General features: G+C 35.7%; 5 protein-coding genes across 10 annotated transcripts in view; 1 reads left to right on the top strand and 4 right to left on the bottom strand.

Annotated features, from left to right (window-relative positions):
• The window catches only part of LOC108989114, a 13,634-nt gene extending 7,109 nt beyond the window's left edge, over positions 1–6,525 (bottom strand). For all 3 annotated transcript variants that reach the window (XR_004802653.1, XR_004802654.1, XM_035695321.1), the window contains exons 1-2: positions 6,130–6,525; positions 4,934–5,028 (exon numbers count right to left, since the gene is read on the bottom strand). Coding sequence is in view for 1 of the 3 variants with exons in the window: in XM_035695321.1 (XP_035551214.1) it covers positions 4,934–4,995 (62 nt within the window). In the remaining 2 variants the exon portion in view is untranslated. The remainder of the gene's footprint in view (positions 1–4,933; positions 5,029–6,129) is intronic.
• Positions 6,526–7,182: 657 nt separating this feature from the next.
• Positions 7,183–15,241, bottom strand: LOC108989115. 3 transcript variants are annotated; one of them, XR_004802612.1, is made up of 7 exons: positions 15,065–15,241; positions 14,460–14,773; positions 13,715–13,816; positions 11,451–11,622; positions 10,944–11,038; positions 10,746–10,842; positions 9,209–9,464 (listed from the first exon to the last, which is right to left on the bottom strand). XR_004802612.1 is itself a non-coding variant. In XM_035695013.1 (5 exons), exons 1-4 carry the CDS (start codon positions 15,120–15,122, stop codon positions 8,116–8,118), a joined length of 495 nt encoding a protein of 164 aa, XP_035550906.1. In that variant the 5' UTR covers positions 15,123–15,241; the 3' UTR covers positions 7,183–7,556; positions 8,005–8,115. The 3 variants fall into 3 exon arrangements, 2 of the variants coding, with proteins under 2 accessions (XP_035550906.1, XP_035550907.1); XM_035695013.1 differs by lacking the exons at positions 9,209–9,464; positions 10,746–10,842; positions 10,944–11,038; positions 11,451–11,622 and adding exons at positions 7,183–7,556; positions 8,005–8,136; XM_035695014.1 differs by lacking the exons at positions 9,209–9,464; positions 10,746–10,842; positions 10,944–11,038; positions 11,451–11,622 and adding exons at positions 7,183–7,484; positions 8,005–8,136.
• A 4,312-nt stretch (positions 15,242–19,553) lies between these two features.
• Positions 19,554–25,058, bottom strand: LOC108980799. The gene is made up of 6 exons (XM_018951803.2): positions 24,837–25,058; positions 24,257–24,466; positions 23,021–23,143; positions 22,549–22,656; positions 20,659–20,790; positions 19,554–19,854 (listed from the first exon to the last, which is right to left on the bottom strand). The coding sequence occupies exons 1-6, from the start codon at positions 24,958–24,960 to the stop codon at positions 19,823–19,825; spliced, it is 729 nt and encodes a 242-aa protein (XP_018807348.2). The 5' UTR covers positions 24,961–25,058; the 3' UTR covers positions 19,554–19,822.
• Positions 25,059–36,730: 11,672 nt separating this feature from the next.
• Positions 36,731–43,227, top strand: LOC108980809 (probable ATP synthase 24 kDa subunit, mitochondrial). Of its 2 annotated transcripts, none has more exons than XM_018951823.2 (7): positions 36,731–37,033; positions 38,246–38,339; positions 39,005–39,149; positions 41,584–41,694; positions 41,845–41,991; positions 42,674–42,796; positions 42,930–43,227. In XM_018951823.2, the coding sequence occupies exons 1-7, from the start codon at positions 36,989–36,991 to the stop codon at positions 42,991–42,993; spliced, it is 729 nt and encodes a 242-aa protein (XP_018807368.1). In that variant the 5' UTR covers positions 36,731–36,988; the 3' UTR covers positions 42,994–43,227. The 2 variants fall into 2 exon arrangements, with proteins under 2 accessions (XP_018807368.1, XP_018807367.1); XM_018951822.2 differs by having other exon boundaries at positions 36,734–37,033; positions 38,240–38,339.
• Positions 43,228–44,183: 956 nt separating this feature from the next.
• Positions 44,184–71,846, bottom strand: LOC108980807 (RNA cytidine acetyltransferase 1-like). Its single transcript, XM_018951820.2, has 26 exons — positions 71,617–71,846; positions 70,881–70,972; positions 69,834–70,005; positions 69,589–69,711; positions 67,423–67,596; positions 67,063–67,173; positions 66,827–66,960; positions 66,624–66,717; positions 65,691–65,789; positions 64,869–65,005; positions 64,376–64,452; positions 56,106–56,229; positions 55,937–56,024; positions 55,740–55,839; positions 55,612–55,664; positions 53,221–53,397; positions 53,080–53,117; positions 48,334–48,430; positions 47,654–47,833; positions 47,450–47,558; positions 47,292–47,361; positions 47,069–47,216; positions 45,646–45,774; positions 45,301–45,426; positions 44,829–44,894; positions 44,184–44,713 (listed from the first exon to the last, which is right to left on the bottom strand). The coding sequence occupies exons 1-26, from the start codon at positions 71,719–71,721 to the stop codon at positions 44,459–44,461; spliced, it is 3,078 nt and encodes a 1,025-aa protein (XP_018807365.1). The 5' UTR covers positions 71,722–71,846; the 3' UTR covers positions 44,184–44,458.
• Between the last annotated feature and the right edge of the window lie 243 nt (positions 71,847–72,089).

Genomic DNA, 72,089 nt, shown 5'->3' with positions numbered 1-72,089 from the left:
AGTCCCAACGGGCCTGAGAATAGCAACTAAGGGAGCAAGAACCAAAGGCTCAGCTCAGAACAAATAAAGACTCTAACCCGGACCATTGGTAGGCTCCTTTGGATGCAACCTGCATGAGAGAACGTGTTGCAAGATATAAGACTTATCGACCTGAAGATCCCTCGAGTAGTGTCCAGCTCTTGAATGCTTGTCCGTGTAGTGGGCATAATATATGGGGGACCCTCGAGCCTCTGACAAGAGGGACATCAACGAACCACCAAGGAGGCTAGCAAGAAGAGGAAAATCGAAAAATCACACTGCATTAATGACACGGCTACACGAGCTATACGCAACATTAATGATATCGTCACAGAGTCACGCCACGTTAAAGGACTCTGACAAATGGAACAGTAGGAAGGACATGGACTCCATGAGGGCAGACACGATCTGTCCCTTCATACTTATGGTATAAATAGCAAGTCTCAAGTACGAAAAAACCCTCTCTGATCTCTAGACTCTTACACTTATTTACAAACTTCCAAGAAAATTTACTGACTTTGACATCAGAGACTCCTCGGTTCCAAGGCCGCACTCTCATAGTTGCCTCCTTCCCTATCTTTTGCAATTCTAAAGACCTGACTTGTCAGGACCTGATCCAAAGGCGTGCGAAACATGACATTAATAGTGGTGTCGTCTATGAGATTTTCATAGATCTTACGTGTATTTCACATGCTTACGACAACCCGTTCTGGATAGCTCAGAAGAGACACAGAAGAAGCGATGCAAGAAACTCGTAATGCCTATGATACGTGCGAAATGCCATTTTCTCTATATCTAGATCGTGCATCTTAATTTGGTGATATCCCAAGCGAAGATCTAATTTTGAGAATATTTTTGCTCCATTTAATTCGTCCAGTATCGCATCGATGACTAGTATAAGAAATTTATCTTTTACCGTAATTTGGTTGAGAGCTCTATAGTCCACACATAGGTGCCATGATCCGTCCTTTTTTTTACCATCAATATCGGCTATGGACTGCTACTTGGTCACACCACACCTGACTACAGCAAGCTTGTGATCAACTTCTCAATTTCTCCTTTGATGAGATGAGGGTAGCGGTAAGGCCTCACATTGACTGGTCCTGAGCCATGCTCCAATGGTATTTTGTGATTGTGGGTTCAGTTTGGAGGCAACCCCCTCGGCTCCGAAAATATTATTTTAAACTCCTGCAATAATTTGTTCAAACTAGCTGAAGTTGTTGCAGGCCCTACAAAATTAGCACCCAAATTAATTGAAAAACTTGAGGCTGCTGTGTCACTTCCCAGTTGTTCAGACGAAAACAACTAGCATAGTAGCCCAGTTTTTTTCTACCTTTAACTCCCTTGCTGCAACTCCCCCTTCCACCACCTTATGCTTCGGGCCCTTAATCCCCTTCAACCCCATTCGACTTCCCATGTAATCAAAGCTCCTCACTAGTTTGGTAAAATCTTAACATATTGGTCCCAAAGTGCGCAACCATTGAGTGCCTAAAACTGCATCACATCCTTTAATGGCTAACAAAAAAAATCAATGGAGAACAAGATACCATGAAAAAATATTTGAACCTCATCACATCTACCCTTACAATCTAACTTCTCCCATTGGCTACCTTTACTTTCATTCCACGGATACGCCGAAGCGGTAAGCCCATTGCCTCAGCGAACGATGTGTTAAAAAAATTATGAGAATTCCCAGAGTCAAGAAGTACTGTGATACCATGCCCCTTGGTGACGCCTATGATCCTCATTGTTTGTGGGGAAGTGGTTCCCACGATGGTGTGGAGTGAGATCACCAGTTCTTTCTTGTTATCAATCAGTTGTGCTTTACATTCGTCGTCCTCCATTTCCTCTTCATTCAGAAATATTCCTTTAATAAAAAATAATTTTTTACTAGGTACAAAATTTTCATTGCAATTAAAACATAGTCCCTTCTTCCTTTTTTCTTATATCTCACTTGAGCTGAGACACCGTATGGGTGGTGTTTTATTTCTTGACAAATTTGCCGAAGGCAGCGGGGGTGGCATAGGTTCCACATTCACTGGCCACTTCATGACCTCCATAGCTATTGGCCTCTTGGCATGCCTTGCTTCAAACAATTGGGACAGTCCAATGGCATCTGTGATGGATGTTGATCGTGCAGCCTGCACATCAATTCGTATAGCCTCCTTGAGTCCATTTATGAAACACCCCAATTGATGAGTAGGGGCCAATCCTCTAACACAACTCAGTAGCTACTCAAATTGCAGCGATATTCATGAACAGTTCCAGTTTGGCGCAACTTGCTCAATGTGCCAAAATGATCTTCGAACATGATTGGTCCATATCGAATTCGAAGTCCCCTTTTCAATGCCTCCCGCGAATTAATCTCTTCAGTATCCTTGAATAATTGGTACCACATCTGCACCTCTCCCTTCAGATGATATGCTGCCAATGGTAATTTCTCGATCTCATCCGTTTGTTGACAATCAAAAAATTACTCCACCCGATAAATCTAACTGGTCAGACCATCCAAACCGTTGTACCTCGGAAAGTCCAACTTGGCCAATTTTGGAACTGTCGAGACGTTGCTCCCTCCTCCATGACTCCGTCAGTGTCTATTTCTTGATCCTGAGCCTTCTGCATCTCCCAAACTCTTATCGGCCAGGGAATCTACCTTCGCACTAGTTTCCTCAAATTTTTTCATAAGTCTTATCATGACCTACTCTGATGCCAAAATGTTACGAGCGCGAGTGATTGAACGAGTGACTGGTGGATCAACAGGAAAGGACGCTGGATCACTCCAATGTGTTCTACCTATTGTGTATAAATTTTGATAAAAGTCGTGGGTTGTTTAATGAGGATCCCACCTTTGCAAATAATTTGTTTGAATATTTTTCAAATACCTCCATTTATAGCATCCTTCTGAACTTATAACCATATGGGTTTACAAGGAATGTATTCTGACATACACGGAAATTAAGCAACTCAAACGTAATTATAGCTAATTGATTTATTCCCAACAAGGCAAGTCAACATTTACAAACATTTATTCAAAAGCATAAAATTAGCAAAGTTGTCAAAGTTAAGTTCAGCTTCCGTAACAGCAATACTGGTGATGGAAACTTCGTGAATGTGATTTTATTTTTCTGTGGTGAGAAGTTAGTGTCGTTAAAGGTATAAATTGCCATCTTTGATTAGTCCTTTTGAAAAATAAATTCAAGTATATATAATTGTACGCACAAATAGTTTTGAACAAATTGTACGCAAACTGGAAGGGCGAAATTGGGACCCAATTCGCGAGCCAAAGAGCCCTCAAGGGGCCTAGAGTCGCAAGATAACCTACCCATCTTTCTTGTCGGTGAGGAAGGGCGCCCATTTAATGGGAGAGAGAGATCCCTCCCTCAAATTTAATGAGATGACTAGGGACACGTGCGGGGATGATCCGAGAAGGGACAGGCCGCCAACGGGACAAAACTATTCTCGTAAGATGATACACTAGCTAACAGTCTGCCTGGTGCTACATCATATATATGCACATTGGGAACATAGATAATTGCAACATATACATATAAAATGGCAGCAATAGAAAGTCTCTATTTCTTAGTAATCGAAGCCCAAAGAGCGATGAACTTATCACATTTAGCAAACTGATCAAACAAGGTCTTTTCCGGCGCTTAAATTCGCTGCAAATAACACCATAAATCGCTGCAAAATATTTTTTTGCAGCGATTTATGCTGCGCCGGACTTTCGTCGCAATTGTAGAGCCTTTTAAAAGATTCGCCAGCGAAATACAAAATTCGTTGCCAAAAATTTTTATTTACAGCGATTTTTTTCGTTGCTAATATTATTTTTTTCGCCGCAAATAACGTTAGGATTTCAGTCTTGTTTCGCTGCGAAAAAGTATTTGCAGCGTTTTATACCGTCGCTAATACACAACAAAATCGCTGAAAATACCTTGATATTATTTGCAGCGTGTTAAAAAATCGCCTTATATACTCTTTTTTGCAGCGGTTAAAATCGCTGCAAAAAAGATTGTCCATTTCACGGCGAGTAATTGTTGCTGTAAAAGGATATTTCTGGCGATATTTAGTCACCGCAAATAGTGTTCTTTTAAAAAAAAATATTTGCGGCGAAATGTACTCGCCGCAAATATTGTTTCAGAAAATTTAAAAAAAAAAATCCACGCCAGCAGAATTTTACCTTACAGATCTGTAAGGTAAAATTCTTTTGACATTCTCTGAAAAGATCCCTACTCCTAATATGACCATATTATGATCTCCTTAACCCAAATGAAAGGACTATAATATATGCTTAAGAATAAAAAAACTAAAACCAAAAAATGGTAAATAAACCATGCTTGAGAATGAAACTCACCATTCCACAATATGATAAATAAATTGATAAAGAAGTCACAAAATAAATTCTGAGAGACTTGGACCTGGTGAATAGAATCTGTGGAGGTTGTTAAATAAAAAGTAGAATCTGTGCAACTAGGTCTCACAGATTTATTGAGTGGCCGAATTATTTCTTTAAATTTGAGGATGACTTCATTTTGAAGAGATGGATGAAAGAGTCGTATGCTCATCACTAACACATCCCCAAAGGTTTGTATTGTAAGAAATGTGCATTGACCCTATTTGAATTTGGTAGGTAGTGACTTATAACAGATCTTTTCAATGTGTAAAAATATAAATTTATTTCAACAAGAACTCAGCATACCTTCAGCGATTAACTAACCGTCGCAAAAGGAACTATGACAATCCATATAATCGGTATAAAATGATACTTGTTTATTGAGTTTCTTATTCTTATAGGAAATGAACGAGAGGGAGTCAGAAGTGAAGTCTGGCCATCCCTTATTGTTGGCATGTAGAAAAAAGATATATATATATATATATATATATATATATATATAGTGTACAGGTAGAAACCAACCTCAGGATCATGATCGCCATGTCTGACTTCTTAGAAAAATCAAGGATGATATCTTCCGCCATCTTTTTAGCCTTTCCATATGGATTAATGGGGGCCTGAATTCATGCAACAATGTTTATCGGTTGTTTAGCAAAATATCTGTATGCACCAAAATTATTTGTAGCATGTGACTCTAAAAATTTTATTGCCTTGGATGAAAAAAGAAGAATAAAACCAAGATTTTTTTTTTGTTATATTGTGAAGTAAACCATATGTTGCAGAGGTACTAGAATATATCAATGTCTTCACACCATGTGCTGCCATGGCCTCTAATACCACCAAGGTGTTTGATGTTATGTTATGATAATACCTACCCAACAAGGTCAAAGATAAAACAAGTACCATGATTTATTAGTTTCCCCTGATAAAGCACCATTTTGCTTGCTTACTTGAAAATGGAACCAAGCAAAAAAATATGAAAAACAACAGGTATATAAGATTACAAGATTAACCCATATCTTGTAGTAGCACACTTGTATTATGGGCATATTAAAGTCTTCACACTAGAACAAAATTCCGATAGACAATGTTTAACGAGCATGACTAGTCAAGATTCAACCTATATCCAAATCTAACTTCCTATCCAACCTGATAAAATGAATTCAATCACATCGATACATGTTCAAGTTATATCCAAATCCAACTTCCTGCCAAACCTAATACAATGAATTCAAACACATCGATATAGGTTCAACATCAACAAGTTACCAGTTCTCCCAACCCTATTCTTCTAGTGGATGTACCTTAGCAATCAACTAGTGTAGTGACAAGAGAAGAGAAACAGATTTCAAAAATACTATATATTTAATATCAGTTTCACTTTCAGAAGGTTTTTATTTTGTTCTTTTCGTGTTTCCACTTGCTCAAAGAAATGGTACATAAATGATAACCTTCAAAGATTAAATCCTAAAAATTCCTGACACATGAACCATTTTCAATACTACAAACTCAAATTCCATTTCTCAACCAGACATTTCAAGGCATCACTCATACATGATCTTATCTACCTCCCCACCCAGATATTTTCAACAGCAACAATAGATGCACAAAGGAATTTCCCAGGGTCTCTTTTTCTTGGTCCTCCACGCACCACTCAGAAAAATTAGAAAATATGAAAAAATAAGATGCATTTCTAAAAGGTTTAAAAAGTAGCATACCGAGAGGGGGTGGTCGTGGTGGTTGCTTGGCGTGGAGTGGTGGCTCGGGAGGAGCACGGTGGCGCTGGGGAGAGCTGGTGACCGTGGGTTGCGAACAGAGCTGGGGAGAGAGGGAGGGCCTCGGGCTGCAGGGCTGGGCGTGGAGGAGAAGGGGGCTCCGACAGAGAACTGGCGACGGCGTCGACGTGTGGGTGGTGGCGAACGGTGCCCCTAGTGGCAGCGATATAGAGAAATCCGAGAGAGAGAGAGCTGAAGCCAGATTCGGGGAGGAAAGAGATCGGTGGGGGGGTGGGGGAGAAGGTGGGGGTGGCTGTCGAGGTGAGGCCGGCGTGGCGTGGTGGCGTGGCCGGCGTGGGTTGTGCTCGAGAAGGAAGACCGTGGGAGAGAGAAGGGGAGGGAGGGGGGCAGGGCTGGAGGGAAATGAATGGAGAAGAGGCGGACGTTTTAATTTAACAAGCTTTTTTCGGCGTCTTAATCTCGCCGCAAATATCGAAATTCTCGCGGCAAATAAAAAAGGCATTAGCAACAAAAATAATATCGCTCCAAATACTCATTTTTTGCGACAAAAAATCGCCGGAAATACACTTACGTACTTTCAAGAGGCTCAGTTTTAATGATGAATTTGGCGGCGAATTTTAAATTCGCCGCAAATAAGTAGTATTTCTAGTTATTTTTTGTGGTGATTTTAAAAAACGCTGGAAATAATTTATTTTGACGATTTTTAAGCTCAAAAAATCGCTGAAAATGACTACTTTCACAATCACAGCGATTAACTAACCGTCGCAAAAAATTAGTTACTTTTTGGGACGAATTGTGCGCCGCAAAAAGTTAAAAGTCACTGCAAAAGACCAATTTAGTATTTGTGGCGAATGTTTCTGTCGTAAAATGTGAAAAAATCGCCGCAAAAGATCATTTTCCAACTTGATGTAAAAAAAATACGACAATGTAAAAAATCGCTGCAATAAAGGCTTTTTGCAGCGATTTTTTTTGCAACAAACAAAAAATCGCCTCAAAAAGCCTTATTTCTTGTAGTGGCAGTACCCTGATCAAAACTTCGATCGAACTAAGAATATTCATTATCGATCAGATTATGAAATAAGGAGCAGAAACTGAATCTGGGGATCATGTCTTACACGCATGCCTCCGGATTTGCACTCTGCTCGTTACATTTTATGTTCCATAAAACATCACGACTATATTATACGTACTTAATAATGGCATTGCCTCCCGCATGCAGTAGTCAAAACCCACTTGCCTCCTCCCGCAACAGCTAGCTAGCTTGGCCACATGATCCGCAGACACCTAGATCCGAATATTGCAGATCTTGACTTATAATATGGAGCAGGGACAGCCTCCTGGGCATTAAATGGGTCCAAACCAACTTTAAATAATCAATATCATACTCTTTCACGTGATATTTCTTTCCCCTATGCGACAAGTTGAGACATTACAAATCATTTCCTTGGTTTACAAAACAGTACTGCTTAATAATTAGGAGGTAAAGTACTAAGTTTTGATCAAATTAATTTCCTTATAATACACTACATCTCGTAATTACTAAAAGATGATCATATATATATATGCATGCATTCCCATAATTACAGCCCTAGGGTCCTGTCATCTTTCTTAAAAAAAATAAAAAAAATAATTATATGAAATTAGGAAATTTCAATCATATCATGAAAAATATAAGGAAAAAAAAAACTGAATAAAAAATTGAACTAATTAATTAGATATTATCTAAACCCGCCCTGCAATCTGCAATAATTAATTAAATAAGACAGCAGTAGTAACTGTAAACAATAAAATAAATAAATAAACCTATAAATCGGTAGACAAACTGATTATTCATATATATATATATATATATAATACCTTTCTTTGGCTGATCTCCCTTTGCGTATGATCCAGTAGTTGTTGATGTCTTATTCCCTCGAGCTTCAATATTAGTACTAGAGAATATTGGCACCGCTATATTTTTTTCGGCTACAAAAAAGGGGGCGGCCTCTACGTATATACGTACGTACAGTGTCGTTCATTTTTGAAGAGTTGGAATATGGGTAACATGTGTAGAGAAAAAGAAATTGAAATTAATTTGTAATTCCATTAATTATACAAAGAAATTATAAGGGAAAAGAAAAAGAAAAAGTCGAACTATATTAATAATTAGATATAAAACTAAACTCTTGCATTAATCTACCATATTCTTATTTAGTATTTTGTTAAAAACACATGAGTAGTACTACTACTTCTTGCTCTCATAAAAAATGGAGTTTAATTTAACAAATCGTAGACTAAATATTGTTTTTGAAAACATACTGTAAAATCCTTCTTACATATTTTTTAATTCACTACAAGAAACAGGGTCTTTTCCGGCGCTTCCATTCGCCGCAAATAGGCCCCTAAATCGCTGCAAATACTTATAAGCAGCGATTTAAGTTGCGCCGGCAGTTCGTCGCAAATATAGAGCCTTTTAAAATATTAAGCAGCGAAACACAAAATTCGTCGCCAAAAAAATGTTATTTGCAGCGATTTCACTCGCTGCTAATATTAATAATTACGCCGCAAATAACATTGGTATTTCGGTCACGTATCGCTGCAAAAAATTACTTGCAGCACTTAAAAAAATATTTGCGGCGATATATTTTGGCTGTTAATAATATTTAGCAGCGACTTTGAGGCGCTGCAAAAAAATTTCGAATTTTAGCGTCCAATAATATTCGCCGCGGATGAGTAATAGTAACTAAGCATATTTTTAGCTGCGACAGTAATTCGCCGCAAATAATGTTTTCTCACTCTTCAGCGTCGATATATATTCGCCGTAAGTAACATTAATAAACCTAAGTTTTTTCGCGGCGAACTTAAAATCGCCGCGAATGGAGTTTTGAATCTGCGACGTCCATTACACGTACAGAATGCACAATTTTTTTTTGGTACCTAATTTCCTGCTCCAACTCATTCACAATATTACCAAATTGAACATTAATCCATAATAGCATATATTAATATATGAAAATTCAAGTTTTCATCCAATACATGATCAGTACATCAGACCCTTTAAGGTTACTATAAACTGGCATATGGTGCATTAATGGAAGGCAATAAAGTCTTACAAATGGGAGCAGCTAATGTCTCTTACAAGCTTTAAAGTACAGATCAAACATCCACAATCCAGGTGATACAAGTATAAACAAATAATGGTGGGGGGAGTTCATCCGCAACTTCGCACATCGATGGTTGATGATTTCCGATGACTTGGTGAGTGAGCGGCAAAGATCAATCCAGCTGTCTGGAACAGGGTTATCAAGAATTCCATCTACTGCCTCCTACATGAGCTGCACAAAAGAAGGCACCCAAGTCTGAAATCAAGCCTTTAATATGAAAACAAATGGTGTACGTCAACAAATAATGGTACAATTAATAGCACTAATGCAGTGGAGTACATACACTGCCTTCTACATGTTATAATTTTTTTAGGCATAAAACTCACACGAACAAATAGCAGAAATTATCTAAAACCTTTTTTTAGCTAGCTAGCTAAGTAATAGTAATATATATTGTTAATCTAATTAAAAAATGTATTAAAATGGAAGTATATATAGGTATTCAAGATGATTATGATCTGTATTAGATCGTGTGGTACATTATACTTGCATATACCACATGCATGCTAAGGAAGATGATTTCAGACTTGCATACAATTGTTCATGAAAACTGCTATTACTGCCTTTTTTTTTTCAATTAGCATCTTCCTCAATCAAGCCTTTCGAAGGCTGCATCACACATATATTACTGCCCTTGCATTGCATGACCGGCCTAGGAAAGGTCATGCCCTTGCATTGCATCACACATGACTGCACAAAGTTGAAAAGTGTGTGTGTGGTAATCAGTCTCACTTTTTAATGTTGCATTATCACCTTTTTTTTTTATGTAATTGGGGGTGGCTAAGGTATATGTGTGATTAAGTATCTCAAAAAAAGTGCTGAAACCACAATAAATGCCATTATTTATGCAACCATAACATCAAAAAAGTGATGAAACTTTTGCAAAAACACATGTGAAAGACACTCGGCATACTTCAAAAGAGGGTTTTTTTTTTTGTGATAATTAAAATGACCAGGTCCTTGCTTTTCTGCGTTGCTCTTGTATACAACGTATACCAGGGTGCATATAGTATAATCTGTCCAATATCAACTGCACTAAGTTTTTATGAATATAATTCTTCTTGGGTGCAAACATTATTTGTCTGTTAAAATCTCAATAAATCATTCAGAGAGGTTCACTTACCAGCAGAAAAATGAGAAACAGAAACAGAAAATTCAGAGAAGGAAAAAATAAAGTGGAAACTACCAGGCTGCTCTTTATGGTACTGGTTGCGAGTAAAAATTTCAATTATGTGATTTGTGCCTATCAGATTTCAACTTTCATTAAAGAGCCTATTGGCATACGCAACAGAAAGTAGTTGAATAGAATTTGAGTCTCGAGTTAAAATTTCCAGGTGCACTTTCAAACAAGAAACCAACTGTAGAGCTTCCTAAAAACCAATATTTCTTAGACAAGCCATCAATTAACAACAAAATGGAGCTTAGACAGTCAAGATAGAATATGATACTCACAGCACCATGACGAAATTCACCAGAAATGTCCAGCTGCACCCATATGGCCTTCATGAGTAGAAAAGCAACAAAGATAACACCCAATTACAAAGGATTTCTGCCATGAAAAGATAGTGGAATAAAATTAACCATTGAACATCAGGATATGAGCATAAATCCCAACAAAATCAAATTTCTCTATATATCAGAAATATGTACCTCAGGAGCATCATAAACTCATTGAATCCCAAGACCATCAATGCAACAATTGCCCATGGTGGTGGCAACCAGTTGTTATTACGCTTGTTGGCTTCCTGAAAAATTAAATAAGAGTGAAACAAATGAGTCCATTATTTCTCATAATGTGAAAATGATTTAGATTTCACCTGAGATATGCATTTGCGTACACCTTCAACCAAAATATACACCTCCATTGAAGTACACATGAACTTCATGATCAGCCAACCTTACCCTTGCTTAGCCTAAACTTAGTTATATACAGCTATTCATTTCTTTACTTTAAACTTAATTAACCCCTAGTAAACTTGTAGCAACATAAAAAATTTGTTTTGCATACTAGTTAATTAACAAGCTTATAATTATGTTGATAAACATATGCCTAATTTATAACTAAAATATTGGATCTTACAAATATTGAATCTATTTTTAGATATGCACTAACTTATAAACAACAAAACTGATGATCAATCAACCGAACTGCCTTACCTTTCAAGAGTGGATCTAGCCAACTTCGTATGAGCTCATGCCATGCCTTACCCTTCAGCTGGAGCAAACTTATACTTTCAAATTCCTCATCACCCAACCACCTTTCCTTGACAACTCCCGGTTTTGATATGTTGCATTAGCTTTGTGCGCTCCTCAGTAACATGGGATTCACCTAAAGTCCACCAAATTGATCTCTAGATTATATGCATGCATCTACAAATCCTCCAAAAAGCTGTTAAGAGTAGCCGGTTTTGATGATGATCAATTTGAATGCTTCCAATATTTTAATTTGCATATTTCTATATATTTAAGAGTATTTATGTTGGTGATTAAAAAGGTTTAAAGCAGACATATATAAACATATTATATGATGCCTAACTCATTTTTTTAACACATAATGTTGTCTGATCAGTAATTCATACAGACAGCTAGCTAGGAAAGCTTTTTTTTTTAGCTTTTTTTTTGCTTTCTGCAACACTAAGCAGAGAGTTAGTGAGTAAAATTGTCCCAACCACTAAATCCTTTACTGGCTAGCTGGCTTGTGAATTGATTAAAGCTTGATATGCTTGTAAAAGGTGCAACTTTTCTAATCATTTTTTATATCTTTATTGGTCTCTGATGGGTGGTGTTATATGAGCTAACTGCTGCTGTGCATGCAATCAAGAACCAGATATATAAAACCCTCATATATGATATATTATATATATATATATATATATATATATATATATACAGTAACATATTTATATAGCTGACATAGTTTGGGCAGTTGCCCAGCTTGCTCTTGATCCCAAGCAAAGAAAGTAAGTTGGCCAAGATTTCTAGGCCAGTACATCTTTTCATATTACTCCTCACTTGTTCACTAACACAGGGTCTATGGTGACCTTTCCATGAAATGAGTGCTATAAATATTGTTGGAGATTAGATGGGAGAAAATATATATATAGGGTTTTTTTTTTATCAATCCCAAAATCATTTTTTGAATTTAATAGATACTGATAGGATTAAATGTTTTTATTTAATGAGTGTTGTTCTGGGTCTTATATATATATACGATTTATTGTTTTTGCTTAATAGTTAAAGAAGTGTTTTTCAATGACTTGATAATTTTTTTACTTCTAACAATATTTAAGAGGTTTACTTGTAAATTTCTCCCATTTAATTTCTTGATGGTGAAATACTAAAGTTGAAATAGTTTACATTTTTACAAGAGATAAAATTTTATCTCAGTTGGGGAAACTATTTACAAGAAATAGTAAGATAAATTTTACAAGAGATAAAGTTTACATAGCTTCGTTTGGAACCTAAGACAGTCGATCCTTGACAAACACAAGCAATGCACCAGTGAAGGGCCATGAATAAACCAAACGAAGCTAATAAAAATCCATAACCTACTGATCAACAAAAAAAAAAAAGTTCACTCAGAACCCAGAATGCATAAGATACAGATCAACAAATCCATTAAGACTGCAGTGAATTTAGACACACTATTAATCAGTACCCACCAAAATGTCTAATTTTTGCAATAAGCAAGAAATGCGAGGATCAAAGGGGAGATGTATTTCTTTAAGGGGAATCACAGATACATGTCGATGGACGACACCGAACAGCCGATATTGGCCTTCCCAGAACAATCACTCGGAAACGGACCGCTGCGGCGCTTCAAATGTGGAATGAGGGGCACGGGATCTTCAGCTCCAGAATCGCCCGGTCCAGATTCAGGGGCATGTGCGAACTTACTGCTAGCAAAAAATGGGGACGAACGAAATCGGGAAATGGGGGGAAATAGGTATTTGGGGGGAAATCTACTTTTGGGTGGAGGAATTGGCGCCGTTCACATACGGTTTTGGGATTTGCAGCGAACTTGTGCGTCGGCAGAACGTTTTGGAACTTTACGGCGTTTTAATTCGCCACAACTATCACTAAAGTCGTTGCGAAATCAAAAATAATTTTTGCGGCGAAAATTTTCGCCGCAAATAAGTTAAAAAATCGCCGCAAAAAAAGCAAATAATACGCACCGGTTGGAAGCCGCGTCGATCATGAAATCGCCGTGAATAAATACTTATTGCGGCGACATCAATCCCAGCAGCTAAAAAATCGCCGCAATAGGCCCATTTTCTTGTAGTGATTGTGAAACAATTAAACTATGCACTCTAGTGTTTTATAATTTATACAGCGAAAATAAGCCTATTAATTATGAAATATAAAATATTAGAAAGTTTGTGATAAAGTTGGAAACCGATTGATTATATTAATATATATACCTTTCTTCTCCTCTTCAAGTGGAGAACTTGTCCGTGCAACGCCGTCCACGACATTTTTTGGAGTACTTCTGCCACCTTTTTTCTTCTCTGTTGACAACAGATCTGCATGCGATACATATATATATGATCATCTCTAAAAGTGATCGAGATGGGTACGTATTTTGTTCATAAAAAGATTTAAATGATCAAGTACAATCTCGATCGTGTAAGTTGTAACTATATATATGCATGCTTGAGAATTAAGAACATGATACTTTTTTCTTTATCATGATTTTCTTTTGTTTTTCTTTTAACATGAGTTAGTTTGAAAAAATAATATAGAAAATGTTAGTAGAACCCTTCGACAAACTTATCGCTCAATTTTATAGTTTATATATTTTAATTTTTTTTATTTCATAGTTAAGAAAGTGACTATTAGAGAAATTATAAATTTTTTATTTTTTTTACTAATTAAAAATATTTTAAAAAAATCAAAACAAAAGAGAAAAAAATTTATAACTAGCTGTATGCGAAGCAGTTGGCGGCCAACGCTTGCGGCCCGCTAGCATGATCCAAGTATATTGCGCCGAAAGGCAAGCAAGCTAGCTTGTACGGATCATGATATCGATAACAAAATGAATTCCAATATTCACAATCACCCTATTTAAATCATATGATAGTTTTCATAATATTGCAAATTAAGAAATTGAATATATAATTGATAGATAAAACTAAACATGACTTGCAATAATATATAATATTCTACCATCTTGGTTGAAGTCTCCTCCCCGAGAACACCAGTAGTACTACACTCCCTTTTTGACGACAGAAAATAATCATACCCAGTAGGATTACCCACAACAGGCTTGGGTTTTGTGTCTCTTTCGACGACGTTGTCGCTTAAATATTCCTGCCTTACTACTAGGCTTTCTTCTCCAGGCTTGCGCATGCTCTTCATCTCGCTGCCCATAATATTGCTTTTACCCTGATCTATAGTAGTACTACTGCTGTACTCTTGATCCCACCCAACAAAACTCTTTTTCGGCTCCTGATCATGATCTCTTGGCAACACATGACCATCTGCATATTCTCAAGCAATCGAAGCAAATCTTTTAGAAGTACATGAGTCCAGCATATTAAGAAACAAACAAGAATCTGCATATGATTGAATTTTGGCTAGGCTTTTCATGGATGATAATGATAGGATTGTTGTACATACATACATACAAACAAACAAACAAACAAAATCTTGCTTCTATTATTTATAAAGTAAAAGTTAAAAAGTACAGTAAAGTAACTTATGCAGAAATAAACACATGTAATATGCAGGATCAAAAAAATAAAAATAAAAGAGTATGTGATGAACTGTACCATCTCTCTTGTTTGTATGTTCCTGCCGATTAGGGCTAATATTTACAATCACCTGCATGCTATGGATCAGGGCTCCGAATGGTGTGTAATTTTTTCTGCTGGTTGCGTACAAATCAAAGATATTAGGAGCTTTCTTCTCTTAATAATTTATAGGCAAAACTTGTACCAGCAGGTGGCTAGAGGAGCGTAGGTTAAGGAACGTTAGAGGCAAATAATAGTAGGTTATATATAGGACATTCTAGGTGTTTGGCAAGGTTCTTCATAATTGGAATTTTAGAAGTGATTTTCTCTGTTTAAAGATTCCTGCCCAAAGCTGGGAAAAACACCTTTACAGACACGTTAACTGAAGATAACCACTTAACAAAATAAAAAGAGAGCAGAAGAGAGAACCAAATACCAAAGTGAGCTTCTTGAAGAATAAAGCGATCGAACTATACACTTGATATTAATGCTTATCTGAATGCTCTTAAAGAAAGGAATAAAGCATATATAAAACGTCCGCTCCCTAGCTGGCTTGGTCCAGTCAAGATTATAAAGTCTTCCAATCCATTGCAAAGAACTTTCTTCCTTCTTTTTTTCTTTTTTTTACTGGATTCAGGAATTATGCCTGACGTTTTAAAATATCTCCTAATTTAATTATCATGGGATCTTTGTGTGTAACACCCACGTCTGCGAGTAATGATCATCCAAATGTAGTCATGAATGGGGTTTTATATTTTCTGGGGTAGAAGTAATGAACGGTCATGATACTAAGGAATTTCATCTTGGCTACTTTTTTTGGGGGAAGGGCAAGGAAAGGCTAAGAGGAAGTGGATGGCGTGGTCGAAAATGTGTAAACCAACATTGGAGGGGGGATTGGTGTAAGGGATTTTTCAAAAGTGCAAAGGGCTATGCATATGAAGTTTGCTTGGAGGTTTTTGTCTGCGGATAATTTGTGGACAATGTTCTTTAAAGAAAAATATTTAAAAGGTAAGCATATTATGGTGACCAAGGCTAAAGCATCGGATTCAAGATTCTGGAAGTCGATCCTAAGTGTGATGCCGGAGGTCTTGGAGAATTTGTCTATTCGGGTGCATGATGTAAGTGTTTGTTTTGGTTTGATAAGTGGTTGTATAGTGGCCCGCTCGTAGCTACAACTTCTAATATTACTTTGCCACAATTGATGGTTAAGGAGTGTTGGGTGAAGGATGTATAGGATATGAGGATGCTAGAGGAGCTTGTGGGTTCCAACCAGGATATCGGATGTACCTAGCAGTCGATAAGGGAGGGACTTGGTGTTATGGCATCCTAGCCATGATGGAAGTTTCTCTACGGTGAATGCTTGGGAGGTGATACGAGTTAAGGGTCCTCAGCTAGAAGGGATGGAGTGGATATGGAATAGTTTGCTGCCAAAAAACAATTTAGTGTGTATGTGGAAGGCAAGGTTCAATTGTCTTCCAGTGGATGCAAAAATGCAGTCCGTTGGCATCCCTTTGCCCTTTCGCTGTGACTGCTGCTTCTTGGGTAATGTTGAGAATAGAGACCATGTACTGTGTTCGGGTGAGGTGGCTCAGGAAGTATGGAAAAGGGCAGTGCAAGTTTTGGGGGTGAGTTGCATGCACGTAGGAAGATGGTGGGCGAGAGTTTGTTGTTAGTTTCACTGTGCAAAGAGATCATCGCAAAAAGGGATGCTAATTGGTTTAATGCCCTGTTTGATCTCTTGGAGGTTGTTTCAAAGACGTTGCTCTGGTACAATAGAAGGGAAACTTGAATCCGTTGATGATGGTTGGATGTCGGTAAAGTGTTGGCTGCGGTAATTTTCTAGATTGATGTCGAAGATGCATGTAGTTTCTAGTGTAGACCATATGATCCTTCCAGAGTTGGACATACCTGTGCGTGAAGTCGTGGTTCGAAGGCCTCAAATTATCTGATGGAAAAGGCTAATGAATGAATGGGCTAAATTGAATGTGAATGTTTCATGCAGAGGTAATCCAGGAAGTTGTGGTGGAAGAGGTGTTTTGAGAAACGATAGAGGGAAATTGTTGGCAGCTTTCTCTACAAAGCTTGACTTTAGTATTAATAATGAAGCTGAACTTCGAGCGCTCATTTATGGTTTGTTGCTTTGTTGGGAGTTGGGTACGTATTTGGAAAGTTGAAATCAAATGTGATTCGACTTTGGTGGTGCAATGGCTAAGAAATAATTCGTGCACAGTTTGGTATTTGTGGGATTTTTGGGAAGAGCTTCTTAAGGCTCTCATCAGTTTAGGGAAGGCAATAAACTGGCAGATTTTCTTGCAAGGCAGGGGGAGGAGGGGATGAATTGTACAAATTTGGGTTCTGATGATTTACCCCACCGTGTTAGAGGTTTGCTTAGGTTGGATTCTCTTGGTTTGCCTAGTATTAGGCCTTAAATTGGTTGCTTGGTGAGTTTTGGTTTTGTGTTTGTCTTAGTCCTGATTGTTTAAGGTTTTCCTCCACCAAAAGTGAGAATTTGTTTTCGTAAAGTTTTGAAGGTATCGTCCTCCTTTTTTCTTAAGAAAAAAAACATTACTTAAGGAATTTCAAATTGAGATCTTGACTAGTTAATTTATTAGTATATAATTTTATGGCCTAAAATATTTTCTTGTATGGTTCACTGCAACAAATTTGATCTCTTGCAATATTATACCTACCATATTGGTTAATGTCTCCACCCACGAGAACACCATTATAATTGTCCTTTTTCAACCACAGAGAAGTATTCCAGGAATAGCCAGGGAAAAATTCTACTAAGCATCCCACACACTACACCACATCTAGTTTAATTTTTATTTTTTTTTTCATAATAAGTATGTAGTGTATGGATGATGAGTAGAACAACTCAATTAGTTTAGTAAGAATAAATAAAATAAAATAAAATAAAATAAGAAATTTAAAATATGTAACGTGTATGATGTGGAATGATGAGTAGTAATAGACCTCCAGCTGCATGCATACATGTCAAGCGAATTAAGCACATCTTGATTCATACGTTTGGCAAATTGGATTAAACAGTCAAGGCAATAATTGTTTTCTTGTTTTGTATATATGATTAAATTCTGAATGGTTTTTTCATTAAAAAAAAACATTCTCCTACTATATATTTCTAAACTAAATGTACGTTATTGTAAGTTCAATAAATTAAAGTTTGAATAGTGAATTGAGATGAGATTAGAGTTAAAAGTTGAATAAAATATTAGTATAATATAATTTTTAATGTTATTTTGTTTTCGGATTTTAAAAAGTTGAATTGTTTATTATATTTTGTTTGAAAGTTTGAAAAAATTGTAATAATTAGATGAGATGAATTGAGATCAACTCATTATCCAAACAAGGCCTAAACTGAGTGTACCATCTGATCTCTTGTTGTGTTCTAGCCTAAGATCATGATGAGGAGTACCTTTGTATTGCTCTTTCGGCATTGGAATAGGGTTATCCATGGTCATCTGCTCTGGAGGGATATCCTATATTTTTGGAAAAAATTTTGGGGAAACCTAAAAGCCCCCTCCCATCTGGACCCCTAAATTAGGGATTTGATTTAAGGTTGCTACAGTGAGAAGTCACTATACATCCCAATCGACCCATCGGTTCCTATCCTGCTATTGGTCCTGCATGAAAATCTCTCTAGAGTCTCGATTACCCTCATTTGTATTGGCCCTCTCTCGCACCGTTTGCCACCATCTTTAGAGGCCCCTCTTTATCGGTCGGATCTCATGTAAGTCTTTGTCCTTCTCTCTTGCAAAAAGGCACTTCTTGTTTCGGTTTCCTCCATGGCTGAACTCTTTCCTTCTCTCTTGCACAAATTGAACAAACCCAAATCACTGTCATGACTTTCATTTGAGACATTGCACAGTTTCGATTTGTTGGATGTATGTATATGGATCTTTGGACACTCAAAATCAAAAACCCTACATTGTGAGCTGCACTAGGCTTTGAATTTAGATCTTAAATTTTCTTCATGGTAGCCATTCGAGTTTGGACTAATTTCATCAACTGCATTATTCTGGTTTGAGAAAATTGTTTGTACCTTTGAATCCATTCATACACTATTTGTTGGCAATTCGAATTTTGTGTTATTTTGCATTTTTAACCATTTTTTAGTTTCTCTTTGTTTTCATTCTATTTGACAGCCTATAATTAATGAATTTTGTGTTGGTTTGCATTGATAACCATAATGTTACCGTGCTAGCTTTGTTGGTTTGCATTATTAATTTTTAACCATATTTTACCCTGTTAGTTTGCATTGTTAACCATTTTTTAGATTGTTAAATTCTTAAATTGTGTATGTGTTGGTTTGAATTTTGTGTTGGTTTGCATTATGCTGTTGTGTGTGTTGGTTTGAATTTTATGTTGGTTTGCATTGGAGAAATTATTAACCATAATGTTACCATGTTACGGCAAACACTTTTTTTTTTCTTTTAATTAAAAAAGTCATGTCAGCGTGGTATGCAGTTTGGTGTGCCAAATCACTTGTACTAGAAAGGCTCTTACAAAAAACAAGCACCCTGATCAAATTCCAATCGAACTAATTAGAATCATTATCGATGAGATTATGAAATAAGGAGCAGAAACTGAATCTGGGGATGTCTTGCCTCCGGATTTGCACTCTGCTCTTTACATTTTATGTTCCATAAAACACCACGACTTAATAATGACATTGCCTCTGCATGCAGTAGTCAAAACCCACAGCTTGCCTCCTCCCGCAACAGCTAGCTTGGCCACATGATCCACAGACCCCTAGATTCGCATGCAGATCTTGACTTATAATATGGAGCAGCAGGGACAGAAGCTTCCTGGGCATTAGATGGCCGTCCAAACCAACTTAAAATAATCAATATCATTTCAATGGTATTTCTTTCTCCCTATGCGACAAGTTAAGACATTACAAATATTCTTTTCCTTAATTAGTTTACAAAACATTTTTTACTAAAAGAAATATGCATGCATGCCCATAATTACAGGGTCCTGTCATCTTTTGTAAAAAAAATAAAAAATAATTATATGAAAAATATAAGAAAATTAAAACTGAATAAGAAACTGAACTAATAAGATATTGTAAGCTGCTAAATTCCTGCAATCTGCAATAATTAAAGAAAAAGTCTTGGTAGCGGTCACTGTTTTGCTGCATCCAAATTGCACACATTACATATCACACGAGCAGTCATTGATAACTGAGTTGAGAGAGAGATGATGAGAGAGAGCAGAGATGAGAGAGACCCGACGAGAGAGAGAGAGCGAGGTGTGAGAGAGAGTCGAAGATGAGAGAGAGAGAGACCGAGCTAAGAGAGAGAGTCGAAGATGAGAGAGAGAGACTGAGATGAGAGAGATCAGAGTCGATGAGAGAGAGACGGTATGAGAGACATCTTATGAGAGAGAGAATGAGAGAAAGGGGAAGAGCGCGTTTTGCACCAAAAAAAAAAAAATTAAAGGAGCAGAAGCAGACACGTAGTGTGTGCAATGTGTGCACAGCTACAGTAACTGCTCTGTAGCAATACTCATAATTAAATAAGATGGTAGTCCTAGCTGCATGTAAACTATAAAATAAATAATTAATAAACCTATATATAAATCGGGAGATCAAAAACTGATTATAATACCTTTATTTTCCTTTTTCTTTGCATACGATCCATCAGTAGCTCGTGATGTATCATTCCCTCGATCTGCATTACTAGAGTATGGCACCCCTATATTTTTTTCGGCTGCATACGGATCGGCCTCTACGTACAGTACTGTCGTTCATTTTTGAAGAGTTGGAATATTGGGTTCCCCCAGGCATTGTCATAAAATAACCAAAAAGAGAACAAATCGAACTAAATTAGCATATCTATATGCAAATATCTATATATATATATATATATATATATAGAATTTGTTTTAGATATAAGTACTATTAATTAAATATATAGTTTGCAATCTTGGTATTAATTTCTTTTCTGAAAAAGAAAATCCTCCCCACTCTCAAAATAAAAGTCTCCTACTCATGTTATATAAGTACCAATCCCAATATTTTTTTGATAAGTGATCATTTATAATACTAATTAAAGAAATTAATTAAACTCTGTAAATTAATGTAGAATAATTAAATAAACCTATAAATCGGTAAACAGAGTACTGCTTGTAATAATACCTAATTTCTTTCCATTGAGTTGTTGATGAAACGTTCTCAGATTGTAATATTTTTGGACTGCCGGAATATTGGCCGGCCGTTCCGTTTGATAATATACGTGTGTTCTCAAGATTGCAGATATTATATATAGATAAATTATATTTATAGTCTCCAAATGGAGACTGCATGTGCAAATCTTTCATTAAATGAAAAGAAATATGATTTTGATAAGGATATTATTATAATTTTGAAAAAATTTAAAAACAAAATTAACTAGACTTGCAGTACGTAGCATTGCTCGTGTATATATATATATATATATATATATATAAATGTATAAAAAGGATTGTACATATTATGTAATAAAAAAAAGAAAAATTCTTCTCGTCTGTCACTATTTATCATTTCACACCCCACGTCCTATGAAAATATTTTCACACCGTATGAAAAATATATCCACCTTCTATGAAAAAGTTATAAGTGTTTATACTTAATGATTAAAGAATTATTTTTAAATAAATTTATACTTTTTTAAAATATTTAAATACTTTAAAAAATGTTTGAAAAAAAAAAAAAAACCCTGATAGGTGAGATCCTCTGTGAACATAGCATTAATGTCCTATCATTTATATTGACGGTAATAAATGGTAAATAAAATATTGTTCACATTAGAAGTACGTAATTCGCATATGCGAACTGTATACCAATCATTTTACATGAAAAACACGAGCCCAAAATCAACATTAAGATGGGATTTGGATAGTGATTAGTTAAAGATAAGATGAGTTGAGATAAAAAATAAAAATTAAAAGTTGAATAAAATATTATTAAAATATTATTTTTTAATAATATTATTATTTTGATATTTGAAAAAGTTAAAATGTTTATTATATTTTATAAGAATTTGATAAAGTTATAATGATGAGATGAGATGAGATACTTCTTGTATCCAAATAGGACTGAGCGTTCTAATATGTGTAATTAATTTCCTCTTTTCCCTTCTCTTGCCTCACGTGTAGAGAAAATGAAATTGAAACTAATTTGTAATTCTAGATCACAAGTACTGATCATACGCAATTCCATTAATTATACAAAGAAATAATTATAAAGGAAAAGAAAAAGAAAAAGTCGAACTACTATATTATAATTAGATATAAAACTAAACTCTTGCAATTTAGCTACCATATTCTTAATTAGTATTTATTTAAAAACACATGAATACTACTTCTTGCTCTCATAAGAAAATGGCGTTTAATTTAACAAATCGTAGTATTTATTATAAAATGAAAATAACTCAAACTAAATAATAAAACGTAAATTAACCACAAGCTTGAAAAAAAAAAATGAATCGAACTCATGAGTTATATATTATAATACGTACCTTTATTCTCTTTTTCTTTCGATGGAGTTTTTCGCAGAACACGGTTGTCACCTTGAGAATACTGAGGTTCGCTTGATGAGATCATTGCTGTATTTTTTGAATCAACCTCTACACATGAGTTGCAATCATATTTTAAGGGTTAGAACTATATATATAGCTAGTACTATATATATCCTTAGTATTTTATAAATTAAAGAGACAAGAAAAAGTACTTTAATTTATATATATTTATTCTAAAGTTTATCATGATCTCCAATCGTAACGTGACCATGTGTCACATTTCATGTAAAAATCTTGTAAAAAGAAAAATTCTTCTTACATATTTTTTTAATTTTGAAACAATTAAATTAAACCACTGATCTAGTGTTTTATAATTTATACGTACAGCGAAAATAAGCCTATTAATGAAATATAAATAAAATATCAGCTGGAAGTTTGTGATAAAGTTGGAAACCGATTGATTATAATATACCTTTCTTCTCCTTTTCAATTAGTGGAGAACTTGTCCGTGCAACGCTGTCCACGACATTTTTTGAAGGCTCAGAATATGGATCAGTACTTCTACCACCTCTTTTCTTCTCTTTTGACGACAGATCTGCGATCCAAAGATGATCAGTACATATAATATATGATCGAAATGGGTAAGTATCTTGTTCATAAAAAGATTTAAAGGAAGTACGAATTACTCGTGTAAGTTGTAACTAGCTCTATGAGAATTAAGAACATACTTTTTTTTTTTTCAAAAAAAAAAAAAAGAACATACTTTTTTTCTTTATCATTTTTTTTTCTTTTTCTTTTTCTTTTTTATATGAATTAGTTTGAGAAAATTTGAGAAATGATACTTGCAGTCGTGAGTGTGCAAGCGCCGTACAGTCGTTTTGAAAAAATGAATAAATATGGGACTCACATGAAAAGAAATTAATTTTTTAATAATAGATCTCACTCTTTTTCAAAGCGACTGCACGGCGTTTGTGCATTCCACGACTGTATGTAGCATTACTCAAGAAAATTATATGGAAAATGCTAGTGGAGCCCCTCACGTGATTTGCTGCTCAATCTTGCCGCTTATATATTTTATTTTTTTATTTTATTTATTTTATTTTATTTTTACTTAATGGCTAAAGAAGTGATCACTATTAATGAAATTGTGTTTTTTTTTTTCTTAATGATTAAGCTATATTAGCTCTAAAGGCCATGACATTTATTGTCTATAATGCGAATGACGTGTGTTTTTTCTTTTTCTTTTGATCTTTTCATTGGAAGAAAAATAAATTATATTTCAAACAATTACTAATTAAGCTACTTCCTCTATCTGATCCCATGCATGGTGCATGGTACTATAAGATTGATGCATTGCCAAAAATCTTCAAATTATATCTACTGTCATTTTATGAAATTACGAAATTCATATCATATGAAAAATATGACCAAAAAAAACAAAAAATAAATAAAATTGAACCAATTAGGTAGGTAGGTATAATATAAACTAATATACAACTCTAATTGAAATCTTTAATCTTGATATATATTTCTAATATATATTTAAAAAAAGAACATTAATCTAATTCCCACTCTCAAAATAAATTATCATGTTAATAACCAATATATATCATGTATATATAGTACCTGAATATTAGAAATGAAAATAATAACAATCAAATAAGACATCATAAAATCTAAAATAAATAAAAAAAATTAATAAATATACCTTTCTCTTGATCCGGTGCCATTTTTGATGGATTGTTGTTGGGGAAGGTCGAAGTACTGTTTTCACCTGGTCTATAAATCGACAAAGGTGTTTTAATTTTTGGGGCTGTATAATCAGATGTCTTGGCCTGATCTTCAGTTGCGATCCTTTTTGAAGAGTCACAATCTTGGGTTCCGCCATTAATGTCTTTATCCTCCTTCAGCAACATATCTGCATTCCCAAGAGTGTATATATGTAATAGACTAGCTAGATCTATTACTCATTGAGCACACATCACTACCCAAACGCAACCATAGTCGCAAAATCAGTATCTAAATTTTTACTTCTATAAAAAGTAATCACAAATTGAGGTCTAGATGTTCAAGTATAATTTTAAAAGACTCGTAATTAGAGAACTTGGAATGTATTTTGCTTTAAATTAAAGAACTTAGAAGGTAGAGAAATTATATTTCCCAAGAAAGCAGCTTGCTAATTCAACATTTGCAATCATCCTAACATATCCTAATTTCAAATCGTATGATAATACTCATAATTAAAATAAAGAGCCCAAAACAAAACCAGGATTATATATAATGAATACCCTTCTTGGGTTTTGTGCCCGATCTTTCGAGGTTGTAGCTGAAATCTTCTTCTTGCTTTACTGCTGGGCTTTCATCGTCTTCAGGGTTGCGCATGGTCTTCTCGTTATGGGGTTCACTGGCCATTGTTTCCACCCTCTGATCACGAGACAAGGCCTTCTAATAGGGTGTACTTTTGTGCTGGTTGCTTATAATTCAAAGAAATTGGGAGCTTTTATAGACAAAATTGGTACCTGCAGGTAATTAATTAATAGAGAAGTGCAGCTTATGGAACAATGTTTTTGCAGGATTCTGCGTGATTAGAAGTGAATATTTTCTCTGATTAAAATTCCCCAAGGGAACACCGTCACAGACACGTTAATCAGAGACAGAGAGAGAGAGAAGGGAACAAAATACCATGGCCACAGTGGGCTCCTTGAAGAATAAAGCGAACTATATTTGCTAAGTATGGTCTGAATGCACTTAAGGAAATAATAAAGCATATATACGTACCTTGGTCAAGTCAAGATTAAGCCTTCGATTGCAGAGAACTTTCTTCCTTTTTGTTTATTGTTTCAGGAATTATACTTTATTTTTGCAAGTATTTGATCCTTATTTTCTCATGCATGGGATCGATCTAACACCCCATGTTTATGAGTGGTGATTATTGAAACTTGGTGAATGGGATTTCATATTTTCTTAAAGAGAAGTTATTGTGATCACTAATGATAATTATAATTAAGAATCTCAATTTATAATTTTGACAAGTTTTTTTTTTTTGGAATATAAATCCAAATGTAATTATGATGGTCACAAATGATATCAAAGTCAATCATCGACAGAAAATAGCCTAGTAAGGAGAGGAATTTTAAATTTTTAAAGTGTCCTACGCACACACTCCATATATATGTTTGATTAAAGTTATGGATTTATACTAATTAAAATCAAAAGGATTAAAATTATGAGTGATAATGGGATAAAAATATCCATAAGGTGGGCCAAATGATTTATTTATTTAGCAAATAATGATTCAAATTTTAAAATAAAAATAATATTTTATTTAATTTTTAACTTTTATATTTAATAGCTCTCTCTTTTCACAACTTAATTCACTGAACAGCACCGGCGCGCAATAATGATTTAAATTTTAAAATGAATAGAATATTAAAAAATAATATTTTATTTAATTTTTAAATTTTATATTTAATAAACTCTCTCTTTTCACAACTTTAATTCACTGAAGAACACCAGCGCGCGCGTGGAGGGCATGCAGAGCTAGCTTTACTTTCCATTTTCAGGATGTATGAAAATGATGGTCTACTTCCAACTAATTGTAGTACCAAAAGGGGCGTGCTTCTACATGAAAATAGTATTAGAGAAAACTTTTTTTTTTTTTTTGGACAAGCATCATATATATATTAATAAATAAAGAGGTTTACAAAATGCACTTAAGAGTCTAAAATATTACAAAATTGGGTGAGTCTTTACCATTATGAAAGTCTAGTAAATAAGGGGGAATAAAGATGAGTGGAATGCTTCCATAGATGTTACTAGAGGTTGCCCATTGCGCAATGCCATGCACGCATCGATTATAATCTTGATGTATTTTTCTCACGTTCCAGCTTTTAAAGGATTGCAGCAGAGTGCTTGCATCTCTAGCAATTGGTTCAATGGACCAATCTGGGCAGTTGTCTGGATCTTCAATAACTTTTATTGCCACTAGTGAATCTCCTATGATTGTGGCTTTCTTGATATGATGCTCAATTGCCTCCTCAATTCCTATAAGCATTACAATGGCTTCACCTTGATTGGGATTTTGGCTTTGAATAAACTTAGTTTTAACTAATATTGGAGACCCATCACTTGTTCTACAAATTGTTGTTGTTGTGCTGCCTGTATTTTTAACAATCACATCAAAAGATAGAATGTAATGTCCCTAGCAATTACTCTCCCATTATATGGCTCAATCAACTGTTTATTGCTCCAAGCATATTTATGTTCTCTATAGGTCTTTAGGGTCCCAGACACAAAGCTTTCAATGGTAGGCCTATGAGATTCATGGACTATTTTATTCCTCATAAACCAAATGTTATCCATTGCATGATGGCAAACAATTGAAAAATGTCATCTTCTTTACTAGGAATACTGAGACATCCATTAGGAGATAAAATAGATTCCATCCAGTTCCTAGTATTATAATTTGTGAAACAAGAAATATTCAAAGGCCATGGAGATTGTCTCCACAGAATTCTTGTATATGTGCAATACAGAAACAATTGCTCTTAGGTTTCTTCCTACATATTGCTGATTGGACAGTTCAATTGTTCTTCAGAGAGAGGAAGAAAATTCTTCAACATTGATTTGGTGGGTATGATATTGTTGAGAATTTTCCAACCAAAGAGCTTGAGTCTATCATGGATCTTTAATTTCCAAAGTTTTTTCCAAAGATCTTATTGAATAGACAAGAAGTGATTTCCTGATGGAAAAATATTTGCATCAGCCTACTATTCATCACACACTTAGTGTATTGAGGTTTAAAAAAAAAAAAAAAAATTGAATGCATGGTGTGTGAAGTGTGTAGGTTGATGCATAGAATTACCCTTTCCTGATTCTCTGGTAAAGGCTACATAGGTTGACTTTACAGACAATTTTTCAGAAGAATGATGCAGCCATATGAGCTTGTCTACCCTATTGTGAAATTGGGTTTGAGCCAAAAGTATTTTTGTTATTTCTCTTATAGAGTCTAGATAAAAGAGTGCTTCTAGGAGGAAGGTATTCCATCTTCTGGGTTCTTCCATGGTTAGTTCAACAACAGTTAAAGACAAATTCTTTTGAGTGGAGTATGACTTTGGTAAGGGTTGGAAGGAAGAATAGGTGGGGATCCAGGGATCTATCCAAATTCTAGTATTTGTACCATTGTTGATTTGGTAACAGACACTCTCCTTGAGGAAATCTTTATCTAAGAAGACCTTTCTAGAAGCATGAATTAGAAGATTTTAGTGCTACATTAAGGAAGGATGAATTCCTCATATATTTATTCATCAAAACATGTTTCCAGTTTGTCTGACTATCATTGAACAATTGTCAACCTAACTTGCACATAAGAGATTTGTTAAAAAGAGAGGTCATTCTCAGACCTAATCCTTCTACTGACTTAGGTTGACATATAGTCTTCAATGATTTGGGTGTAAAATTGTGTGACTTTTCTGGCCAAAATCCCAATTTGATGAAAGGTTTATCAATGCTTTTTGAAATTGATTTTGGGACCCAAAGAGTGGACATTAAGTAAGAAGGAATGCTATTGCCTACTGATCTTATAAGAGTGGTTCTACCAGCTTGGGAGAGAAGCTTTGCCTTCCACCCTACTAACTTTTGAGAAATTTTTCCAGAACCTCCTCAAAGTGAACCTCTTTTTAGGCCTTCAAGGAAAGAGGGAAGCCAAGGTATTTTATTTTGGACGAGGCAAGTTTAAAATCTAAAATATCCTTAACTTCTCTTCTTATTTTGGGCAAAGTATTACCACTAAACTGTATGGAGGATTTTCCTTTGTATACCTTTTGGCCAGACCATGCAGAGTATGTGTTTAAAAAGTTTAAAAGCGTTGTGCATTTTGGTTGGAGGCTTTGTCAAAGAGTATCAGGTCATCTGCAAAAAGTATATGAATAAGAGTGGGGACATTTCTGCTGATATTGATCACTTTAAGAAGACCTAAGTTTTCTGCTTTGAAAATAAGTCTAGATAAGACTTCAGTATCAATCATGAAGGAGTGGGGCTACTATGCTGCCCCACTCTTATCGTTGGGTGTACTGCCCAGTGGTTTTTTTTTCATATTTTTTTAATACATTTAAATATTTTAAAAAAAATAAAAAATATATATATATATACCAATACACTTAAAATCTCTTCCTTAATCATTAAGTAAAAAAAGTTAAAATTTGACCAGCGGTCAAATGGAGCGGTCAAAAGTGGAGGGCAGAGTAGTTTTATTCATCATGAAGAGGAAAAAAGATAGTGGGTCCCCTTGCCTTGGGTCTCTAGAGGGATGAAAGACATCATAGGGTCCCATTTATGACCACTGAATAGGAAACAGTGGAAATGTATTCCTTGATCCACATGATCCATTTGCTGTGAAAGCCTAGACTATCAAGGGTTTTGATGATGAATTAAACTCAATTCCATAAAATCAAAAACTTTTTCCATGTCAATTTTGATTGCCATCAGACCTACCTTACCTTTTTTTTCTTTCATATGATGAAAAGCTTATTGGGCAAGAATCATATTCTCTTGAATTGTTCTGTCAGGGACAAAAGTTGTTTGGCGTGGAGAAATTATCTTGTGAATGAGTGTTTTGAGCCTATTTGCTAAGATGTTTGCGATTTTGTAACACACATTTGAAAATTTTATTGGTCTAGATTGATGAACAGTATTGAAATTTTTATTATTGGGAATTAAGAAGATGTGAGTATGGTTCAATTCCTTTGGAGAGAACTTGCTTGTATTAATTATTGAGATTCGCATGCTTGAAAATGAAATATTATTAGATGTTTAATAATAAATCTGAAAATTAAATATTATTAGAACGCTCAATCATGTGAAATGGATAAAGCATGAAAATCCATTGCAAAAGAATTTTAAAAAAAAAATCCGTTTTTTGGAAATTATTCTCGATCTTTCAAAGTATGATCTCCTTTTCTCATGGATTCTTTACGCAACACTCCCACGTCATGAACATAGTGATCATTGAAAACTTGGCGATGACATCACGTGTTGCTTGGAGAGAAATTCTTGTACTTTGCAAGAGTGATTGGAAGGAATCTCGAATTATATATGAAAATTAATTAAGAGAAATTATATATGAAAATTAATTTATTATTTTCATACCACGCGGTACTAATATGTAATTTTTTCTTTTCTTTTCTATTTAAATACACATATTTACAAAGACAAAATTAATAAATCATATATTAATGTGTGATGTAGAAGATGATAAGTTGAATTTTTCATTAATTAATAATCCTTTCATAAAACCTAAAAGACTATAAATTCAGTTGCTTGCATTTTTAAAGCATATATATATATATATATATGTAAGACTATTAATCAAAAGAAAATATATTTGCAATCGTGAATTGTGCAATCCTCGAGTAATTATTTTAAAAAAAGTGAATAAAACATGGGATCCATATGAAAAAAATTAATTTTTTAATAGTAGACCTCACTCTTTTTCAAAATGATTACGCGGCGTTTACGCACTTTACAGTTGTATGTAGAATTACTCATTAATCAATTATGTGTCACATTTGTTTTCGCAGATAAGATTAGTTGAGATAAAGTTAAAAATTGAATAAAATATTTTTTGAATATTATTTTTATTTTAAGATTTGAAAAAGTTGAATTGTTTATTTTATTTTGTATAAGAATTTAATAAAGTTGTAATAATTAGATGAGATAAAAAGAGAATGTTTAATTGTGAAAATAAACTTGGCGAATTAGCTTCTTTTTCCCCCTTTCGGCCGCTTGAACGAATCTAAGGTCCCAAAGATTCTTACATTTTTTGTATTGAAAGTTTCAAACCCTGTAAAAGAAAAACATGAAGGATTTATATTCCAATAACTCGGGATATTATATGTGCGCTGCATGCTGTCCCAAAGAGAAGATGCAAAGGGCGTGTCACGTGTGCTTCTCCTTGTTTCTTATTTATTTTTAAATACTTTTCCAACAAAAGCAACGAAAGCAATTTTTTCAATGTAGATATATAATAAAGGAGCATTAGATGTGAAATTCTTTTCAATCTCTCTCTCTCTCTCTCTCTCTCTCTCTCTCTCTCTATATATATATATATATATATATTCAGTTCAAATTATATATATGTTCGATCCTTGACCCATGTGAACTTAAGATTTTTTATTCTGTTAATTCAGATGTGCATTATATATATGCTTAATTAGTTTTGTAGATGCATCATTAATTTATAAAGTGGTCATGAGTATTCATTTTCTTTGATTTTTTATTTTGAAAATTTATTTTTAAGAATACAGTAAAAAAAACTTTAACCATAAATCTTGTTAGGACTGATCAAGGCTTTGAAGTAAAATTAATAATTGACCGATCGACTAATAAATAATAATAATTGACATAGCTTCCAAGATGGCAAAAGACACTTCACTCCAAAGTCATGGGAGAATTAGGATGGACAATGCTAGCTCAATGTGAAGCTCATAAGCTTTGAGTCCAAATCATGATGAAGGCCAAGTATGTGAAAAATGACTACTTCCTCAAGTTGAAACCTAAAAGGCAACAATCTTGGACCTAGACAGACAAAAAAGAAAAGGATGTGTTATATAGTCAAAAGTGGAAAAAGATCCCTGGCTCCCCAATCTCCAAGGTTTCAACCAAGGCAAAAAAGATGCTTGATAATATTCCTAGAAACATAGTTAACAATGTGTTTCGCACATCGGGTACTAGACTCAGTCACCTGGAACACAGAAGATGAGGGGCTCGAGGTGAAAATGATACCTCTGATGTCTAAGTTAGCCTTCTATTCTTTAGGGAGAGTTTTTAATAAATAAGAGAGCATGGATAGTAATTCTAACCTCGTATTTGGTACTTATATTGCTTGCTAAAGGGGCCTTTTGTACCCTACATCAGAAGTGACTATCTTTCGAGTGGGTCTCTATGTTATCATTGCCATTGTGGGGTGGCTTTCCTGAGTCACATCCTTGTGCAAGTCGGTAAGTACGGCTACCTCCAATGCACTTTGTCAGGGACAGGAGTAGTGTCGCATAGACTGTCATTGACGGGACACTTCGTCATAATCCATGTATATCCTTGTGTCAGTACATAAGGGCGATGTGGCCCTATCATTACTTGTGTGTGCAAAGTAGTGTCAGAAATGTCTACGTTCCATCATTCCACTTCTACTTCCTTCCTGGGAGGGCCTCAGGACTCTCCCCTTTCTCTAGCTTATGGGACAACTACACTTCGGTCGGTAAGTTGGGCCCAACCCGGTAGGGGATGTAAACACTATTTCCAAACATCATGGTAGCCAAGCTGGTAGACTCAACTAATATGAACTAGAGAAGGGATATAATATATGAGATGTTCTACACTGAGTTAGCAAAAAACATACTAAACATTACGCTCACAGACCTAGAGAATAAGTAGATCAGATGGAATGGAAGTCGTGGAAATTGAAAATACAAGACAAGCTAAAAACTTATATTTATGGAAGATTGCTTGGGAAGCATCACCTGCTAGAGCAAACATTTTCTAGATGTACTTAGCTTATCACGATTACCCATTAAGGAATGGATTTATTGTGTATTGCAACCCCATATTAAATTGACATTGACAGTGAAAACGAGCAATAATCATGGACACAATTAATTAGTATAGCATAAACATGAAAGTCCATCAAGAAAATACACCAAATGCCTTGGCAATAGCAAGAAATTAAGGTTGAAAATACACTGGAGGAGTATCCAACAAGAAGAAAAGAGACTGAAAATGAGAAAGGAAAAAGATGGATCCACTATAAGAATAATTATTTCAGTGGCCAAAGATCACAATGGTATGATCTCTTGGATGGTCTTAGGCTTCTTTCATTCCCAAAAGCTACCTCAAAAGGTGAGACTTTTCCTTACACTTATAAATTGACCTTAACCCCTTCCACAATCGATGTGGGACAACCCCAACAATCTTTCTCCTCACATATCAGACCCTAGGTTGGAGCAACGATAACCTGTTACTCCTTCAAACTATTAGGTCTAGACTGTTGGCAAACATGAGTTCTGATACCGGTGTTAGGTAGTATTGGGTCTCTCACTTTTTTGGCTCTACTTTTAATGACTGCAACAATTAGGTTTAAAACTTAATTAATATGAGCCTAAACCCTCTCTCCATGTGGGCTTAATGGTCCCACATGGGCCATCTTTCATATAGGAGGGAAAACCCAACACAACAAATCTCATCATTCCCAATTATGTGGGAGGACTCACCATCCCTGCGATTGAGCAACAAGTCTCAAGTTTCTCCATTGTTATAGACTTCGTTAACATATTAGAACTATTATCACTTGTGTGAGGTTTTTTTCAAGTTCTAGCAACACAGAGACAACTCACTCTACCTTATGTTCATCTTCCATAGCTTCTACATAACACTTGAGCTCTCCCCCGTCAATCACTAATACACACTCATCTATAGAATATCGAGTGGAAGGATATCGATCTCTGGTAGACCTCCTAAGTGGAACATTTTGTGGTATCTTTGGTTTTGGAAACTGATCAAGGGTCTCATTCTATAATGGAGCATCTGCATCACTTGGACCCTATTGGTCATCTTGAACAACATGTTCAATCTACGCTGGCAAATATGTCAATGGAACCATATCCAATTAAATTGAACCATCATTGTCCCTAAACACTGCTCTATCTATCTTCTCAATATCTTGTATGGTTTGATCTTTAATAAATACAATATTCCGACTTCTCACTAGTTTCTTATCAACTGGATCGTATAATTTGTACCCAAACTCATACAGACCATAACCTAGAAAGATGCACCATCGGAACTTCACATCGAGAATAAACTTCTCATCTCTTGGAATAAGCACAAATGCTTTACATCTAAAGACACCTAAGTGATCATAGGTAACATTCTTGCTAGTCCAAACTCTGTCTAGTACATCAAATTGAAAAGGAACACATGGTGTGAGATTAAGAACATATACAAATGCATTTAAAGCCTCACCCCAAAAAAATCCTAGCAATTGTGCCTGTGAAAGCAAACATTTCACTCTCTCAATCAGTGTTCTATTCTTCCTATCAGCTAAACCATTCAGCTGAGGAATCTTTGGATGTGTCTTTTGATGTTAAATACCTTTATGTCTACAATAATCACCAAATGGGCTTGAATACTTTCCCCCTTATCAGTTCGAATACACTTCAGTTTCCTTCCAGTCTGTCTCTCAACGAAGGCCTGAAACTGTTTAAACATTTCCAATACTTGATATTTTCTTTGCAAGGTATAAACACATAACTTTCTTGAATGATTATTTATGAAAGTCACAAAATATAATGAGCCACCAAGTGTTCTTTTCTTCATAAGGCCACAAAAATCTGAATGCACTAGATCAAGTATACTTGGCTCTCTTGAAGGAGGATAACTTTTGAAGGAAACTCTATTATGCTTCACTGCCAAACAATGAGTACATTTTTTCAAAGGTGCACTCTTTATTCCAAACAGAAAATTCTTTTTAATCAATATAGCCATGTCTTTCCCACTCCTGAGAGCAAGTCTCTTATGCCACAATTGTACTGTGTGCTGATTCTCCATAGCATTAATAATGCTATTGGAGAGTCTTGCATATAGCATGTGCAAGGTTGAAACCTTCTTGTCTCGAGTTATAACCAAAACACCCCTTGTAAGCTTCCATTGGCCATTAGTAAAGATGTTGCAATAACCTTCATCATCAAGTTTACTTGTAGAAATCAAGTTCAAACGAATATAAAAAATATGCTTTACATATCTAAAAACGAGCATTGTGCCATTATTCATCTTCAAGGACACATCTCCAATACCAATGATTTTAGCCAAGTCATTGTTGCCCATTCTTACTATGCCAAAGTCACCAGGTATATAGTTTGTGAAGAAATCCTTTCGAAATGCAGCATGAAAGGACACACCACTATAAATTACCCAGCTAGTTTCATGAGAAGCAATCTTTACAACATCATCATCATAAACAATGAAGAAGTCTCTGGTAGTAGTGGTGGCAACTTAATCATCATCCTTTTCATCATCGTTCTTCTTCTCATTCCCTTTCTCCTTGTATTATCTCTTCAATTTTTTGTAATGTTTCTTTATATGCCCCTTCATGCCACAATGATCGCACTCAACATTAGCAAACTTATTTGACTTGCTTCGTCCCTTATCTTTGTTCTTCAGACCTCTGTTTTTACTCATCCCCCTCTTTTATGTAATCAAGACCTCTAACTGTGAAGAGGAATCTTGTGATTTTCTTCTCATTTCTTTATTTAGAACACAGCTTTTTGCTAGATCCATATTGATTACCTATCTAAGATTGAGTTAAATAATGACATTTTGAATGTCTCCCAAGAGTTTGGATATGTACCAAGCAAACACAATCATTGTACCTCATCGTCAACCTTGATGCCCATTCCAACTAGCTGATTAATTATTCATTGGAATGTGTTTAAGTGATCTGTCAACGAAGTTCTATCTTGGTATCTCAAAGTCGTCAAATGCTTGATCAAATACATTTTATTATTTCTAGTCTTCCAAGCATATAATTGTTCAAGTTGATTTCAAAGTGTACGTGCATGTGTCTCCTCACTAATATAGTTTAAAACATTATCATCTACCCACTGCTTGATCCACAAAATTGTCGATGTTGCAATGCCCATTCTTCATTAGATTTATTTTCAAGTTTCTCGAAAACAAACATCAGTAACTAAAATTGCTTCACAAATAAATTGTTTTACATTTTTCCTTTCCAAGTATGATAATTAGCTTCCATTATTACAAAATATTCAACGATTATGACCCCACTTTAATACCACTTTGTTCAGTAGTCTTGGACTTCTCTTAATTCTAGAAACTAGCTCAAGATGTAAGGTTTTTCCTCACAGTTATAAACTGACCGCCAGCCCCTTCCATAATTGATGTGGGACAACCCCAACATGATCCACATGAATGCATGGATGGAAAAGATGCAACGCCCCATATCACTATGTTAAGCAAAAGGAAGAGCTATAGTGTTAGCTTACAAGTTGGCGAAAAAGATAGCAAGCAACCAAATTCAGATAAAGGGTGACTCAAAAGAAGTATTACAAGTGATGCAAGAAGAAGAACATGAACATTTGAGACAAAGAGGATGGATAACCTACATCGAAAAGTTCCTGACCAATCGCAACCATAAGAGTAATGTTGTTCACTATTCTTTTTAGCATTATCATTTCACCATTCTATGATATATGTAGTATTAAGGGATGTTTGAAAAATGAGATAAGATGAAAAATATTTGAATAATAATGAAATAATTTGTAAATAGTAGTGAAATGGTTTAAGTTATGATGTTTTATTATATTTTGGAGAAGGAAAGATTAAAAGTTGAATAAAAGTACAAAGTTAAATATTGTTAGCATATAATTTTTGTTTTAAAATTTTAAAAAATTGAATTATTTTGTGTTTTGTTTAAAAGTTTAGAAAATTTGTAATGATTAGATGAAAAAGTTACAGATTTAAAATTGATGAGTGTTTGTGTTTGAGTAATGCGTAAGAATGAAATGAGATGAAACATATTCTCAAATAATCACTAAATAATTAAAAATTATTTATTATATTTTATTTATAAATCAATTATTTAATATCATATTAAAAAATGTTGAGAAGATAAAATGAAAAAATTATAAATAGAGTGTTTCAATATCAAGAGATAAAAATCAAGTTGGGTGTGTGATTGCATCACTGCAATTCTAAAAAGTCCAAAATCACCTTTAAGATAATTATAAAATTGTAAACTTTTTATTCTTTTCTAGTCATGCTTGTGAAAATCGACATGTGGCATGGCGTGTCACGGCATGCCAATAGTTTATAGTTGAGAAGTTTTTAAATTCGAGAATTAAGATGACAAAATTAAAAATCAAATATTTAAAAATATAAAACTTGTTTTAGTATTTAGTCTATACTTTAAATATATGCTCCCGAAAAGTTCAATTGATTTTTTTTCTCATATTTTTAAATATATTTTTTAAAAATAAATTCAAAACATCATTAAAAAATATTCATTTAATTATTAAATAAAAAGAAATTATCGGGACGAAGGATTAGCTTTTCTCATGTTTGAAATTTGTTTTCAATTTTTCTTTAAAACCACGGAAATAAATGTTTGTTTCTTTTTATTTTCGTCTTAGGCAGTTTCGGCCGTTGATTTCGGGTTTCTGAATAGCAAGGTTGGGGGATCGAACGGCGGAAATAAAGAGGTAATCCTACTCAGGGTACACACGGTCAACCTCCCTTCCATCGAAGGAGGACTCTCACTCTGTCACTGTCGTTTAGATGGACGCCGGAAACGGTACATTCAACACATACCAAGTTCAGCCTACCTGGTAGCCATCAGTTCGAAGAAGAAGAGAAAAACGACGCCGCTCAGCCCATGATCATGGCCTTCTCGTCCCGCCTCTTGTCCAAATCCAAACAGGTAGTCCCTACTATTTTTGGGATATTATTGTGTATGCCGTCCTCTTCGATTATTTGACCAATCCAGAGCTCTCGTTTTCGAGACCGTCAGATTCCTTTTCTATTTTTTCCCGAGGAGTTGTAAATTTTAATCCGTTTGGTTACTCCGGAAGACTGGAAGTGAAATTTCTAATGGAAGCCAAACAGAATATTTTCTTGTATCGGAAATGATGAGGAATTTGGGATTCTGTCGCTTCGTTTATTTTCATATCCTGCATTTTCTAGTTTACCAGGGGTTGAGATAGGGTTTCGTAATTGGTAGTGGCTTTTACAACGGGAAATTATTTTTTGGGGGTTTGTTTGATGTGAAAACGTTTGGTTCTTTTGAGCGATTGTTGGGTATTAATGGTAAATATGTTGGATAATTGAAGCTTAGGGGTTCTCTTTGTGTTGCAGATGTTGAATTGGTGTTTTTATTTATTTCTTTTAAATTGAGACGTTTATTTCGTGTTTTTCCTGGTTAGCGAGAAAATTCGGTAAAAGAATGGAAACGTTAGATTGCAGAGGTTTATGTGGGTCATTGGGTTATTTGGAGAAATCTAAAGCTACGTATTACATATTCCACCTCAATTATTTGCCAACCAACTAGAATCTGATCAAATGGGTAAAGAGGCAGCATGGCACAAAAGTGTGGGGAAACAATGTAGTTGAAATTCATTTGTGTACATTAGATATAAGGTTTACTTATAAAAAAATTTTAAATACAAGTATTATGGTAATGAAAAAAAATCACAATGTTATGAGTGCTTTTAAAGCAAACAACAATAGTGATGTAGAGGCAAACATTTAAGATAGCATGTTTATGTCACCTATTGTTTGATATAAAAATTTGAGGATTATAACTACGATGCAGGGTATTGAGATTCAAGTTAGCAAAACCGACCTCCATTCTCTTGATAGCAGTGTTTTTCAGGCTTCTGCTGCATATTTGAGGAGAATTGAATTTGTTCTTATCAAAGTATATAAATTTATTTAGCTCTATGGTATTTAAATTCCAGAATTAGATGCCATATATATATATGGAAATATATGTATAATACAATACAATGTGTGTCTGGGAGAGTACATATGTGGATATATTTTGTAATTTTATAGGATCTTTCCTGTGCATCCATTTAATTTTGTGTATTCTATTTCTTTTCCTTTTTCTTTTTTTCTTGCCTCGTAGATACAGTTTTGTGGTAGCCAAATCACCTTGCAGCAGACTCATGCTATTCCAGTCCGCTTCTTTGCCAAACAAGCTGATCCCCCCGCTCTTAAGGGAGATAGTAAGTGAATATGAAGATTTCTAATTGTTTTCATCAGTTAATAGAGCCTACATTGAATTTTTCCTAATCATTGGAGGGGAAAAAAGGAAGGTGTATAAAATAGCTTTTCATCACTTGGCATGCATGTGTTTCTTTTCTACTTCGTATGTGTGTGGGAATGGGCACATGCATGTCTCATTTGTATGCTTTAAGTGTCAATGCATGCTTATAACATATATGTTTAGTTGTGTACTTGGGCTATGCCTATTTCTCATCAACAAAATTCTTCTTTATCGATCAAAGAAAAAAGACATATATGTTTAGCTGTAGAACATGAAGACAACAGATTAATGCATGTCACAACTAGACCATGATCTAGAAGGGTGATTACTGTGGAACATGGAATCATGATCCTGAACAAATACTTGCTTTTGTCTGATATCCTACAAGGTTGACTCTTTATGAGTATTATATTAGGCCCATAGCAATTTCTTATCCCATACCCCATCTCCCATTTAGCAAGATACAAAATGCCTGATGATTGTCATTATAGGTTGATTCATTAATGATCCACTAAAGTAAGATCTTTATTTTTATTTTGTGTTTTTTATATTTTTTTGTCGACGAGTTTTTTCCTTCATGGTATTTCTTTTAATGACAAATCAGTTAAAATATTACCCTTACAGACATGTTGAAGGGAATCTTTTTTGAGGTTAAGAACAAATTTGAGACAGCCTTGGGGGTACTTCGAAAGGAGAAGATCACCATAGATCCGGAAGATCCAGCTGCAGTTGCTCAGTATGCCAAGGTTATGAAGACAATAAGAGAAAAGTAAGTCTGTTTTTTCTTCAAACCCTTTTTTGTTTCACAGTGATTCTTCTGTTCCCTGAGCTTTTCAAAATTGCTAATGCCAGAAGCACCCATGAAATAATCCTATTAATGCCAAACCTAACTTTTGTTCAAAACTTCTTTGTAACTCCATTGTAAATATCAAAACATGCAAAAGTTTGATGAGATCTGAGATTCCCTATTAGCATGAGCTCTGGTTTTCAGTGGGATAATTTGAACTTCAACATGCTTTGTAGAGCACCTTTTATATCTCCAGTTTCTGCCTTTTTTTTATTTTTGTTCCTGTATGAGAAATATTTTTTTAAGTCATTTTAATTAAAATGCGCAAAGCAGCACTGCCCAAGTACACATGGAGTATACAAGAGAAGCACCTAGCTAAGTGGATGAAGGGAAACAAAAGGTCATGAAATGTGAATAATAAGAAAAAAAAATGTCCAGAACAATTATGAGCTGACAGCTGCACATGGAGGAGTATCTAGTGCCGTGGAACTAAGCTTATTCATCGGCATCTCACAATCTTCTAAGTTCCACACAACACATTATGTTACTTCCACGCGCACATTCACACACATGCAACGTGAAGGGGCTATTCATGAGAGTCTTAGCAAAGGAAAACGATTGTGGTTAAATGGCTGATGACTGGAAATTCACTCTGTTTGATTGAAAACCATTATCAACAGAAGTGAGTTATTTCTTAAACAAAAATATCAATTATTCAGGAAAATAGGCTGACATTAATAGCCGGTCTGGTTCTGCGATAAAAGAGCTTTGTTTTCAAACAGATTTGTTCCTATTCATGAGAATTCTGTAAATATTCCTTTTCAAACATATTCATTACCATGGTAGATGTTTGTTTCGAAAGAAATAAAATGACAAATAAAAAGTGCTGCGATTAAAATCTAACACATTTTATTATTATAACCCTTTAGGCTACCCTACAATTATGGAATCACATAGTTATGCAAGTCATACTTATATGATATGATACAAGAGACATGATCAATCATAATGGAACTGGAATCTGGAAAATTTCCTAGCTGGTGGGTTTCCTAGCAAGTTGGAGTGGTCTCCAAGGCAATCCACAAGTGACTGCAATTTGGAAAATGGTCCCTATATGTATGTGTTGGTGTATTTGGAGGGAGAGAAATAATTGAAACTTTGAAGAACGTGAAAGGACAATGGATGAATTGAAAGGTTTCTTTTTTAAAACCTTGTTCCTTTGGGAGGGGGCAATAGATTTTAATGGGCTTAATGTCCATGAGTTTCTTATTTCGATTTGTAAATCCTAGTTAGGTATTAATCATAGGGGTGGCAATATGTGACACGACCTATAAACCCAACACGAACACGACACAAAATTAGCTGGTTTGAGTTTGACATAAAAGGGTTCGGGTCAAAATTGGTTGACCCATTAAGACACAATTAATAAGCGGAAGCAACCCGCAAAAACTCGTTTAAATTTTATTTCAAACTTACAATTTTATTATTGTTGAGTTGTAATATTAGTATTTCTCAATATGCTTATGTTTTTATTGTCGAGATTGTAATGCTGGACCTATGCTCATATTTGTTATTGTATGGGTTGTAATATTGGTTTTATTATATGTTAAAATTTGAAAAATATTGATATTTTTGTTAGTAAGTAGTCTTATTGTTTTTTTTAAAGATATTGTAGCTACTAATAAATATAGATTTTATCTTCTATGTGAACTTATGTTAATAAGGTCAAATGGGTTATGCGTGTTAATTCAACCCATTTACATTAAAACGGATTGAAATGAGTCATGTTGTATTGATATATTTTTAATTAATTATTAAACGGGTCAAAACAGATGACACGATACGACCCATTATTTAAAGAGAACTACTATAGACACATGAGAAATTGCACAAAAGTAAACCCACAAATTGACGTGGCTTCATGTGATTCGTTAGATCTACCTTACAATAAAAGTAACTTACAATCTAACATAGTGCATCAAGCTTCGTCAGTTTGTGGATTTACTTTTTGTATAATCTCTTTGTGACTAAAGTATTTCTCTTATTTAAATGGGTCATTTAAATGGGTCGGGTTAGCATTTGAAAGTTTGACATATTTAGCCTAACGGGTCGGGTTCAGGTTTACCTATATAGTCGAATGTCCTTGACTTGACACGATACGAACACAACCAACAAACACGAATTGCCACCCGACCCCTAATTACTCACGCATACGTCGTGTTTGTCTGGCTATGCCTACTATTAATAATAAAACTTTATGATTACCTATAAAAGAAATGGTAACTGGTAAGCATCCAGTTCGTGGTATTTTTGTTTTCCATACGGTGATGAATAACTTCATATCATTGTTTTATGCACTGTACCCCATATGTCATGTTTGATGCATTTGCCTATTCTGCTGTTATGTTATCTGCAGGGCAGATTTGTTCTCAGAATCCCAAAGGATCCAGTACACCATACAGACACGAACTCAAGATATTCCTGATGCCCGGACATATCTGTTGACATTGAAGGAAATACGGATCAAGTATGTGTGCAGTTCTGCTGGTCAACTTGTTGCATATCTATTTTTAGATATGATCAGTGTGCTAATTAATGTTGCAGCTGGAAACTATCTTGTCATAGGGATCGAAGGACTATTTTTCTATATCACTTGCCGATATTTCCCTTGGTGCAGGAGGGGTCTCACAGATGAACTTGGTGCGGAGGCAATGATGTTTGACGCACTGGAAAAGGTTGAAAAGGAACTTAAGAAGCCCCTTATGAGGAATGACAAGAAAGGAATGGCTCTTCTTATGGCAGAGTTCGATAAAATCAATAAGAAGTAAGTGCCACCTTAATCCATCCTAGTTTTTTCTTTTCTTTTCTTTTCTTTTTTTTTTTTTGGGGAATCAATCAGATGCGCCTTAACCCAGAAACTTGAGTTATGTTGCATGGATTGCATGGAGGGCTGTTTGATTTGGCTAACTATAAGTAGTTTTCTAGGTGAGTAAATGTTTTGCTGTGCTGTGCTGTAAGGTTCTTTTATTTTTGGTGAGTCCTGAAGATTATGTGGGCTCATCTGACTGCTGCTATTCATATATCAGCATACTTGTGTGTATTCTGACTGTTTTGATGGTTAAATCGTAAGTATTATAAGTGCACTGGTTCATAGATAAGCCTTTGGACGGTTGCCTTGTCTGCAACTCAATGTATTCAATAATTAATTTGTTAACACTGGGATTTTTTTAGATTACTGCTAGTTGTGGTTTTATGAGATTGTATTCTTTATGCTAAGGGTTTTTAATTGCATGCAAGAGTTATCAGTAATGCAGATGCTACATTCGTGTGCTTTACAAATGATTCTTGCATGGGGCATAGGAGAGAAATGAGTGTGGTGACTCAACATTATATTTCATCTTACAAAGGTTTGGGTATTTTAGAGAGAGGATGGAGGAAGGAGAATCTCTAGCTACTTTTCTCAGCTTTCTTTTTATCCTTCCTCAATTATTTTTTCATCTTTCCAGGCTTGGAATCCGAAGGGAAGATCTGCCCAAGTATGAAGAACAGCTAGAACTCAAAATTTCCAAGGCACAGTTGGAGGAGTTGAAGAAAGATGCTCTTGAGGCAATGGAAACTCAAAAGAAGCGGTATGTTGTTAATGCTTGCTGACCTTATTCTATCCACTTGACATGTTAATTTCTGTCAGACAATTACTTATAAAAAAAACTATCAGACCATTCTGGCCCTGATTCTGAAAATTTTCCTTCATTTTTATTGCAGGGAGGAATTCAAGGATGAGGAAACGGTTGACGTGAAGTCTTTGGACATTCGGAACTTTATCTAAGATCGGAGTTTGGTGTCGGCTTTACTGTTTGAAGTTAATAATCGTTTGGGGCCTGGACAGAGTGGAAATTACAATTTTTGTTTGGAGACTACGTGTCTCTCTTTTTATTTTTTTTTCCATAGCTGTGCTGTATGCCTTTAAATTGATATCTGATCAACAGATTCAAAATAAGTTTTTTGTACGTATTACAAGATTTCCAGAAAGCGTCAACTAGCTAGTTCTATTCATTCACTACCAAGATTTTCGTCAACCAGATTATCTAATTGTTCCTCGTGGAAATAGGCATGTGAAAGAAGAAAAAAGGTCATAGTTAAGAAGAGACCAACCAAACCCACTTAACAATTATAGGTGTAGGGCTGAGCAAAAATTCGACTGTCTTTGGCGAATCTACTCTGACTCCAATCATAGTATGAGCAAATTATTATAAAATAATATGCTTATGCTATAATATAAATTGACTAAATTTACTAATAATAGTTTAATATATGTAAACACAATACTATTAACTATTAATACCATGCAACACTAATGTATAATAACAACTAATGTATAGACACTAATGTATAATAACATTTAATATTGTATTATGTATAAACACAAATATATAAATTTATAATAACATGTAATATTAATATATAATAGCTAAAGTATAATAACATATACTAGTAATGTATAATAATCAATGTATAATAACATGTAATACTAATGTATAAATATTAACATATAATAACATATAATACTAATGTATTATTACATTAATTTGTAAAACGATTTTTTTTAAAATTTTGGTTATGTTTTAATAAAATTGAAATTGAAAAAAAAAAATTTTAAAAAACTTTTAAAAATTGAAATATAGAAACTCAAATCCGATTAATGAGAGTCAAAGATTATCAAATTGAAATTTTATTAAAATTTCTTATTTCCAACAAAAAAAACTCAAATCCGACTATGCTCTAACAAGTTGGAGTCAGAATCAGATCAGAGGCTATGTGAATTGGAGTTGAAGTAAGAGGTGGATTCAACCTTCCAACAAAGGGCACTCCGACTCTAACATTGTCGGTTCTCAGCCTACCCAGAAGTTATCGTATTGTTTATAACGAACCCAATGTAATCTTGAAATATTCATAAAACCTATGGCACATTCAATCAATCTACTCGAAAGTAACGCACATTGTAAATCACCATGACTTATCAAAAATATATATTATTATAAAAATGGTCAAGAAAATGTTTTTTAGAAAACATAATGAAAACCGTTTACAGTTTTCATTAATCAACTTCGTTTGCGGGCCTAAACCTGATGATGATGCTATGTCAAAACTGCGTATCATGTACTATATACCAAATTCGACATAAAAATCTACAAAAAAATAAGTACAATAATTTAATCGCTCGTGAGAACAAAATGGCGTAAGCAATCCATGACAAAATCCTTGCATCTTGATATTTCTCGAGTTCAGTACAACTAGAATTTCTTCTTTTTGTTTGATTTGGAGCCACGATCATCTTTACTTCTCTTTTTCCCGCTCTTATGACTTTCTTTCTGATTTCCATGCTTCTCAGTTTTACTTCTGCTTGATTTCAAACTAACGAGACCACCTGACTGTATCTTACCTCCATTTTGCAAAGCATTCTCAAAATCAGCTTCTCTGTCCACAATGGCATACTGTTGCAGTAGCTCAGGATTCAACACACTGTCCGACTTGGATCTCATCTCATCCTGTTATTCGACCAATCAAGTTTCGGCTCTTTCAGAAATGATGGTTGAGAGAAGAAGTGGAAGGGGGAAATAGAAGGTTGAAAAAAAAAAAGAATTATGAAGAAATTGCAAATACCTCAACTTCTTTTGCTGCATTATTGAGATCCTCATCCACAGAGATACTATGAGGTTCCATCACAATCTGTATACAATGTCAACAACCAGGAGTTGCATTATCAACGTTGGAAGCACACAATATACAGAAATTGATTATGGAATTGTGAGAATATCTATCCTTGATAATAATGCAGACAAGAAAATGTGAGTATCTATACACGAAAATCACACTTGTTGAAAAGCCTATGGATAAGGCCTTGGTAATATAAATTTAAAATTAAGCAACTCTTGGATAGGTACCCAGTTAAACCTCCTGCTTTAGATGCTGCGAACTGAAGCAACTACCCACAAGAACTTACAAAAAAGGATGACTAATAACATTAATTATGGAAAGACTATGTGAGAAAGTGAGGACTAAACTACGCAATGATACGGAACAAACACTCAAGTTCTCTCCACCATGAAAATACTTCCTCGGCTGCTCAACTTACTTCTTTTAGTCGGGGCAGGGTTGACTCAACCTCCTTGGAAGCAATACTGTATAAATGTTTGTGGAACTTCTTCATAAGTTTTATAAACAGTGACAATATTTGTTGCCTTTCTAGCTTCATCTGTCCCTGTGAAATAAAAGTTCAACCAAACATGACTCCACCTTGCATATTCAACACAAAAGGAATGAAATAAAACTGCAATTCTAGAGGGGAATGTCATCCAATTTAAAACTGGAACTACATACGTAAGGCCCTCAATGTGAAAAGTGTACTAGAGCATGACTTATTCATAATGGCTTTTTTCAATAAGTTAAAAAAATGTCCCCGATAAGTTGAGAAACAAACCTCAATATATGAAATGTTTTGACCCTGCAGACCAATGCAGAGCAAAACAGAAGCCTGTGCATATGACAGTGTAACCGGAATTTTCCCTTCGAAATACAGATTTGCAAGAATCGGAACAAGGTCAAAAATCTGTAAGACAAACCGCAGATAAGCAACATAAACAGTGGAAGTTTACATGGAAAATTGTCCACACTACAAAAATAATGGGGCAACTCTCTCATAGCTACAGATGGGCAGTAAAAACTTATTAAACTAGTCAAACAGCCTCAAGCCACAATTTATATACACGTGTTATAAATTAGAATTTACCACCAGAAGATTTAATCAATTCAATTTCCCACTAATCTAACCACTTTAGAGATTTACCCCCTAACTGAGTTAGCAGGAACAACTTGACCCTCATAGTTTTTTTTTTTATCAGTGTCTTGACCCTCATAGTTGCACCATTTAACAGATTCTGATATCTATCACCTCTTTATTTAATATCCAACCTTCCATAATAGTTTCCAACTTCCTAAATCCAACGTTTTAAAGCAGACTCATTTATTGCCGTCTCTTAACCAAAAAAGTAAAGTTTCCAACATTACCCTTTTTTTTTTAAGCAAGAACTCTTCATTAAAAAGCGCAAAAGGCACAACCCAGGTACATAAGGAGTCTACAAGAATTTTGACATTATCCTTTACAAAATTGGAGATTACTGTTTAAGGGTAATTTTGAAAAATTAGTACACACCTTTTAGAAAGTGGATGTCAAAAGTGGATGTCTTTTATGAGAGATTCACAAAAGGAAAGATGGATAAATAATATGGGAGGGATGGATTGGTAAAACCTTAGGCTACATACAATCTATAACTATATCGAAGGGAATCGTCTTAAACCACCTCCAATGCACCCAACATCTCCTTGTGATTGGTGGGGTGGTGTAGAAATCAACACACGAGCAAGGATCATCTGGTGGAGGTTTTGCAGGCAGAGACATGGACAGTGGAGAAAGATGCGCCTGGGCTTTGAGGAACAAAGAGAGAACCAATATGATCTTGAAGTCAGCTTGCATCATAATTTATACCGGATTTGGCAAAGGCCATTTGCTAAAACAGAAAAGGCAGGTGGGCAGGTTTAAGCAGGTTTTACTTATCAAAAAAAAAAAAAAAAGTTTAAGCAGGTTGTTAAAGATGTGAGATTGCCATCAGGTTGGAGTTATAGACTGGAGATTGTTAGTGATTGGAGCTAAAGTCTATTGCCAAAAATTGGCATGAAAAAACATGAAATCACTTATTGATGTATATATCAGCTTCTACCAACAATAGATCACAACCATAGCTGGAAGCATCATGGACTACCTTACCCCCCCACCCCCCAACGGTTCTGCCTGAGATAAAAAATATATATAATATGCAATCAATACAATTGTTTAGGGATCTCACCAAATGGAAGTCAACAAGATTGTTGGTATAAGCTTCCAGTCGCTTCATATCATGTGGTGATAATAATTGTTTAATTGAACTAAAAAGTCCATCTACGGTGGGCAGTGCAGGTTCCTGCTCCATAAAATTGATCTTTGGATCCAGGATGCTGAAAGATTACGAATAGCGTGAGCATATTTGACAATGAACGCATATCTGAAAAGGGTAAATTTGTCATACTAACCTCATAGCAAGCTTATACTCCATTTCACGAAAACTAAGATGCAATAGTCTACAAAATCTTCGCTTGAAATCTAGTTATAGAAACAAAATATTGAGATAAAACTGAATATAATTGGAAATATAAACATTTCACGAAATTCTTAAACAGAGTTGGCACACCTTGGTAAAATGGACCATAAAAGCCCCATTGATCAGACCCACTATCTTCAATATCATCATTGTTCAAAGGCTTAAGGACCATACATGTATGCTCACCAGTCACAGTACTCTACATCATTGATAAAAGGTTACATTACTACTAATCCTTCATAGCAGAATACAGTATTCATATCACTCATATAGGAAAAAAAAAGGCATCTTAACTTGAATCTGGCCAATGTAGAATGGAGCAAATCTATGTTTCCTCCAAAAGCGAAAAAGGTCCAGAGTAAGCCCAAAGGAGACACCAATGTAGTGTAGCTTTTCAGGTCGTCTTTCACGAAGATGAACTAACAAAGGAGGAAGATTGGTTCTGGGTTTTATATTTTCTTCTAACAATGAAGCCTGCAAATACAGAATTATCAAAGTCAGGAAGTAACCAAATGTTCCAAAAGCATAACAATGTAATGGTTACTAATGCCAAACAAACATTCAAATGTGCATGGTTCTTTGACATTCATTAAGCAACAAAACGTCATTTTGATTTGAAGCTTGAGGAAGGAATAACGAGCCAGTCAAGTCTGTTAGACTTTTGAATTCAAAATTTGGGTTTCATTGCATATTGTGAATCCAAGGCCACTTGGAACTAGCTAAAAGAGCAAAAGAAAAAATTCGGAAAAATCATATGATTAATAATTCACCAAGACCATTAGACCTAATCTCTGACTCGGTTTGAGCATTCAATATAAAAAAAAGTATTGAGTTAATGTGAAATGAAACAATAACTATTACTGGACGCATTGGTGCAAGACATCGTAATACAAATGATCTTAGCTAGAATCAATTTTAATTTATTTGAAAAAAAAATGGATCAAACGAATCGAAGCCCAGTTTTGAAAATGGACCTTCTCAGCAGCTTCGGTGACTCTGACAGGCAGAGCTTCTGTAGCATTCTCAACATCATCCACTTCAGAAATAGGAGTAAGCTGTCCTTCAAAGTACCTGCAGATAATTAAAGCAAACACCTTTATCATTAAATAAGTCAAAAAATGTTCCAAAGCAAATACTCTACATATTATCTTCTCAAATACAATTTCCCTTGCATCAACCGTAGCAGAAATTAGGGCTGTAACTAACAAGACTACTTGACAGGCTACTTGAAATTGGCACGGTTAAACTCAAGTCCAGCTTGATTCATTCATTAAATGCGTCATTCATGAACACAAAATTATGATCGATTATCAAAAAATTACAACTCCTATAAAGTTCAGCTTGACTCATATAAGTTCATATGAACTCAAACAATTTCATATTTATTATTTTTATAGTATTATCTTTAACTTTATAATGAAGATATCTTAAAGACATGTTCCTAATACCATGCATATTGCTTGAATCCTTGTGAATATAGAAATCATTACATATTTATATAGAAACTATACAAAGATATTACACCAACCCCAAGGGGTTGGCCCAAGTGGTGAAAGCCTTGGTCTTGGGTTATCACTCCCTTCAAGGTCCAAGGTTCAACACTTCATGGGTGCAAACAATCCTTTGGGGCCACACCTCCTAGTGAAAAACCAACGATTTAACCAATTCCGTGTAGGGAAACTTCCGAGGGTGTGGTGCACGGGACCGGGGTTTACTCTGTAGGGGTGGGTCCGAAGGACTCTGCCTTGGAGAGGTTCCCCAACATCAAAAAAAAAAAAAAAAAAAAAAGATATTACAAAAACCCAAAGTTATCGAACTCTGTTTATAGAGTTTTAAAAGATGCAATATAACTAATCTATTTCAGTATTGCTACTGGGCCATCTTAAAAATTACCGCTCAGATGGCCCTCTTGACCAAAGTTTTGAATTCCATTCCGGTCACTATTCCGGTTGAGGTACTATAACAAAATATTTCGGTACTGGTACGTTTCAGTATACTATTTGGGGATGGTCGTTATAGGGATAAATTACATATATAAATAAATAATTATATATAGAGAGAAAAATTATATTCCAAAATAACATCAATACAAGTCTTTAAAAAGATACATACTTGAAAAACTCAATAATACTTCTCAATATAAGTCTTAAAAATATGCATATCTGAAAAACTCAATAATACTTAAGTTCTCAATCCAACTGTTAAAAAAATAATCACTTATCTTCATCCAAAAGACAACAAGGATCAAAGTTTGAAACATTAATCAAAATATTTTCATCACAATCACATAGCAAAAGTGCAATTATATTTTGTGTTTATATATACTTTCCAGCCAATAGAAAAACCCACCAACTATAATAATTATATTTTGTGTTTATAAATATTTTCTAGCCAAGGTCCCAGACTCCCGGGTTCAACAAACCATGATATGCCCTCAAAAGCCCAGCCAAGATTGCTCAGGCTCCCTCTATATTTTCTTCCCCAAAACCCTAACCATAGATTTCCTTTAAATCTTCACCGGTGTGCAGCACCAACTCCCAGAGTCCCAGCGGCAAAAGCACTCTCTCGCAATCAACCATGGGTAATTATCTAATCTGACCTCAAATATCTCTTTGCCTCGAATCCCTTTCTTATTACAGCTTGTATGCTTTGGGGGCTTTCTATTTTTTTTTTTTTTATAAGTTAGAACTTTATTAAGCACATGTAATAGGCGAAGCTCGAGTACACAGGAAGTATACACAAGAAACACCTAATTACATTCTAAAACTTAGAAAAACAAAGACAAGAACTCGTTTACAGCCCCACCCTTGAGTACAATAGCAGAGAACCAGCTAAGTAGAGTGCTTATAAAAAACTTCTAAAATGCATCTCTATTGCGTTCCCGATCATTAAAGCACCTCTCATTTCTCTCCAACCAAATACACCACATAATATACAAAGGCATCATTTTCCATGCAGCTGCCACTTGGGAACAAGTATGCATTTGAAAGTTGGTCCAGATTGTTAGGGAATCGACCACTGCTTCTGGCATAACCCAGCACAGCCCAACCCTTCCAAACATGCCATCCCATAGCACTTTAGCCATTTCACAATGAAGTAGTAGATGGTTCACTGATTCCGCTTCTTTCTTACACATAAAGCACCAATCCAAAACAATCATTTCGCGCTTCCTCTAGTTATCTATAGTCTGAATATTCCCTATTGCTGCTGTCCATACAAAAAAAGCCACCCTTGACGGAACATGAGCCTTCCAAATCCTCTTCCAAGGAAAGCCAATATGGTGCTGATTTAGTATCACCTTATAAAATGACCGAACTGTAAATTTTTTAGAGGTTGTTTGTCTCCAACATAGTTGGTCCCTACCCTGTCTTCTTATCTCCATTGAATACAACTGTCTAAAAAAATCAGTAACCTCCTCTACTTCCCAATCCTGGGCAAATCTGAAGAAGCCTACATCCCAAAGCACCACTCCATTGGAAAAAACCATCACCTCAGAAACTAAAGCTTGCTTATTAATCGCCAATCTGAAAACAACCGGAAATGCTAGAGACAATTCAATATCCCCACACCAAACATCAGACCAAAATCTGATTTTTGAACCATCACCAACCGAGAAGTTAACTTGTTTCAGGAAGCGACCGCAACCTTTCCTAATAAACATCCATAGACTCACTCCATACAAATCCCTGCTCTCCTTGGTACACCATCCTCCCCAATTACTACCACACTTGCGATCAATTACCCCCTTCCTCTTCCCCATGGTATCTCCATAACCACTTCTCCAACAACGCCTTATTAAAACTACATAGACTATGAATACCCAGACCTCCATCAGCAATCGGGCAACAAATTTTTTTCCAACCCACTAAGGGAGTTTTAGTCTCCTCTCCCAGGCCTCCCCATAAAAAATCTCTATACAATTTTTTAATACGGTTGGCCACACCAACTGGTAAAGGGAATAAAGAAAGGAAGTAGGTAGGGATATTAGAGAGAGTACTCTTTATAAAAGTAATCCTACCCCCTTTAGATAAATAAGTCATTTTCCAAGCTGCCAACTTTCTCTCTATCTTCTCAATCACCCCATCCCAAATGTGTTTGGCCTTAAAAGAGGAATTATCAGTACACTAGGGATTTGATAATCTGGGAAGGGGAGAATAGGAGAAGTCAACGGGGAAGAGGAATTACCATTACGTCCCTCGCTTTTCAACATATTTACCAAAATGCCATGAAGGTAGATTTCAGACCGACATAAATTTTGGCCGGAATACTGGAATCCAGGAAGAATGGACCGGAACAGGCCAAAATGGCCGGAATGACCACCTAATCCATGCTGGTTACTGTTCCCACATGTCAAATTCGGCCGGAATGAAAATAAAAACTTTGCTCTTGACGTGGCACCACATGTAGTGCCACATGGTTTATTAAAAATATATTCAAACCAAAATAGCGTCTAAAAATACAAAAAGAGAAAGACTGAAACTCTTGATTCCCTCTACCTGTTTTGTGTTTATGTTTTTAATTTTTTTAATAAACCACGTGGCATCACATGGTGGTGCCACATCAAGAGGGTCATCTGAGCGGTAAGTTTCAGATGGCCAAGTAGCATTATTCAATCTATTTTGATACAATTTTTCTTTTGAGTAAGAAAAATTATACAATTAACTAGTTTGTGAATAAGTTTGGGCTCGTTTCATGTTTGAATAAAATTTAAACGAATAAAGCTTGATTACCCAATATTCGCTCGAGCTCGACTCATTTACCCCTTGCAAAAGTACTTGATGTCCCACAACATCGTTCATACGACAGTATTATGAATATCCCAATATTACAAATAATGTATGTAAACATATCTATAAGTCAAAATCATGCCTGACATGTGCTTCTTCACAATGAATTCTCACTTTCTTTATTCACCAGGTGAGGAAAAATTTAAATACGGCTACAGATTCTCAAAAAGTAAAAATATTATCCCCCAAACAAACAAAATGAACAAATGACACATGTTCCACATTCTTTTCTCTCTCTTTTATGAGTACGAAGATATTTACTTGGAGAGCAAGAAATCCTCGGATACCATCTTGATTGAATTTCCCAAGATCCATTCTAAGGTTTTAGATCTTTAATTTGCAAGCCATTATAATACGAGAGGGTGGACATAAGTTCTTATGGTCTATAATGATTCTAAAGCAGCTCCAACTGCAACTTTGACCAGTCTTCATACGGTATAAGCCCAAATTTGACTAGGGCTTTCCTTGGAGCATCACACACATGGAACTAGTGGTGGGAAGAGGGGCTTGTATACTGACCAACATCACCAAGAGATAATATAGAAGCAACAGGAAAAACATCACGAGCATCATGTGTAGTTGAAAGTATAAGAAAAATGACCAAGGCCTTCAGATACCACTTTTTCCTCCAATTTCATTCGATATAGGTTTGAAGACAAGGAGAGATCGATGGAAGAACTAAAAATTTTCTTTTTTAGGACTCTTTGTACTTGGGCCATTGCTGTGGACTTTAATGGCATGGAACTTCATGATTTCCTAATGTCTAACGTGCCTTTGTAAATAGGGCATACATTTTTGAAACTGGCAGTTGTTGCCTTTTTGTTAATAATACTTATCTTACTTATCAAAAAAAAAAATTTTCATTCGATATAGGTAAGGAAATAAGTATCACAGTCATATTCTCTCTGACGAAGTCAGTCCAATGTTTCATACCTTGTTAAAAGTTCCACAGCTTGTGAACCATATCCAGACTGCAATAATATATAAACACACAAAAAAACTAAATAATGATATAAATCGTGACACCAATCTGGCTGAACCAACTTAATTCCCCATGCTTTAAAACAGACTTACCCTCATGACGCTTGGATGGGTAGCAATGCGTACAATACGAGCACCTGAAAGACTGGGGAAGACGGTGTCCTGGAATTGCTCACAGAATTTCCATGGTATTTGGTCTCCAGAAGGTTGATAACCATCACTTAAACTTCTGATTGCAGATTTCCGAGAAATCTGTCCCTCAAGACTGACCTGGATGATAGAAATATACCATGTTAAGCAACAACCAAATAGGACAGGTAGGAAAACTTGTTAAGCAACAACCAAATAGGAAAACTTGCTGTTAGCATTTCCTGGAAGTGAGTAGGACAAGTAGCCACCAAACGTAGTATTGAGCCAATATCCTTTTCCAAATAGGTTTTTACCATTTAAGTCTTTAATAATGAAATCTTAAAGCACATCACTTGCTTTTCTCACTTTTTGAGAAGTAATGCAATTTTATCAAAAGCTCAGGACACAACCAATTACACAGGAAGTATTTTTTTTTATCAGTAAACAAAATTTTATTGATCATAAGAATTGGCAAGAGCCCAAGTATATGAGACATATACAAGAGCAATGCCTAAGCGTGCTAGTTAAGTGATACAAGGTATTACACAGGAAGTATACAGAGGGAAACACCCAACACACACTAAAAAGAAAGAGCAAAAATATTATAGTCTACAAAACTAGTGAATTGTGAGCAATAAAAGGAAGCCAACTTGCTGTGGAATGAACAATCCTGGACTAATATATATATATATATATATAAAGAAGTAACATTCCAATGGGGCATATTCCCAGGGATTAACAAGTGTTTGGCAACTGATGCCTCCTTACAATAGGATGGCCAAAACAATTTCAGGAAGATAGTCTTCACGGGCTGGTCCCCACATAACACGTGATACCAAAATCTAATTTAAGACCAGTCACCCACCTCATATCTAATGAATTGAGAGAAATTCTCCCACTCTCTCCAAATGTTCTTCCACACCCCAACCCTATAAGGCTATAAGGCCAGCCGACCTTATTTGAATACCATCCACTCCACATGCAACCATATTTTACATCCACACTCATTTGCCTCAAAGTCTATCTCCCAAAAGGAAATCCCTCAGAAGCTTCTCAAGACATTGGGCAACACCTACATGGATGGGAAAGAGAGACAAGAAAAGGTAGGAAGGTTAGAGATGAGATGATACTCTTGATCAGACTAAGCCATCTATCTTTGGATAAGTATAGCCCCTTCCACCCAGCTAAGCGACATTCCATCTTTTCCATGGTGCCTTCCCAAATGGGATACCACCTTAAATGGGACTCCCAACAGGAGATCCATACCAATTATGAATTGCCGAAATTGATTTTCAGCCAAGAAACAGCTTATAAGTATAGGAATTAACTGGGTAAGTGATGGATATGATTCTTGGACAACCTCCCAAAAAATCAATGTAACATCAGCGTACAAGAAATGAGACAAGATCAGATCCTCACTATTCTGGCCATCGCCCAGAAATCTGATAAAAGCCCTTGTTCATAATAGCTTACATCATTGTACTTGGTGCCTCCATTACTGCTATAAAGATTAATAGGCAATAAAAGATCCCCCAAACGCAACCCCCGTGAACTGTTAAGTGTGAGTGTGTGCCATTTATCAAGATCGAAACACGTAAACTAGAAATATAATGCGCTATCCACCCACACCATTTATCCCCAAAATCACTTCTCCGAAGCAGATACAACACAAAGCACAATTCACAAGGTCATTGAAATTGAATTGGCTCTTTCCAGCCACACCACATCCTCTTCATCGATAGAGTTAAAGCTAAGGCCAGCTAAAGCCTCTGGGGACATTGTTCACTAACTTCACCTCTATCAAACCAAAGTGCCCCACCAATAAGAAGAGAACCAATAAGAAGAGAGTCAATCATATTGTTTCTACCATTTAAATTTCCTGTCACGTGGTAAAATTTTGTATTCTAGTCTCCCTCCTTGAGCCAAATCGCTCTGTATTTCTGTCTCCAACAAGTCTCCTCCAAGAGAATAATCATTCCCAACTTGCTGTAGACCTTGGCCCTTCTGAACAACTTGCTTTTCTATATTTTATGAGGTAAAGCAGAGAAAATCAAATTTTTATGACTCAAACTTCTACAACCCCATGGGAGATTAATCAGCTTATTTCAGAAAATTGAGGCTGTGACAACCAAATTTAAATTAGCGTAAAAAGACATAATCTCACATATCTGCAAAAATAGGTTCACAACGGGAGAGTTTCACACATGATTTACACATGATTTCACAAAATAATGCAGGTAGGAAATGTCAGAAAAACTAGCACATCAGATGAACCAAAACATTAGTTCAGCTGTAATGCATAAAAAAAAAGAACTACTTATTCACGTGAGCCACATAATGATGATAGGTACAAACCTGGATGACACATAAGATGTCAGGAAGCTGATTTTTAGACTCATCAACAGGACCTGCATATCCAAGTTAGTAGAAGTTGAGTCACAACAAAATATGTATAAAACCAGTCGAAAGGGAAACAGATATACCAAGTAAAACAAACAAGTGGTGTGCTGGAGCATCTGCCATTAGTTGTAAATCATTTGGTGAGTTTTTGTAGTGAGAAGCAACATATAAGGCCATCATACGCTGTAAAAATGAAAATATATAAATACCAAATATATATTGATAATATAATGACAAGAGATTAAGACATTGAATATCAACATCAGATTATGTTACCTACCTGCAAAAACAACTCACTCTCTTTGTGATAGGAAAAGAGTGTATCCCGATTGACATAATACAGATCACACTCACTGGGAGGAGGTATCCTGCTTAAAGAAAAGAAAGGAAATTAATGAAGATAATGGAGATGGCTTCATTTACCACGAGTTCTAAATAAGTATCATCACCTGTTAATATTAGGAATGGCACTGGTAACATCCAAGCAAAGTAAACCATGAAGCCAGGATTCAATTGGGTCCCCAGAAGCATATCTAATTGATTCACTCAACTCTATCTTTTTGAAAAGACGACCTATGATCAAAGTTAGTTGAGAAATCAGCAATGTGACATAACAAAAACATGGCCAAAAAAAAAACAAAAAAGTAAGTTTAAAAGTAGTTTTTAAGTAATGGAGACTACCAAAATATGCAAAAGATAGACCCAGTATACAGGAAGTATATAATAGTAACACCAAATAGAAATGTGAAAAAATATGAGGAAATTATGGAAGCACAACCCATTGTTGAATCCAAGGTTTCAAACATCATATAATTCTATACCTACTGATGGATTTTGATGATAACAAACGAGTTCAAGCATAAAAGAGTCTCAAGTTGTCCATATAACGGAGTCTTGAAGACCAAGGATATCAGAAAATTAAGCGTTAGCAAGAAATGGAACAAGTTTACAAATGAAGCTCTAAGAATATATTTTTGTACATCTCTTACTAATTCGAAAAAGTGTTACGGCTCAAATTTCTTTTTAACTCAAAAAAAATCTATTTGCATTTTCACATGTGCATGATATGTTTGAAATTTGAAAATGATTTATTGTCCTTTTCAACATGTGCATGGTATGTTCAAAAGTTTGAAATTTAAAAATTCGGGAAATGATTGATTATCCTTTTCACATTTGTCTGATATGATTAAAAGTTTGAAATTTTGAAAATTTGAAAGATAATCGATTGTCCGTTTCACATGTGCATGATATGTTTGAAGTTGGAAAACTTGAAAAATGGTCGATTGTCCTTTTCACGCGTATGATACATTTGAACTTTTTAACTTTGAAAGGGAAGTCTCTCATATGTCTATAAATAACTCATTTAAGATCTTCTAAAGAGATAGCAATTTTTTTATCGATAAACAAAATTTTATTGAGCATAAAATAGACAAAGGCCAGAGTATTAGAGACATATACAAGAGTGTCGCCTATGCATGTGAGTTTAGCGATACAAGGAAGTCGTGAAAAGACATGCCATTAAAATCAATTACAATTTACCAATGAAGTAAAGTAATGAAAAATAAAAAATAAAAAAAAATTATAAGTAAGAGTAATTATATTAATACGAATGAAATAGACATAACCCGTGTACACAGGAAGTACACAAAAGAACACCTAAATACATTCTAAGATCAAGAGAATAAAGAGAAGAAGTCATGCACATTGTTTCCATTTAGCACAATGGCTGAAAACCAAAGCATTGTGTGTAAGAAAAAATTCTGTAGTTCCGCCCTTGTGCGCTCCCTATCTTCAAAGCACCGCTCGTTTCTTTCTGACCAAATACACCACATGATGCATAACGGAATCATTTTCCACACTGCTGCCACTTGAGGATAGCCCTGAATCTTCCTCCAACAAGCCAATAAATCCACCACCCTCGAAGGCATCACCCATGCAACGTCGACTCTTCTAAAGATCTCATCCCACAACACATTTGTCACTTCACAATGTAAAAGTAAGTGGTCCACTGATTCTCCATCCTTTTTGCATAAATAACACTAATTCATCACAACGCAGCCCCTCTTTCTCAAATTGTCCGTTGTCAATATCTTCTCAAGAGCAGCTATCCATATAAAGAATGCCACTTTAGAAGGCACACGAGACATCCAGATAGACTTCCAAGGGAAATGTGCATCAACTTGTGATATTAATATTTTGTAGTACGGCCTGACTGTACATTTCTTGCTGACATTAATCCTCCACTACAGCTTATGCCCCTGTGTCATAGTGTTTCCCGTGGCATATATCAAGCTTAAGAAATCCGAAACAGTGGGCAATTCCCAATCATGAAAATCTCGGTTGAAGAGGACATTCCATTGAGGAGGGCCGTGAGGGGATCCCTGCACATCTGCCACAAAAGCTTCCCCATTCGCTGCAATACTATAGAGGGCTGGAAACACCGTGTTAAAAGCCCGAACACCACACCAAACATCTTGCCAGAACCTAATTCTTGTACCCTCTCCAACCACAAACCTGGTATTGCATACAAAACTCGACCACCCCTTCCTAATGAATTTCCATAAGCCCACACCATACCTCCCCGCACTTCCTTGGAGCACCAACCCCCCCCACTCACTTCCGTGTCTACAAACAATAATTTCCCTCCATAACGACTCCCCCTCCGAGTGATACCTCCACAACCATTTCCCTAGTAAGGCTTTATTAAAGGTCCTCAGGTTGCATACTCCCAATCCCCCATTCGAAATTGGGGAGCAAACTTTGGACCAATTAATGAGATGGATTTTCTTTCCTCCTCCCCATAAGAAGGCCCAAAATAGTTTTTCAATCATGTTTGCCACTCCTGCAGGCAAAGGGAACAAAGATAAAAAATAGGTGGAAAGGTTGGTTAGAGTACTCTTAAGAAGTGTGAGCCGACCCCCTTTCGATAAAATACATTTGTTTCCAACCAGCCAGCCTTTTCTCTATATTCTCCACGACCCCATCCCAAATAGCTCTAGCCTTAAAAGTTGCCCCCAACGGGAGGCCCAAATATTTCATCGGCAACGAGGATACTTTACAATCTAGGAGACTAGCCAAACTGTTGATGTTGGGCACTGCACCCACTGCGACCATCTCAGATTTACTCAGGTTCACCTTAAGCCCCGATATAACTTCAAAACATAATAAGAGAGCTCGTAGAGTTTGAATCTAGCCATGATCTGCTTCACAAAAAAGAAGAGTATCATCTGCAAACAAGAGATGAGAAATTATGACTGAGCCATTATTGCCATTACCCACCAAGAAACCTGATAGAAGACCGCCTCCCACCACCGCCTTAACCATCTGGCCATGTGCCTCCATGACTATAACGAAGACAAGAGGGGATAATGGATCCCTTTGCCTCAACCCACAAGAACTGTTAAAGAAGCTAGTAGGGGTGCCATTCACTAGCACTGAGAAACGGGCGGTGGAGACACAATGTTGAATCCAAGAAATCCATCTATCACCAAAGCCACATCTCCCAAGTAGGTAAATGAGAAAATCCCAATTCACATGATCATATGCCTTTTCTATGTCAAGCTTGCATAAAATGCCGGGGACTCCCTCCTGCAACCTATGATCCAGACATTCATTAGCTATAAGAACCGAGTCTAGGATTTGTCTCCCTCGAACAAACGCATTTTGAGGCTTAGAAATAATTTGTTCCAAAACTAGACCCAGGCGATTGTCCAAGACCTTTGCAATGATCTTATAAACTCAACTTACTAGGCTTATGGGATGAAACTCCTCAATTATCGTGGCCTCATGTTTCTTTGGAATAAGAGCAATGAAAGTCACATTGAGACATTTTTCAAACTTTCTGAAAGAGTGGAATTCCCCAAAAGCCTGCATGATGTCGCATTTTATAATATCCCAACATGTTTGAAAAAATCCCATCAAAAAGCCATCCGAGCCCCGTGCTTTATCCTTGGCCATGCTAATAATAACCTTATGAATTTCATCTTCTTCAAAAAGTCTTTCCAGCCAACTCGCACTCTGCGAATCAATGGACTCAAACAATAAGTTATCAAGCTTCGGCCTCCAACATGTCGGTTCCGTGAGGAGATCCTCATAGTAATGCACAATATGATTTTCTAACTCAGAAGGGGAAGTGAGCACTTGAGTACCTAAATGAAGAGTCTCAATGGCATTGTTACGCCTATGAGACTCTTCTAAGCTCATAGAAAGGAAGAGCATTGATTGGAATAGTTGATCTGAATGAAGAGTCTCGAGTGTACAGAGAGAAAATATTTAGGAGAGAGAAAATAAACTTCTAAGCTCATCCGTTGACCGCTCTCCATCTTCAAAACTTCTCGCATTTCTCTCCCTCCATATATTATAGACAAATTGGGACCATCTTCCACACTATTGCAATCTAAGGATTGCCCTGGATACCTCGCCAAGAAGCTAGGAGGTTGATTACCTTTTTTGGCATCACCCATGCTAATCTTATTCGAGCAAAGAAGCCATTCCATAAGATCGTAGCAATCTCACAATGAGTAATAGATGATTTATAAATTCTCCACTCTTTTTGCACATGCAGCACCAATTTATGACACTATGATGTGGCATTTTCACAGGTCTTCTATTCTGAGGATCTTCCCTAATGAGGTCACCCATACTAAAAAATTGCTTTCATTGGTGCTTTTGTCTCCCAAATACTCTTCCATGGAAATGGATTTATATTATGTCTGGTCATGGCGTGATAGTAAGAGCGGATTGTGAACTTCCCTTTCTTAGAAGAGCACCAAAAGATATGGTACAGCTTGATGAGCCTAGGGATTTTTAGAGTGATGATGATGGCCCTTAGTGGTTACACTACCCGTGTGATCAGAGGGACATTAGTCATGATGATGATGACTTTCACATTGACCTTGGATGCTAGGCTAGGAGTTGACCGTTGTTCTTAGATGAGAGCGGGACATGTCTTCAGCTCCCCTCATTATACGGATGGAGTACACTAGATCATAGAACTCCAAGAAAGTGTCAACTTCCCAATCTTGTGCGTCTCTAAAGAATGCAATGTTCCATTTGGAAGTACCATTACATAAGATTACGAGGTCCGCAATTGAGGCTTCTTTCATCGCCAAGTTCTTTTGGAGTGAGAGAAATAAATGTTGCATTAAGACTCTTTTCAAACATACCATTTTCGTGGAAATCATCAAAGACCCCCCTTATATCTTCTTTGATCACTTCCCAACAAATTTGGAAAACGGCCATAGAAAATCCATCCAGACTTGAAGCTTTGTCACCCGCCATGTTTCTTAATGCTTTTTAGATTTCTGTTTTTGTTTCTTCAAAAGGACTCTCAAGCTGTCCTGCTTCTTGCAAGTCAACAGCGTCAAAGTGGAGCCCATCTAATCTCAGTCTCCAAGAGAATTTTCTGAAAGCAAACTCTTATAGTAGTTGACAATGTGATATGTCGTCTCAGTTGGTTGGAAGAAGCCACTCCATCGACCATCAGCATCTCTATGGCATTGTTCTGCCTATGCGAGTTAGCCACCCGATGAAAAATTTTGGTTCATTTATCCCCTTCCTTCAACCAAAGTGCTCTCGACTTTTGTCTTCAAGATATTTCTTCCAATAGAGAAACCCTTTCAAGGTTTGCAAACACCTGAATTTTACGAGCCCTCTCTGTCTCAAATGATACCCTCTCACCCTCTTCTCCCTCCAATCCTTTGAGTTCCTCAAAGAGAGTAGACTTTTGGGCTTCCACATTGCCAAACGCTTGCTCATTCCATGCCTTCAAATATTTTTTTAGAGACTTCAATTTACATGACATGATATAACTTGGAGTGCCATGAAATTGATAAGAAGACAACCATTGCCGGACTCGATCAAGGAACCCATCTGATTTCAACCACATGTTTGCAAACTCCAAGGCCTCCATGAATAAATCCACAATCAAGAAGGATGGGAAAGTGATCTATGCACAATCTGGGAAGTTTCCTTTGGATGAGTTCCGAGTAATGTGCTTCCCCATTCAGAGGATACTAGGAATCTATTGATCCTTGATCAAGAGGGGTGTTCTCAGTTGATTGACCAAGTGTAAGTGCCACCTGCAAGAGGAAGATCAAGTAAATCTTGTTCATAGATGAAGTTAGAGAAATCTACCATTAGTGAATTGAAGCTAGAACCACCTGATCGTTCATTCGGGAATCGGGTAACGTTAAAGTCACCACCAATACACCAAGGTAAATCCCATATTCTGCTTAGGCCAGCCAATTCATCCCATAGTACACTTCTTGCACAATCTAAGTTACGGCCATAAACACCTGCGAAGGCCTACTAATATCCATCCACAACGTTCTTGAACGAGCAAGCCACCATTTAAGCCCCCATACAATCTTCAAACTTTTCCACCACTCTTTTATGATGCCACCTGATGCTCCATTGGATGGTAAATAATGGCACCTTACTTGATTACACCACCACAAACTCCTAATAGTGTTTAGGGGGATAGATTCCAATTTCGTTTCTTGTAAGCAAACGATGTCTACTCTCCGGCTACGTAATTAGTTTCTAATTTTGAGACACTTGTCCTTCTCATTCAGCCCCCTCACATTCCAAGATACGATTTTCGGCTTCATAAAACAACATCCATTACCCTTCTCTTTGATCTTTCACGGTTAGAACTCCTCTCTCCTACCCCATCGCTGATAGTCCATTTGAGCCTTCTTAATTCTCTAGCTCTCTTCTTTGCTGAATTGATCTCACTTGGTGAAGAGTGAGTCTATTCAGCCTCTATAGCTGCAAGGAGAGCTATAAATTGGTCCTTGCACAATATCCCCACATAATGTTCTCCTAGCTTTGTCTAAAACCCATTATGAGACCCGTATGTTGCTGCTTGGGTGAAGTGGCGTAGGTGTTTCCCAGTACTCCTCTTCACTAACCAAAGGATTTGGTTGCACCTCACCCACCCCATCCAAGACAGGACACAACACCTGCCTATTGCTCTCCCTCAACCCCCTTTGACTCGTACATTACCATGGCCTTTTCTGGGATTTCTCTGATCTCCGTGTTACCCACTTCAGAAGCCCCACCCTCTGTTTGATCCTTTCCAGGGCTCGATACATCTCTTATTATCAGGGACAACATTTTCTGGGGTGATACCATGGAGTTTTCCTTTTGGAACTCCCGAGCAGCATTTTCTGGTTCAGAAACAGCTACGAAGTCATTATTTTTTGTCAGCCCATGAGCTGTGTTTACCACTAAGGCCCATAGCCGAGCCTGTGACCCATTTCTTGCCAACTTCATTCTCTTTGTTTTTTCCTGACTCAAGCCTGAGCCCATACTTTGGCCCATCTCCCGATTTACCCAACATATTAAACCACCAACTCTCTCTCTCAAGTCGAGCAATTCCTCTGAGATTGTGCAGAGTCCCCATTTCTGCATCACACCCCTTGGTCATTAAGCTACCTTCCTTTCTTGCGTAAGTTATGGTGGTTTACTGCGCCTCAGACCTCCTGTCTTTGCCAATCTCACAAGCAGTAACTTTTTCTTGCCGCAAAATACCTATACTGTCCTTCACACTCTAGTTCTGCATCCCATCCCTTCTAGGTTTCTCCACAATTTTTCCGGTGTTGTCGTTAGTGACTGGCATTGAGCATGAAACAGCCTCTACATACATTTTAGTATTCACTCCCCTACCTGTGTTCTTGCACGTTTGCTGCTTGAACATTTAAGCCCCTCCATATACCTTTGCTCCATTTTTTCCTGCACTACCACATAGCCCATGCAATTCCATTGTCATCTTCCTCCACCCTTTGCCTTCCACTTCTTCAGGGATGATGCTAAGGCGCTTCCTCCCACCACCTTTGTACTCAACTATGGTCAAGTACCTTCCATATGCGTTGGAGGATCTCTGTGCTAGAAAAGCACTGCCACCTAAGTTGAATGTTCTGATAAACTCTGTCACCCTCACCTAGAGCATTCCTCTAAGGTTTGTGCAACCCATAATGCAGTTGGTGTTTTTTAATAATTTAATGCAATTGGTATACCCAATAGCAGCTCTTTGGTCACCTTCCTCCCTCGCTCTATAATGCATATATAGCCACCACCTTCGACGAAAATCTCGAATATTTTTGTTTCAATGAGGCCAACCTTTGAGAATCCCATCCTTAATAATTTGCACCTCTAGCAATTGGTATATGACCAAGGGCTCTGTTGTAAAAGTAATCATCTTTTGAGTTGAAGATCTTATGGCTAACATTTCAAGAGCTACATTTGGTGAAGGTCAATCCGCTGTTCGGCCTCCGCTATTTTGTGGGAACAATTATACTATATGGACAGCCAAAATGAGAATATTTCTTGAGGCTTAAAATCCTCAAATATGGAGATACATTGCAAAAAGACCTCATATCACAACAAAAGTTGTTGACGGAGTAAGGATTATAAAAGAAGAAGAAGAAGATCTTGATGATGAAGATAGGAAATCTATTCAATTCAATGCATGGGTCACAAATTGGTTATATTGTGCTCTCAACGGGAATGAATACAACAGAATATCGACTTGCAAGTATTAATATGATTTTGGACAATCACACTCTAAATTGGATAACTGTAATCAGGAAATGCAGATGACCAATCTGCTTTCTCTATGTTACATCCCCCCCAAAAAAAAAAAAATCTTAGGATCTTAGGATATTTGCACACAAATTGTTGACTTACAAAACAGATGAGTGAAGCATAGTCATACCATTAGCAGACTCCCTGCTTTGCTCATCCAATTGCTGCAAAAGTTTTAATGACAAGGAGCGGCCAGTACCTTCATAGCTACAAGTGGATTAAACCAGAAAGTACTTCACTACTTAAATTGCATTAATGTTCACTACATAGTAATAAGAGCACACTAAGCATGACCTAAGAACGAAAGAAACAAGTATAACCTTATTGAAAAAGAAAATGGAAGGTTCTTTCATGAAATTGTTTGTTTCCACTCCACACAATACATGTTATACAGGGAAAAAGTTTTGCAAGCAAAATAATTGCATTAAAATTCACCAACACCAAAATAAGCAATATATGAAAATTTAAGATCACAGCAAAAGGATATATATGGAAGTGAATTAAGCAAAATCGAAGGAAAATGTGGAACATTAAGATCATTGGAAAAGGAAATGAAAGGTTCTTTTACTTGAGTAATAGCTTCTCATTACAAATCATATAATTGATTATGAGACAAGTCTTACCCGTTTACTGTAGATGAAAGGAAGACCAAATAAGGGCCAAGCAAGGACTTCACAGCTGGCAATGGAATAGCTGCTGCTTCATCAACAACCAGTAGTTCAACTTGGGAAAGTTTTTCATGCTCATGTGGCTGTATATACTGCAGGGATATTAAGAAAAAATTATCAGCACAGAGAATTGTAGACTAAAACGTTCAGAATCCATTAAATGTAACCTCAGCATAACCAACAAGGAAGCATTTGAGGACTTCGGCTTTCATCTCAACAATATATTTTACCAAAAAGTCAAAAAGGGGGGAATAATCCCCACAAGCTTCCTCCATCCTAGAATAGCACTATGTATCATGCATGAGATGAAGAGAAAAGGGTGCTCAAGAAACAAGAGAACATTGATGTGTAAGTTGTGTGCAAACATTTTTTTAATACCTACATGAATGAGGCTTATGCATCTCAAGTACATTTGCAACAACACAGCCCCTTCCTTGAAAGTTTTGATGGCACCTCCCCTTACAGAGAAGATTCAAATGCACGAGGTATGCATACATTGTTATCCAGAAGTACGGAAAAAAAGGTATCACACATGTAGTAGCACTAACGGCTAAACCAAGTTGAATATGCACACTCTTAGATTCAGAACTAGAGCATCTGTAGCTTGTTTCAGGTAATTTATATTTCTTCTGCAAACGCGTATGCACATGGTTAAATATTGCACACATGATCATGGCTTACTCATGTAAAAACCAGTCTCCCACTCCAACAATTATTCATGCAGGGCAAAACTGACCATAGTCATATTACACTATACATCCATATCAGTAAATAAACCTGAATTGTCTGTCTGTGCTGCTTGTAAATATTGATACGAACGATTGCTTTCTTGAACTCAGGATTGTTACTTTTCACCACATCAAAATCCATATGTTCCTGAAAACATGGGTTACAATGTTATGCTTGATACATTTACATTACCATTTTCCTTATAGAAAAAGCAAAACAAATGGGAAAACATATTTTAGAAATGGATTAGCAAACATCAAAAACTAACATATACATCAAAAATATAATTAACTTGAAGTCCCACATATGCTTAGGAGGTGTTAAAATTACAATACCACAAAAATACTAAGAAGTAAAGATTTTATGCAACTTTTGAATCTTGTACACATTCATGAAGACAATCTTAGTTGAGGAAATACAAACTGAACCTTGATTTGTAATGCCATTATAGATTAAGGAATGTCTATAATCCAATGATTCCACAGGTTCTTTGTATTTCATTTTCTATATTTTGGGTGTGTTCTACCTTTTTTTTTCTTTGGATAAGTACACATGCTTATAGAGGTAGATATAGTGGGAAATGGGGCAAATGTGAGCTAGAGAAGTAACAGCACATCTGCAACAATTGACTAGTCCATTTTCCAGACTAGTAAATGTATCATCCATCATTTATTAAGGAGGATACATGACTTATGTCTGGTGTTGGGTGACGCTCACAATGACATAAAGCCAATTAGCTGACTGAGCTCATAGTCTTCTGAATAGTTATAGCTAAATGATTAGGGTAAAAAAATTAGCTTTTTCAAGCCATGTGTTCAAACGCATTCAAGGATAGATGTTTTGACAAAGAAAACCTGAGAGAAGCACATAACTGCAACTACCTTTCTAGCAGAGGAGCCTCATAAAAGCATGTTAATGATAGTAAATAATATTAGCAAGATTATTTGTCAGATAATTCAAGTGAATAGATAATGCATGTACCTTATATTCAAGTGCATCAAAACCCTTGCAAACAAATTCGAATAAGGTTTTCAAGTTTTCGGGGCTGGGTGCAGTTACAAAGATATTTGAATACCTATTGAGACAAGTTTCACTTTTCAGAATCTACAGTGGTTAACAAAAATAAAAAATAGATGTAATATCAAAAAAAATTATTCTTTCCCCATAGAGATCAAGCATACTACCCAGCAGCAATAGCTCCAGCAATTGCTAAACCAAGTGCAGCAGATTTCCCACGGCCACGAGCGGCAAGCAAGGCAACTGTACTACGAAGTGTCTTGTCCAATATTGCATCTAAAAATGTTATTACAGCTTTTCCCTATTCAAACATGAGAAAGTAGTAAAGGACTTAAACTTACCGACATTATCCAAGCACGACAGAAAATTGGAAACTCATAATATGTCAGCAAAAAATCCCTACCTGGTCCAGGGTACAACATTTCCTTATCAAAGGACCAACAGGAATATCATCATTTAGCTGTTCTTTGAGATTCTTCAGGTCTCGCTCTGCCTCCGATAGCCCCTCAAAGTCCTTCAATGACCAAGAAGTGCCAGAGAAAAGAGTTACACAGAGCTTCTTGGAACCAAAGTATGTAAGGTATCTATCACTATTGTAGTTGTATATTTATTATACTATTCCATTTCATGCGGTGAATAAACTGCACTGTCAATCACACACGAAGATAGAAAATACATGACATGATTTTGCAGTTTTGCTTAGGATACTGCAAAAAGAGTTTAAGTCTCTTCAAACCACAAAGTCGTAGATGACAAAAGTTACCTCTCTAACTGGAACGGGACTGATTGACCTTATATGTGATGAAACTGGTAATATATTCAGTTCATCGTCCATGACCACAGATGCTTTGCATGATACAATGGATAACAAGAAACGCTCATTAAAACGCCCAACTGCCTCAGAATGGGATTCAGTTCGAAACCTCTCGTGAACATCCTGAAATCAGTAAGCCTTATATTAGAATTTTACTGTGATGGTTTAAGCACAAGAGATAAATTCTGAAATTTAGTTGTGTGATACTAATTAGCATTTGATACATAACGAGATGAAAGTCCAAGCTATAGACCACACACCTAATCATGGTTAACCTGGAAAAAATACTGAGTGTAGAATACATCAATCCATCATTTAAGGGGCTTGCAAAGCAAGAACTTCTGTTGAAAGTTTTCAAAATGGATATAAAGCTTTAATGACGGAGCTGTAAGTACACAATATAACATGCAATGCATTGCAGTTGCTATCATTATACAAAGTTTAGAATTACAAGAATATAATAAATAAAAAACTTGTCAACCCCAGCTTGAGCTGACCATTAGGGGTGAGCACCGACTCCGACTTTGTCGGAGTTCAAATCCGAACTCCGACTCCAACTCCGACTTGTGTAGGCTCTAATTCGGCTCCAACTCTGACTTGTCGAACTGAGTCGGATTTGGGCTTTCAACTTTGGGTTTTTTTTAGCTTTATATTTAGCACATTTTAAAAAATATTTTTTTGTGGGCTTTCAAATTTCCATTTTTCCAGAAAATTAAAAACTAAAACTAAATCATTCACTGCTAATTTACTTCTATAATAATATCTAACTTATTTTTATACTAGACTTCCCCTTGTGTACTCAGGCCTTGCCCTTCCTGATCTAATATATTTCTTCTTACTTATAAAAAAAAAAAAACAAAACTATACTAGACTTATACCATAATGTATAATTACATGTTATCATACTATAGTATTACATAGTATTTTTAGTGTTTAATTACATGTTATTATACTATAATATTACATGTTATTATACTATAATGTTACATGTTATTATATTATACTAGTGTCTACCTTATTTATAACTTATTTCTACACTAGACTTATTTCTAGTGTCTAATTACATTCTATTATGCTTTAGTAAATTAGTATTATGTGTTATTAACTTATTATACTAGACTTATTAGTTATGTCTATATTAGTGTCTAATTTATTTCTATATATGACATATTATAGTGTCTAATTACATGTTATTATACATTAGTATTACATGTTATTATACTAATGTCTAACTTATTTCTAACTTAATTATATACTAGACTCTATAGTGTCTAATTACATGTTATTATACTTTAGTAAATTTTTTTTTGATAACCATGGGTGTCTGGGCCAGATTGCGAGCACCTTGACTAATCCCATGGGACCCTGAAGTTATTATACTTTAGTTAATTAGTAAGTATTATTAACTTATTATACTAGACTTATTTAAGTACTAGTGTCTAACTTATTTATATACTTGATTATGTATGATAGTAATACTATGATGTTTACATATATTAAACTATCATCAGTCTATTTGTATTACTGTATAAATATATTATTTTATAATAATTAGCTCATACTAGTAAATTAGTGAATTTAAATATATAAGTTCTATTATATAACTATATAATTATACTAGTATATATGATAAATATAGAGATAAATACATATTTCTATAGCATATGTACAATATCGGAGTCGGTTTTGGAGTCAAAGTCGGAGTCGGATCGGATCAGAGTCAGAGTCGGTCCAGTGACACCTCCAACGCCGACTTTGACTCCAATTGAAAAAATTTTTAAAAATCCAATTATGACTCCGTTTTGTCAGAGCGGAGCTGGATTCAGAGTCGGATTTTTGGATTTTTGCTCAGCCCTACTGACCATAGATTAAAATAAGTGACCGCCAGCTAGAATCAGTCCTATAAGGCAATTGATCCAACCAATCAGACCAACTATAAAAAAGCTGTAATAATTATGATTTACAAATACAATACATACTTCTAGGATGGATTTGAGCTGCATATAAGTCAGAGACTATACATATACGCATATATATAATATGTAGGCACGTGGGTATCTGTGCATGGAGAGAGATAGAAACAAGCTATTATGGCAATAGGTGCTATATTCATACCATAACCATGGTGTACAGATTGGTCAGTGAGGATAGAGAACGAAGCAGCAATACAATTAATCCACCACCCTCTACCGTCTCAATTGTCCTTGCTAATAGATTTGGTGTCAAAGCCTCAAAATCCTGATAGCAGGTCAGAGTAAACTTTAACATGAGGGAGAGAGAGAGAGACAATGACAGATCAATACCAACTAAAGAGTTGAGCTACAATCCAATTACACGAGAAAAACACTAGGCAAGCTTACCTGAAGCACACACATCCCAAAGGTATTACCAAGAACTCTCTCCGAATCCTTGTACAAGCAATAAGTTAAGCCCCCACTTTCAACAAAAAGTGAAAAAGGATCAACCTTCTCAGGATCCAGGAGCCCCCTCTGCATTAGCTTTTTTATCTGCTTTGCACGTTTTTTCTTGTGACTGCATTAAATAACTAACAGTAAAGATTATGCAGGCACCTCTCCAAATAGAGAGAACACAAAACCAAAACCTTCTTTAACCACAATACTAATATGCATAATTCATAAAACATTTGTTATATCAGTATGTAAAACATAAATATTATTCGTCAATAAGTTGAACTCCTTAAAGACCCAAAACTTTGTTTTATCAGTAAGATGGTGGTTCCATTAATACTAGAAAAAAAAATGTATTCCCTTTAAGCAGGAAGTATAAAAGAACACTACCTAACTGGAAAAATGAAACATAGCTAGGAAATCTAGAAAAGTGGAAACAGAAAAGGTGCAGCATTTTGGGCCATTGTCCAGGGTGTTAAGAAAGGATGTATTGAGCTCCAACAACTACTTTTTCACAATCTGCAAGCAGCTCTCTCTCTCTCTCTCTCTCTTGATCAAATAATGTTAAGAGCGAACAGGATTGAAGCATTAAGATTTTGGTCCCATGATGATTAAAATTTCTGTATACACATGGAGATGTGCACGTGCAGCAAATTTTCTAATCCAATAAAAAAAAAAAAACCTTTAAGAAGTAGATATCACTTTTCGAGTGCTCCTGAATCCTTGATATGCTATCAGGTAACATCCACATCCTATCTTAATGCCAGTGGTTCATAACTAAATCAAATAATGCAGCACATCCCTTTATGGTATATGGGACATCTTATTGCATTATGTATTGTACAGGGTGTACAGAGAGATTCAGTTAGTATCCAATACATGGTAACTATGGTAACAAGTAACATTCATTACTCCAATAAAAGAAGAAAGAAACAAGTAACAATCGTTACTAATTCCACAACCCAGATGGAAGAAGAAAATAAGAGTGGTAAAGTTCACCTGCTGAGTTCAAGCTTATCCTTGTAGCACCACAAAACAGTTGGCCTTGCTTTAATAACTGACTTACTTAGCATGTAATGGAGATTGACAATCTGCAGTACATGAAAATGTCGGATTAACAATTCTGAGTGTCAATATTTTTAAAAAAAGAAAGAAACGGCTCCAAATTTTATCTTTTTATTTTTTGTAAACTCCAAATTTTATCTTATTTGCCTCCAAAAGGCAAAAAGGTTGGGAAAGAAAAAAGAAAAAAGGAATTCTTCCAGCCGAGACTGGCAAGACTCAAGTTGAATTTTCACTCAGTATAACGGAAACAAACTGAGAAATTCTTAAATTTATAGCTTCTTCTTTTACTCAGTTTTTATCGGCAGCGAAGCAGAGGAAAAATAAACTGCAACTCACAAAACAAAAAAGGCAAAAGTATGACCTACAAGAGTTAGAGAACAGCGTCTGCGCCTATCATACAACATCATCGATAATCCAGTAAGGGCTACCCCTAATAAATTCATTGAAAAACTACGTACAAGCCCATTTCTGAATACTATTGGGATCAATTCAGAATAAATTTTCCACTTTTAAACAACAATGATATCAACAGAAGGCCGAAAACTTCACTTTATTCTTCCCACCCTCAGTTTCTCCACAATGATAAAAGAGATGCAAGAAAAGACCTTGAGTTGCTAATTTCAATCAACGCACATATAAAAGTACACAGGAGAAAGGGAAGAGGGAATGCCTGGTCCCGTGACTTGTCGCCGATGATGACGAATATGGAGCGATGGCGGGTTTTGACGCCATTTTCAATGAGAGTTCTGATGCGCTCGTCAACCTTCTTCCTCATTCTCTTCTTCCTCTACGCTACAACGGTCAGAAAAATTTTCTTCCTTTGATTGGAGGTGCAATGCTTCTTATAAAAAGCGTAAAAGACTGTTTGCTACTCGCTCGGCTCTTGCCTAGGGTTTATGTGAGGCCGTGAGGGGTTTAAGAGTCACTCGCCACGACGCTAATTTTTAACGAAGCATGTCGTTTTGCTCAAATACTGTCCCTTTTTGTGTTTTTAACTTTGGATATTATTACCCATCTACTACTCAAATATATTTTAAATTTTTTTATTTTTTATCATTTTTATTTTTTTAACATCCTTAATTACTAAAAAAATAAAAAATAAAAAAAGATATAATTTTACTAATAATCACTTCCTTAATCATT

This window comes from Juglans regia, chromosome 10 (genome assembly GCF_001411555.2).
Source record: "Juglans regia cultivar Chandler chromosome 10, Walnut 2.0, whole genome shotgun sequence".
In the NCBI taxonomy this organism is placed as follows: Eukaryota; Viridiplantae; Streptophyta; class Magnoliopsida; order Fagales; family Juglandaceae; genus Juglans; species Juglans regia.
Note: the sequence above shows the minus strand (reverse complement) of the source record. Positions and strands in the feature narration are given on the sequence as shown.

Coding starts and splice junctions, on each gene's coding strand:
- LOC108989115 (XM_035695013.1), bottom strand. CDS start 15,122: ATGCAGGTGATTGTAAATATTAGCCCTAATCGGCAGGAACATACAAAC. Junction 14,774..15,064: donor ACATACAAACAAGAGAGATG/GTACAGTTCATC, acceptor GAGAATATGCAG/ATGGTCATGTGTTGCCAAGA. Junction 13,817..14,459: donor AGGAGACTTCAACCAAGATG/GTAGAATATTAT, acceptor TATCGCATGCAG/ATCTGTTGTCAACAGAGAAG.
- LOC108980799 (XM_018951803.2), bottom strand. CDS start 24,960: ATGGCCAGTGAACCCCATAACGAGAAGACCATGCGCAACCCTGAAGAC. Junction 24,467..24,836: donor GGGCACAAAACCCAAGAAGG/GTATTCATTATA, acceptor TTGGGAATGCAG/ATATGTTGCTGAAGGAGGAT. Junction 19,855..20,658: donor AAAGAAAAAGGAAAATAAAG/GTATTATAATCA, acceptor TCTAATGCCCAG/GAAGCTTCTGTCCCTGCTGC.
- LOC108980809 (XM_018951822.2), top strand. CDS start 36,989: ATGATCATGGCCTTCTCGTCCCGCCTCTTGTCCAAATCCAAACAG. Junction 38,340..39,004: donor CCCCGCTCTTAAGGGAGATA/GTAAGTGAATAT, acceptor TTACCCTTACAG/ACATGTTGAAGGGAATCTTT. Junction 41,695..41,844: donor TTGAAGGAAATACGGATCAA/GTATGTGTGCAG, acceptor CCCTTGGTGCAG/GAGGGGTCTCACAGATGAAC.
- LOC108980807 (XM_018951820.2), bottom strand. CDS start 71,721: ATGAGGAAGAAGGTTGACGAGCGCATCAGAACTCTCATTGAAAATGGC. Junction 69,712..69,833: donor TTGGGATGTGTGTGCTTCAG/GTAAGCTTGCCT, acceptor ACCTGCTATCAG/GATTTTGAGGCTTTGACACC. Junction 55,665..55,739: donor CCACTTGTTTGTTTTACTTG/GTATATCTGTTT, acceptor TTGGATATGCAG/GTCCTGTTGATGAGTCTAAA.